We start from the raw sequence: 72,089 nt of genomic DNA, 5'->3' as shown, positions 1-72,089 counted from the left end.
TTCATCTCCCCCCTTCATCACTTTGTACATTTGGGAAATGGGAAAGGGGGACATATGAAGGATGGGCTGACCTATTAATGGACAGAGGAAGGATGCCCTGGGCTATTAATGGCTCTGGAGTATCCAAGTAGTGGGAGCTTATTTCCACCATTTCCTCAATTCCAAGACTTGCCAATCTCTGTTTAATAGCAAGTGAGCACACTGCTTTAGAAACCTCAAAGCAACATCTTCCAGTCTAGATCATTCCTGTTTAAAGTCCAAGCTTTTTGGGGGGCCTTTGTTTCCAAATTCAAAATTGCTCTTGACTACCACTCTGCCCCTTCCCTGTCCAGTCAGCAAGGACATTGAATGCTCTTTGTTATCCCAATTAGTTTGTCAGCCAAAACCATAGCAATAGATTCAGGCTAATCAAAGCCAAACTATGTGAATAATGGTTCAGCTAGTTCCTGGCTTGAACTTTGTTAAAGAAATGTATCATTTGGCAGTCTTGAAAATTAGTTACATATCCTTTGTGCATTTTCAGGGAGAGGAGAACTGGAAAAAGGGGAACTATTTAAAGTACACGAACTTGCAATGCATTCAAATACAGCAATAGGAGCTATTAGCATCCACGTTGCCTGTCAAACAGCCTGCATGGTTATCATCATTAGCATCTGCTGCCAAAGTGCTCTGACATCTCTCCAGGTTTGTTTTTAATGAACAGGTGTGTGCTTCATAGGAAGTTGTTCTACTGTCAATTGCTGAGTTGCCAACAACTCGGAAGTGGCTCCAGGAATAAAAATACAAGTTACTTAATGACAGTTATTGCAATTGGCTGTTGAAGGCAAGTAATACAAAAGGGTCAACTTCTACACTACACAAAGAATCCTTGCAGGAAAATATTTCCATACCTGAACCGCTAGCTCAATACACTTTGAGACATACACACACACACATTCGTTTGATGTTTTCTACTTCTTGTAAACAATGAGTAGATACATAAACTCTGGGGATGTAAGAAGAATGCATTAGAACAAGGAAGACCTTATACACTTTTAGAAAAGGTTGAAAAGTGCTCAAGACAACCAAAATCATCTTTATTTATAGAGTTGAAAACCTTCTTTTAAAAAAATGAGCACTGAGTTGAAATGCAGAAGAAACCTTCCCACTGAAGCACGGTAAACTAAGAGGGGCAAAGAAGGACAGACATACTAGTTGTCTGTCATACCAATGCAACATGGAAAAGATCTCCTCAGATCCCATGTGTGCTGAGCCTAGTGTTAACTGAAACCATAGTTCATGTGGAGAAGGGGCTGTAAACATTCCTACCCCAGCAACTCTCTGGTTACTCTCCTGCTTATACAACTAGCCAGGTATATTTGGTGATGTGAGCACAGCAAGGCTTATGGGTAGGAATCTTTACCTCTTAGACAATATAAAGATTTTTCCACTATCAGCATGTCTAGAAGGTATACAGGTATATAAGGTCTAAGAAAGAAAATAAAACGAGAAAAATTTCTAACTTGATGGGAAATTACAGCTTTATTTATTTATTTATTTATTTATTTAAATAAATTAAGCTGCCTTTCTACCTTGCAGGAAATCAAGGCAGCTTACAATATAAATAACAATCATAAAACGAACAAAAACAAACTTTAAAAAGCACAGTTTAGGACTGCCAATGAACACTAACACAAAGTTAATTAAAAGCAGTCCTAAATAAAATGTCCTCAGTTGTCTTCAGAAGATCAGCTGTGAGAGGCCAGGCACATCACCCTGGGGGTGCTGTTCCATGATTGTGGGGCTGTCCATTACCAAGCATTTGCTCCCCCCACCCCCATTGGTCTGCATCAAACAGGTACATGTGTGGAAGAAGCTTCCCAGCTGTCACTGACACACACACATGCACAAAACAAGAGAACAGCTCCTTTTCCATTTCCAGGTGCATTGGAGGGCTGGATCCAGTCTGGGCTCTGAAGTATCAGTCAATGGACAAGTGCTACTCACATAAGAGGGATTCATTATTTCTCCACACAGTGCAAAAACATATTGATGGACTGGTTGAGATTTTCCCAGCCTATCAACATGGATAGGTGTATGCCACTATTCTGATATGTCCAGAGCTGGCCACTATTCTGATATGTCCAGAGATATGTCCAGAGCCATGGAAGCAGAACATTCCTAACATAGTCAGAAGAATGTTCCTAACGTGGTCTATCACAGGGTGTCCACTGGGCTGGCTTCACACATTCATGGATGTTCACATGGAGGCAGCAGCATTTTAGAAACCAACAACTAAGTGTGGTCAATAAATTATTGCTCTCTCACATATGCACATTCAGGACATGGAGGTAGCTCCAATAAAACTTAACTCGGCCACCAAAGTTATTATTTCCAATATAATCAGAGTTTACACAAACCTGTTCCTATAATTTTGACTTCTAGAATCACCATTTGGCAAAACTATTAATGAACTACAAACATATCCATCTGGACAATGAAGCCACTCCCCCAAACAGCAATGATGTAGAAACTGACCAAGCTCTCAAATTTGTTTATATTGTCTTTCCATTCACCTCCCACCTCATATTTAAAAGAGGCTCAGGGCAGCTAAATTGACCACAGCTTGTAACAGCAAAGTGTTTCTCAATTATGATGATCAAGGTTCATATCACACTTTAATACGTGGGAATGTGTTTGGATGCTAGGGAAAACATTACTTCTAAGGAGGCTCCCCTCCTCCATTTGCTTGCTTGGCTCTTACCTTTAAAAATATTGTCCTCTCTATCATGCCAAGATATTTGTCCTTACAAGCTTGCCTGCAATTATAATCTTGTTTCAAATTCATAAAGACATTTTATTGGAAATGAAAAAGAGACTGGCAGAAATACAAAAAGTGAGGAAAGGCAGAATGAAGCTATAATTATCCCAGTCCCAGTGTTGGAAAGTTATAGATTTGGTGATGTATTGGACTTCACATCTTTTAATTAACATGAAAACTCAGTACCTGATATCCTGATCCATTGTTCAGTTAATGATAGTTTGATCCCCTCAATAAGAAATAAGGCAAATAAAAACTAACTACTTTGGCTTAAATGACCTACAGACCAGACTGTAAAAAAGCTAACAGAATCTGAATGGCAAATTATGGGTAAAAAGAGCAGTATAATCTAATATGGAAAGTAGAGAAGACGCCTGAGATCAGAGGGATCTGGGTTGGGGGTGGAAACCAATCTCTGTCAATTTATTTTCATTTTATTTTCTGCCAGTAACAGAATGCCCTACTGTTCTTTATTTCTAGTGACTAGTGTAAGAGCTTTCTCTCAGAAAATACAGCCATGGCCCAATTCCTACCAAATGTCCAATAATTACATATTGCTTTTGACACTGACATCAGGATAAGGCTTGAAATCCTCACGGCCAATCGCTTCTTGCTGCCTATAAAGAGGAATTACAGCTCTCACACTAATCAATGCTCCATGAGAATACCCAAGAGATAGATTTGGCCCTCCAAGAGCAATTGTTCCCACTGGCAGAAGTGTCTTCCTTGATGGTGTCTGGTGCAAGTTTTCTTGTTTGTCTATATTCTGTGAACTTCTTTGATAAACGGTGGGACTGTAGCCAGCAGTCAGAGATGTACAAATAAGTTTTTTCTCCATTCCTTTTTATTTCATTCATGATTGGGAAGGCCATTTTTGTATTGTATGATTTCTTTGCCAAATTGGTTTGTTTTATAGAATTTTTTACTATTTACCATTTTTATTCAAGTTATACGCTATTGATAGAAATTACAATAATAGCAATATTTCTATCAAATGTTGTTAACATGGTTAGGAAAGAAAGGCAACCATACTATACTTAAACCACGTAAGAAACTTTTCACATCAAACCAAAGTAGTGATGAAATCTAGTAACATTTCTGCAGGAACAAAGTGAAATAGGGAAATCAATTACTGCTGCTCTACCACAAAATACTGGATGAGTTTATGAAGATAATCTAGGAGGGGAAATGTGATTCTACTTTAATCTGTCTCCTCACTGCTGTATCATAACCACTGTGATTATTGCAGCTATCACAAATAGTGATGGAAGCACAGTGGCAAGGGGTTATTATGAACTTTCTCAGTTCATAATCCACTACTCAGTACAAACTGTGCCTAAAATCATATTGGGACATCTCTCCATGCTAGTCCCTTTCCTTTTGCAAACTCTTCATTGTAAAGAGATAGTGGAACAGACACCAGGGACGGTTCACAGAATACAAGAAAGGCCTTCATATCTTCTTCTAAACTGGTCCAGGTATTTTTGAGCGTGTTTTGGTGCATCAGTTCCTACCTGGATCATATAGATTATATGTCTTTGAATAAAAATAATTTTCTGTGTTTCTGCACTGAAGAAATAATACACCTGAAGATGATCATGGTTATCCTGGCCCACTGAGGAGAAGCATCTCCTGTTGGCAATGAAGTCTCTCTCCTATCTGTTCCTCCATCTTTTTGCAATGGTAAGTGTTACAGCCCAGGGGAAGATCTGTGTGTGCGTGTGTATGTGTCTAAGAGGGTGAAACCCCGTACTTCTCCTCCCATTGACCAGCTATCCTTTGGAATGCCATCACCAAATTCATTCCAACTTTCCCTTCACCAGCAGGTTTGAGCTCTGGTACATCTGTCCATGTGTATAGAGTAGAGATCCCTCAATTTTCCCACTCTCCTTCTGTTTTGTTTCTAATCAGCCAGGAGTCTGCAGGTGAGCCTGAACAAGTAGCAAGGCATGAGGGAAGAACTTGGAACACAGTGCACTTCCACAAACAGAAAAAGATCTTTGCCCCCCCCCCTCAGTTGGAAGAATGAGACAGACACAAGGTTTTGGAACTAAGGGCCACTTTATTAAATACAACATCAACACTAAACTGTGGCAAAGGCAAACTAGCAGGCGAGGCCAAGCTGCGGGGTCACTCTGAGACCTCCACCTTGACCTGATTGGGGAATTGCCAAAGTGGTGCTCACCGGCCCACTCGCTATTCCCCAACTTTCTCCTGCCAATGCAAATGGCCAAGACTCAGCTTAGGCCCTCACACCCCATAGTGGCTCACACACATGTTTAGCTGAAGGCGTTTAAGTGTAAACGCCCGCACCAAACTCATCACCCTGGTGGATCTGGAAGTGAGTTAATGACCTGCACAACTGCCATGTTGTCACACCAAAACTGCACAACATGGTTGGCTAATTCATGTCTCCATATCCAGACTGCTACCAGGATGGGGAAAAACTCAAGAAAGGTAAGGTCCCTAACCAACTCACAAGCTTCCCACCATTGATCAGCACACCAGTGAACCCTAAAGAAAATTCCAAATCCTGTAGATCCTGAGGCATCAGATGCCACCTGCAATCCGTCTCCTAGCAGGAGACCATCCCACCAAAAGGTCACCCCATTAAAAGACCCCAAGAATTCATGCCACAGCTCAATGTCAGCCCTCATGCCCCTGCTAATACGCAGCCGATGTTTAGTTTAGTTTAGTTTAGTTTAGTTTAGTTTAGTTTAGTTTAGTTTAGTTTAGTTTAGTTTAGTTTAGTTTAGTTTAGTTTACTTTAGTTTAGTTTATTCGGTGTTTAACCTGCCCTCTTCACAAGTGGGCTCAGGACGGGGTACAACAGTCATAAAATACAATAAAATACATAAAATGTTGCCAAGCAGGCCCCCTCCCCTGCTTTAAGGCCTGCCATGAACTGTGTTAAAGTTTCCTGCATTGCTGTTTCACTGCTGCTACACAAAGACTGCTTTGCACGTGTGTGCTCTAATGCACATGTCAGTTTCCTGCCTGCGTGTCAATTACCTTGCTGCTGCAATAGACTGTGTAGTTTACTGACTCCATGTTTGGTTAACTGCACAAAGGACTCTATTTCTGGGCAGCCCTGCCCTGACCTGTATCTGGACTTCCCAGTGTGCGTTTGGACTGTGTTACAAGTGTGCCCCGTGCCTGCATTGCCATCTGCCACGGACCGTGCCTGTTCCCTGCCTTGGACTGTGTTTTAAAGTGTTGTTCCCCCTGCCTCCATGGAAGCCTGCCTCATATGGGCCCAAGCCGCTGCTAGCAGCCGGGCGCCTGCCGGGGAAACCTCCAGCAAGCCTGGCTAGGCGCTCCCTGGTCAGTTCCCGCCTGGAGCCTCCCGCAGGCCGGTCCCCGAGCTTGCCCTCGCTACCGGGCAGCCTGCAAACCAGCCCCAACTATGCCCAGCCGGCATCCATGTTCTCAGGCAGCCAGAAGACCCTGACAGGAAGACTGCTTTGGGAAGCCATTTCGGCGAGGCGGGCACACCACGTCCGCAGCGAGAGTACCTCGCCCCGCTCTGCATATCTTAGGAGCCGCCCCGGAGAAGAACTAAGTGCTGACCATCCCAAGCACTTAGAGAATGCATCTCAAAGAAACCTCAGCATTCCAGAAGCTGATGACATCAGGACAAGCCCTGTCCGCTGGAACATCCTTTCAGCCCACTCGGATTTCCCCCTCCCTCTTTTGTCCCCTCTTCCTGAGGTGTCACTTATCGCAATCAGATTACCAAAGTGGCCCATCCAAGCCATTCAGTAGCCCATTAGAACCTTTGTTTTAAACTGTGAGAACCACCAAGTACAGCACCAGCCCCAGGGTACATTTTGGGGTATTTAAGCTGGTCTCTCAGACCACTCGGGGCTTAGGCCATTCCCATCCAGAACCCCTCGCTGTCTGTGGCTTAGGCCATTCCTATCCAGACTTCCTTGCTGTCCGTCTGTGGTCCCAGTGCTGGCATTGGGCCACTCTCGCTGCTGTGTCTCTGCTTCGCTCCAGGATAAGTGAGTATTCCCCCTATCATCGTTGGGAACCAGCTAATGCGAACATCTCTGTATTTCCTACACTGTATTTCTTAGATCTTGTATGTTCTCTTGTATGCTTGTGCAAGTTTAGGCTTACGCCACACTAAATACACGTGTCTGGAACTTATTTGTAGTCTGCCTCTTTGTCACTAGAGTGTCTGGGATCGGGACCTCCGTATACATAGGTTATGATCCGCGCTTAATTTTAAGTTACAGACTACTATAGCTAATTCCCCATTATAATAAAGAGCAGTTCTGGTAACAGTTTACTGGTGGAGGATGCGGGCATAACCCGGTTCGTGTGAATACACGTGAGTCGACACGCGTGTCTTCAGCGAACTGACTTAGAGGAAAATTTTCCAGACCTCAGTGTAAAGAGCGCAATTTAGCTCAGGGAATTAAAAGTGTGAGTGTGTGTGGCTCTAGCGAGCATTTCTATCTTGTGGGTTGGCTTTTCCCCCATTTCCTCCTTCATCCAGCTTTGGACTACTTGCCTTTTGTGGTGCACCGCGAGGCCCTCCAGCCGTTATAACCGGTGTACTGTGGGTGAGGACCTCTGAACTGGTGAAGTTCCTGGCCACCTTCCGGGCCGCCTAAACGCGTCTATGTGGGTGGGATCCCAGAAGTAGGCTCTAGATATATACGCATATATACTTCCTGAAGCAGCACATATAAAACTCTCTTCCGCCCTCCCCCGTCTCTCCTAAGTCCGTCCAAACCCCCGTTCCTGCCAGCACTTAGGCTTCAATCCCCGCTCCGGAGGAAACGTGAAGGGATCCTTAGTCTGTTTGGTCAGTTTAGCTTTGGGAATCTAAAGCCAGGTTCCTGAAGCCCCGCGGCAGCCAGCCGCACCGTGCTTAAGAGTTTTAAGGTAGACTCTTGGGCACCTTTCCGCTTGCGAGTTTTAAGTCAGACTCGTGGGCGCACCCTGCTTGAGAGTTAGTAGAACTCTTGAGCGCTTTTTCCGCTTGGGAGTACAGTAAATTTACTCCTGAGCACTTTTGCTTGGGAACTTGCAGAGGCAGTCCTTGAGCCCATTTAGTCTTTTGGTCGAGGCTTGGAGACAGTTTAACCGTTTGTCTCTGAGCACGAGGCCTGGGGACACTTTTGAGTACAGTTCTTGGGCAGAGAGCTTGAGAGCATTTGCAGCTTCTGAGCAGAGGCTTGGGAGCATTTCTGGTTGCCTGAGCAGAGGCTTGGGAGACCCCCTTAGTAGCAGTTCCTGAGCAGAGGCTTGGGGACACTTTTTGGTTTCCGAGTATAGGCTTGGGAGACCCCTGAGCTTTGGCTTCTAGGCAGAGGCTTGGAAGCATTGAGCGTTTTGTTCTTGGGCTTAGAGAGCTTGAGAGCACCTTCTGAGCCAGTAAACTTTTCCTGGTCCCGTGGCTTGTAGGCAAGCTTGAAACGGGAATAGGAATTTTTCCTTCTCCCCCGGAGGAGAAGAACCGAGTGTAGGACCCTTAGAATACCCTTGTGAACCTAAAAGTAGGACCTTAAAACCCCCTGGTAAAAACCCTTGAGGACCTGAGGGAAGGATAAACCTCCCAAAAGGAACATAGAGAGGAAGAAGTTGTTAAAACCCCTGAGCAGCTTTAATCGCCCCACCCCTGGTGTTGCTGATCCACTCTTTAACCTCCCCCGAGATCAGCCCTAAACGAAAAGGAAAAAATGTACCGGGCAAACCCCACCGTGCCCCGCCTGGAGAAGTGGCTAGTGAAGAAGGGAGATTGCCCCTGGGAAGCCGGTTCCTTCAAGGGACCCGAACCGCTCCAGATAGTCAGAAGCGCCTTCCAAGATTTTTGTGAGAAGGAGAAACCCAAGTCGAGCAAGAAAGACAGATACGGAGCTTGGGCACTTTTAACTGCCTTACAGGACAGCGTGTCCCTGATAAATAAATTACAGATAGCGCAGGAAGATAGTGAGCAGGAAATAGAGAGGCTCAGATTAGCCCAAGACAAAGAGAGGAAGGAGCTAGAGGAAAAAGCAAAGCGAGAACAGGACGCCCTGCATCTAGAAATCCAGAGTCTCAGGGCCAAACTAGTCGAACAGGAGAGAGACCATGAGGAAAAGGCAGTTGAGTGGCGCGCTGAACGCATCAATTTCATATTAGAAAAGCAAGGATTAACTACCACCCTCCAGGACGCCCAGCACAAGGCTGAAGCGGCCACCGCTCGTGCCGACATGGCTGAGCATGCAGTAATCGAGGGACAGGAAAGAATCGCTAAGCTAACCCATGCCGCCCAGTTCATGGCAGAGCATAACCACTCCAAGGTAACCTCCGCTGACCACTCCGCTTGTAAGAGGGAGCTAGAGGCCCTAAAGCAGCACCTGGGAATGCAGCAGGCCGTAATTTCCGCCGTGCATCCCGCCGCCCTCTTGGCCCTCCCCGAAGGTAGTACCAACAGTTGGTCACCCCCTTCGTCCCAGCCCGAGGAAGCCCCACAGCCCCTCCATCCGATAGCTACTAAGGAAATCGTATCCATGGACGAGGACGGCAGAAAGACAGACCGGGTCGTTAAGGAAACACGCAATTGGAGGCCCGATGAGCTCCAAGCCATAGCAGATCGCATGGGGCCCCTAAACCGAGACACGGCTATCCAATGGTTCACCCATGTGACCACCTCCCAGCCCTCCGCTAGTGGTTCCGATGTGGCCCAACTGGCCCGCCACTGCGCCAGCCCCGAAATAGTCACAGCCCTTAATGCTTACGTTTCTAATCGAAGGCTAGCCACCCGCAGTCAGTATGGGTCCATCAAGGAACTGTGCGCATTCCTATGGCCCACCAAAAGCTTAAAAGCCCTGTACATTGCAGAGTCCCAAAAGCCCGGAGAGGACCCAGAGGCATACTTGGCTAGGAAGCAGCTTCTCGCTGAACTAGCGGACGAAGTAGATTTGGACGCCAGCGATGTACCCGACTTCGATGAGCTGGAGTTTAGGAGAGCTGTTATAGACGGTCTCAATAGCACTACCCGCCTGGCACTGGCAGGAGTGGAGCCCGGGAGCATCTCATGGGGAGACCTGGAGGCTCGTATCAGGAGCATTGCTGGCCTGTTGCGAGAAACCGGAGCGATCCGCCATGTGAAGTCCCCGGCCTCTCGTAGGAAGGAGAGCGAGCCGATAAGTGCAGTCACTTATGCCAACCATGGCCCCCACTCTCAGTACCGGCCGCCGGGACGCAACTCGTACTCGGAGGCAAGGGGAGGAATCCTGAGGGGAAGGAGCAGCAGTTTTAACCGGGGAAGAGGGCCAAGGGACTACCGCCCGGGAGTTTCCTTTGCACCCACCCCGAGTTACGGTTCCACCTCCCAGCAGGGACCCCACGAGCCCCGATCACAGGATGCGCCCCTAGCCCCTTCTCACTCTCGAGCATCGCACCCGTACAACCATCAGGTCTACCCACCTCCAGATCAGTCTAACGCTTGGGGAGCATCACAGGGCGACCACGAGGGCTACCGGGACCGCGGCAGCACGCCCCAGTCCAGGGACCCCCTCCGCTGGGAACTATGGATGCGCCTCAAAAACATTGGAGCGAACATGGAGCTATTCGATGGAAAGCCCACGTCCGTTCTAATGAAGGCGATCATGGAGTGGGAAGACCAGCAGCAGCCCCCAGTACCCCCGTCGGCGCCCCCTTTGCCGCCAGACCCTCCCTTCTCGAGTCCCCCGATAGCTGCGGTCCGGGAACGCCCGAGCCCCAACAACCCCTTTAGAGAAAGTGCCACTTTCACAGACCAGGGCGCAGGATCAGAATAGGGTTGCCCCGAGTCCCAGTCTCCCTCCGTGGGCATAGTTGCCAAACTAAAGCCGGACACATGGGGGAGACCGACAGTGAAGGCAGGGATCGGGACTCCCGGGGAAAAGAAGAAGCCTGCCACCCTCCTCATAGATACCGGAGCTTCGCTTAATATACTCCGGCCCACCTTAGTTACAAAGGGAACTCAAACCTCTACTACCATGCAGCTCGCCGGTTTCGGAGGCGGCATGCAAGAATCCCCGGTCTGGCAGGACATCCCCCTCTCCGTTGGGAACCTGGCCACCCGGATTTCGGCATGCGCAAACCGGGGAGAAGATGATGGACTTTTGGGTATGCCATTCTTCCGAGCCGAGGGACTGACAATTGACTTAGCAAACGGGCTCCTGTGGCGCATTCCGGGAGGCCCAGACTTTGTCAATGCAGTCCATCGATGCGCAGCCCTTAAGGCCCCCCTTCCTCTCGCCCCCATCACAGGAGACCCCTGGGTTCAGGACTTTCCCAAAGTTTGGGTGACAGACAAAGCCGAGTGTGGGATAGTGAAGGGCGCCTGCATCCTGATTGAAGGAAAGGACCCCCCTCCCCAAAGACAGTACAAGTACCCAGCCGAAGCCGAGGCAGGGATAGCCAAGACCATAGAAGGACTCCTTGAGTGGGACGTCATACTCCCGATGCAGTCCATCTGCAACGCCCCATTGTGGCCAGTTCTAAAAGCAGATGGAGTGACCTGGAGAATGACGGTCGACTTCCGGGCCCTGAATGCCACCACCCCTCCAGTTGCCCCGGTTGTGGCCAAGTACAACGAGATCCTGACAGCCATTGCCGCTGGGTCCCGGTTCTACTCGGTCATAGACCTGGCCAACGCTTTCCACTCCATCCGGTTGCATGAGTCTTGCTGGTACAAGTTCGCGTTCACTTTCCGCGGCCAGCAATACGCATTCAAGCGGACACCCCAGGGATTCCACTCCAGCCCCAGTATTTGTCATGCCCATGTAGTTCAGATGTGGGAACGCCTCCAACCCTCCTCGAGGCCCCACGTACTGAGCTACGTGGATGACATTTTAGTCCACACCCCTACAGAAGAATTAGCCCGCCAGATCACTAGGGAAGTCCTGGAACTCCTCCGCGAGACTGGGTTCAAGGCAAGCAGGGAAAAGGCCCAATTGGTTCAGACCAGCGTCAAGTACCTGGGTCTGACCCTGGGACCCGAGGGTCGCACCCTGGATGCCCAGCGAATGGAGGTCATTTCCAAGCTGCCTGCACCCACCGATGTCCCCTCCCTCAGAGCCCTTCTAGGAACTTTTAACTTTTCCCGAGACTTCATCGAGTCCTTTGCAGACAAGGCTCGCCCCCTTTATGCTCTCCTTAAGAAGAACACTCCCTGGGAGTGGGGACCGGATCAACAGACAGCCTTAGCCGAACTGAAGCGCAGCCTAGCCGCAGCCCCGGCCCTAGCCCATCCAGATGTTACCCAGCCATTCTTTATTCAGCTAGCCGTGTCAGACAAGAGCATAGGAGCCACGCTCACCCAGCAGCAAGCGGGAGCCGCTAGAGTAGTAGCCTATGCCTCTCGCAATCTAACTTCAGTAGAAACCAAGTTCAGCCCATGCGAAAAGACTTGCCTTGCTCTAGTCTGGAGTCTGACCCATTGGGAATGGTCGCACCCTTAGTTCAAACCACTCACACGCCCCTCAAATATATTCTGTCTGGCAAAATACAAGATGGACAAGTCTCAAACGCCCGCATAGCACAGTGGACCCTGGCCCTGGTTAACTGCGGAGTAGAGTTTAAAAAGGAAACCACTGAGCCCCCAGCCCCCTATGGCCTGTTAGTAACCGGGACCAAGCACGAGTGCCCCCTGGACCCGCCACCGCAGGTTGTTTGGCCAGTCACTTGGGGAGTCCCGCTAGAGGAAGCCCGACTGAACGGCTTCACATGCTGGTTCTGCGACGGCTCCTCCTTTCACGTTGGAGGCTCCCCTCGGACAGGCTACGGCGCCGTGCAAGTGAGCGATGCATGCACTCTAAAGGGTCCAGCCCGCCCCCATTCCAGCCAAGCGGCTGAGGTGCAAGCGCTTCTGGCAGTGCTTGAGTTCGAGCCCCCAAAAAGCCCACTTGCCATTTACACAGACTCGGATTGGACGGCCAAAGCCGCCACAGTCTGGCTCCCAGTGTGGCAGAATCAGGGGTGGAGAGCTAGTGATGGGAAACCCGTAGCCCACCTACAGCTATGGCAGCAAGTAGCCGCGCTCCTTCAGTCCCGCACAGGCCCAACGCAGGTTACCCATGTTAAAGGACACCAAAAGACAAACTCAGAGACCGCTTATTGGAATGACCAGGCAGACCTTGCAGCCAAGGCAGCCGCCACTGAAAATGCTCCCTTACCGGAACCAGCCACCGATTGTCCCCTCCACCCTGTCACCACCCGGGCACAAGCCCGCAGCCAGGCTCAGGGAATCGCAGGAACACTGGACCTAGCACAACTGCAGATATCTGACCCAGAAGTAGCTGACCTCCTAGCCGCAGGAAGAGATCAGACTGGAAGACTATTGATCCGAGAAGAAGAAGGCATAGTTTGGGCAGTAGATGCAGCCGGTGAACGCCACTGGGTAGTGCCACTGGAAGTCAGGGCCGACCTGATTCAGTTTGTCCACGAGCAGGGACACCGAGGCAAGGACCTGACTCTGGAGAGGGTCAAAGAGGTTGGTTGGTGGCCTAGCATGCGTACCGAAGTAGCACAATGGGTGGACAACTGTCTGTCTTGTGCCATGGTCAATGCAGACCCAACTGGACCTAGAGCTCCCCTCCAGCATCAGAGAATTGATGGACCCTGGGCTCGTATACAGATAGACTTTATCGGTCCCCTTCCTCCCACTCCCCGCGGCAACCGCTACTGTCTCACTGTCATAGATCCCTTTAGTAAATGGGTCGAGGCATTCCTGTGTAAGCATAACACTGCAGCCACCACGGCCAAACTACTGTTCAATAATGTGTTTTCGAGATGGGGCACTGTACGAGTCATGGATTCCGATTTGGGCTCACATTTTATCGGAGGAAACCCAGGAACTTTGCAAGGCGTTAGGCATCCAACAACGCTTTCACATAGCCGGCCATCCCCAGGCTTCCGGCGCCATAGAAAGAACCAACCGGACCCTCAAGGAGGCTCTCCGCAAGATGGTTCGCTCCTCCGGGAGAGACTGGGATGAAAAACTCCCCATAATTCTAATGGCCATCAGAGGCACCACCGCAGTTCACGGACTCACGCCCCATATGGTCATGACAGGACGAAAAATGCATCTCCCAGAAGCCTTCTGGCTAGATACGCAGCTCCCTTCTGATATGCAGCCCGTAGTAATTAATGACGCCTGGGTTCAGGACCTCATCTCATCCATACACGCCGTCCACATGCAAGTGGCCCAGAAGTTAGGCACAGCTCAGAAGGATATGGACCGCAAACTAGGATGGGTCAGGAACCCCAGGCAGTGGGAGGAAGGACAGCTCGTTTTATATAGAAAGTTCTCACAGAAGGCACACTCACTAACGGCAAAATGGCAAGGCCCCGTCCCAATCACGAAAAGAGTCTCTCCAGCCGTCTATCAGGTAGCCATCCAGAGGAAGACAGGAGGCACTTGGCTAAAATACTTCCACGCCTCTCAATTAAAGGAATGGAAAGGGAAGCCGCTCCAGACCGCCCCACCAGTGTATGACCCTGGGGGAGCCGCCGCCAGCCCAGCCCCCCTCTGCCCAGTGATTCGCCAGACGTCCCTTCACCCTGGGCCAGAGATACCCTGTGTCCCCTTAGACCAGACCTTTGTAGCCTTAGTATAAAAGAAACAGCAGAATATGCAGATGTAGATGTGAATGTCAAAAGTTTTTCCAGTTCTATTCTTTAACTTCATTAGGCGGGCCCCACAGTTGGGACCCTAGGGGGAAACACGGCAACCAAAGCCAAATAGGACCACCACCGAGAGTGATTCTTAATTGGATTGTAAGCCGCATGTTCGGAAAAAAATTGCACAGGCAAAAGAGATTTGCTGTGTGTGAAAGTGTTTGGAGAGGCTTTAGCCCAAAAGTGAATGCAGTCTTCCAACATTGAAACCACCAAATAAGGTGATTTCTTTGTTTGAAAACATTTCACCCGCCGTGCTGGTGAAGATCCCGCATCTACGTAGATTCGGGGTCTCACCTGCCAGACCCACGCTTTCGCATGATGGTCGGCTTTGGCTTTGAGGGCCGTGCCTCCCCTGGAAAAGGACCCCTAGGAAACCCAACATCCCTCTTCTACCAATGCTCATATTCGTCATGGTGAGTTGCTATACGGCGCCACCATCTAGTACGCTTTAGTGCAAAGGTAAAAGACCCGCCAGTATTTTGTAAATATGTTACCTCTGGAATGTGTTATTGGGGTGCGTTCGCCACACACAAGGGGCAGCGTGCCTCATTTACATAGCCAGGATCCCCCGCGCCAAGATGACCCCCGAACAACCCAGACACAGTGGCACCGGCAGATCTCGGCCGCCTCCGCCGCTTTTCGATAAACGCTGCCGAGCACCTTCGGCTCCACTTCGGCCCTTTCCGCCAGCAGCTGCTCGCCCCACGTACTGAAATCTTTTCCCTTGCCCGTACCGTATAAGGGAAAAGAAGGGGGGGAGACATATTGAAGTTATAGTGAAGCCCTGCCAGGCCTTCCAAGTGAGGGCAACCTGAAAGTAACCCACGCCCGTGTGCTTTTGCTTTGTGTGTTTCTTTCTTTTAACATGAAATTGGGGCCTCCCGAGGGAGTCCCTCCAAAAATTGATCCTAGGAAAAAAATGGTCCGCTGAAATACATACATGAGGTCCTGCAAAAAAGCAGAGGGAAAAAGGCAAAGCAAAAGCAAACCATCATAAACATACCTTCAACCCTAACCTCATCTACTTAAAAATTATTTTAGAAAAATAGAACGAAGGTCTCCTTTAGCAGCAACCCTTATAGTTAATGGAAACCGCTCTCTAGTTTTTTTCTTTTTAAAACGGCAAGGCCAGGCCAAGCCGGACCGATAGCTCTCAGCCCACAAAATAAAAATAACCCTCCACCGAGCAAGGGGCACCTGAAGGCCACATAGTCTAGGCACCCAGGGACCCCTGGGGCGAGTTTGCATAACCCCGCCCAACGTTCAGCCGACCTTTGCTCGACGCAAAGACGTCCCCTCTGAAATATACATGCTTTAGGAAGAAGCCTCCGCATAGGAGTTCCCCAGAGCAACAAGCTGGAAGGCTCGCTTAGTGCCCCTGGGACTTCTCGTTCGAACCCCGCTTAACATACAGTGCTGGCAGAAATACGCCCTCCTTTTTCCCCGCTTTACTTCATTTATTTTCCTGCAACAAACTCAGGGAACCTGTACTTATATCCGCAGGTTTCCCCAGGATATTTTCACCACAAAAGGAAAAAGAAGGCCAGGAGATGAGGCACCTGGCTACTCTGTGTTTGCTCGTGCTGGCAAGCACCCTAATAGAGGGACGCCCGTCCAAATTAATGCCGTACCCCCACTGGAGATGTATCAATACCCTAGCAGGGAATGAAATGATGGCCTGCAAGGTTGTGCAGCAGATTAATATGACCACCCCCATGGATCGCACTAACTTCCGCAGTTGCGAAGAGCAGTGGATCCGACCCCTAGAGCTTGTTATTTTATGTGTAGGAGTGAAAACCATGTCCCAAGAATTAGTATGTTACTCGCCTATCGATACAGTTTCACCACTTGCTCCAATTCCATGTATGTTTCTTCCCCGTATAAGGTCAGCCCCCACCGCAGTCCCGGTGGTAGACAAATATACCACCCCTGCCAATCCCGAAACCTCGCCGTTTCTCACTGAGGCTTTCGGACCCTACTGTGAAGTTATTTTAGTGTCGGCCGCAGTATGGAAGGCAGGAGACCCCTTTAGAATGACCATCTTACTAGGCACTACTACCACTGAATCTGCATCTGCCACTATCACGCCCCCTTCAGGCGCGGTTCTCTCCTTTGCTATGGAACGCTGGGAGAACCTGACCTGGATTGTAAAAGAGGAAGACCTAGCCAAACGCGGCCCACCCGATTGGATACTGGTTCAGCAGACGCCCGAATGCCAAACCAAGCCCCTAGTAGAGAAATTTCACCGGCTTGGGCTGCTCTTTGTAAATTTGACTCATGAACCAGGCAATTATTCCCTGCTGATCCGGACCCAGGAGACCCACACCATCCAAATTGACCCTTTGATTGCTAGCAATGAACAATTAAGCCAAGGCGGCACGCATATAGTGGGCTCCCATGTTTTGAAAACTGACATTCGAGAGAGAGTTCTAGTCCGCCCGCAAATGTCTTTAAAAGAGATCCGCATAGACTTAGCTGAGCTAAATGTAACCCAGAGGCTGCCGCAGTGCGCTCCCTATCTGGAGGCCGGTAGCAAGGGTTGGAATGCATGGCTACAACTGTGGATCTCGCGTGCCAGACGAAGCATTGCCGACTGGACTGCTCCTGCAGCCGGAGGCTTAGCAATCATGGATTCGGTCAATATTGAGACTCTTGCTAATAAGTTTGCCCATGTCACGACTAGCATCTCCGACTTAGGTAAACCGGTGGTGCAGTCCCTAAATTCCATTTCGAATGGGCAACACGAGATCAGCTCCATTTTAGTTAACTGGGAGAGTCAAATTGAAAGAGATTTTTCTCTGCTGCTCAAAGGAACACAGTCTTTTGAAGGCAACATGTCAATAGCCATGGCATGTATGCAGGCCCAACAATTAAATCAGGCTGTGGCCATGGGGCTAATTCGGCAAGCCACGGACGGGCACTTGCCCCTGGAAATTAAAAGATTGATTATGCCCAAATTGTCACCCATAGAACTGGAGCTTGAATCCTGGTGGTCTCTCGTAAATTCCTCATTCTCACCGACCACCCAGGAGCTTAAACTATTTTTATTAACGGCCAGTGCGCACGAGTCATTCCATGTGTATCCAGTCGTGCCTCTGGGACTCCAAGTCAGCGACACCGAAGTCCTCTACGCCCGCCACCCCGACCATTGGGCCCGCTTCACCCCGACCGGATGGCAGCTCGTCAGCCTCCAAGGGTGCCAGCATCGAGAGCAGACCGGCTTCATTTGCCAAGACCAAGCCGTTGCACTGCATCATCCCTGTGTAGCCCCGCAAGTTGACGCCCTCAACGAGTGCTCTTTTGAGGTCGTCCGGGAGAACAGCTCCGCTGTCGTCTACCTTGGGAAAGGATGTGCCTGCGTGCGAACGGCCTGCGATTTTGTGATCCTGAACTCGTTCAAGCTCAAGCCCGTGATCCCGGGAGTCAATCGCTGCTTTTGCAACCTGTCTTCGGTGGCAGCCTGCGACTTCACCTACACAGTACCGGTCTGGACCCAAGAAGAGATCCTGGTGGCACCCTCCATCTATCGTTATGTGAAGCCCATTCCCCTTGGCATCGGTATGGAGCTAATCCACGAGCTCCTGACCCACCCCCAGCTCCACCGCACCCTCCAGAGCATCCAGAGGGACGGGGACACCACTGCTTTGGTTGTGTCTCACAACGGAAAGGAGATTTTGGATTTTGCCCAACGGATTAAGACCACCGGCGAGCATTCGTGGTGGGAGACCCTCTTTGGCTAGAGCCCCACTGCCACTGGAATTTACAATTTGGCTTTGCACCCGATCGTTGTTATTTTGGCCTTTCAAGTTTTGTTATGTGCCTCACTACTTTATTTGGGCTGTTGGAGCCGCCGACAGCTCCAGCAACTCCAGCTGTCTTACCGCTTGGATCACTATAACCCCGACCTCCTTCTGCCTTAGTGGTTGTTCTTGGCGCACCGTTTTTAGCCCTTGTTTATTTTGTTGCTTGTGTGATTACGAACTATGCTTGTGCATTTATGTGTAAGAACTCTGCACCGGCCCCATGGACGCTTTGCTGCCGGACACCGCTCCGAGGCCCTCTTGTGGACTAGGGGGGGACATATTACTCTGTCTCCCAGCCCACGGCCCGTCTCCAAACGACCGCCAGCAGCGCCACCTCCATGAGGACTAGAACTGTGTGTCTGAAGCCCTTCTCGCCGCCTGCCGACCCTGCCCTGCGGATTGACGCAGACAGCAAGGGGGGGTGGAAGTGTGTTTTGGAACACATGGACTAAGTTTGCTTGTTCCTGTATATATATGCAACCCAGTCCAGCAGCTGTACTGCGGACTGAGCCGTCTGTGATCTTTGTTGCTCTATGATCTCATGAATTTCTTGCCATTGCTTTTATGAATTTCACTCCCATGAATTTAGCCCCGAACTAGTCCCTCCCTCTATCTACTGCAAGTGCGCCCATGATCCTCCCATGAACTGGGACCCTTTCATCACCCCCTATTAACTTTATCCCTATGAATTTGATTTTAACCTTTTGAATTGCCTTTTTAACCTGACTCCCTCCGACGAGGTAATTCTAGCCTATTTATCATTTTATGAATTTGGTTTTAACTGAGACCCCTCCTGTGCTGTCTCTTTTATTGGGTATGTAAACATTGGTTTTAGACTGTATGAATTTGGTTTTAATCTGGCCGCATGAATTGGTCTTTTAATTGCAGAGTTTATTTTTCTGCCCCCATGAGCCCTTCCGCCGCTTACCCCTCATGAATTGTTTCCCCGCACTTGCTTTTACTATTGCTGCTTTTATCTATGAAATTGGTTTTAACTTCCGGAATTATTGTTTTAATCCTGTATATGTATTTATGGTTTTAATCACCTATGAATTGTTCCACCCTTGATGAATTGGTCTATGCCTTGCTTGCACATTTCACTTTTATCCTGTATGAATTATCACCTATCTATGAATTGCTTGTACTTTTATGAATTACCTTCGCCTTTTAATCCTGTATTCATGAATTGGCTCATGAATTGCCTTTGCTTTTAACCTTATACCCATGAATTTGCCGCTGCATATGAATTACTCATTGCTATGAATTGCTCATTACTGCTTATGTAACTATGAATTGCTATTGCTTATGAATTATTGCTATTTATTCTGACGATTGCACTTAGCACACCCCCTGGTGTGAACCCAGAGACCAGCAGCCCATTGGCTGATCTAAATTGCACTTATTCGGTTAGGTGGTTCTCCAAACTAAATTTTTGAGTGACGCCTCCTCCCCCTTCCCTTCCCACTTCTTTTCCGCTCGAAGCTCGACCACCGGACATTGCCAACCACCTCGCCTTTGAAGTCAAGTTCGGAGACCCGCGCGCCTGACGTCACGGGGTCTCCGAGGGGGGGAATTGTTGCCAAGCAGGCCCCCTCCCCTGCTTTAAGGCCTGCCATGAACTGCGTTAAAGTTTCCTGCATTGCTGTTTCACTGCTGCTACACAAAGACTGCTTTGCTCTAATGCACATGTCAGTTTCCTGCCTGCGTGTCAATTACCTTGCTGCTGCAATAGACTGTGTAGTTTACTGACTCCATGTTTGGTTAACTGCACAAAGGACTCTATTTCTGGGCAGCCCTGCCCTGCCCTGTATCTGGACTTCCCAGTGTGCGTTTGGACTGTGTTACAAGTGTGCCCCGTGCCTGCATTGCCATCTGCCACGGACCGTGCCTGTTCCCTGCCTTGGACTGTGTTTTAAAGTGTTGTTCCCCCTGCCTCCATGGAAGCCTGCCTCATATGGGCCCAAGCCGCTGCTAGCAGCCGGGCGCCTGCCGGGGAAACCTCCAGCGAGCCTGGCTAGGCGCTCCCTGGTCAGTTCCCGCCTGGAGCCTCCCGCGGGCCAGTCCCCGAGCTTGCCCTCGCTACCGGGCAGCCTGCAAACCAGCCCCAACTATGCCCAGCCGGCATCCATGTTCTCAGGCAGCCAGAAGACCCTGACAGGAAGACTGCTTTGGGAAGCCATTTCGGCGAGGCGGGCACACCACGTCCACAGCGAGAGTACCTCGCCCCGCTCTGCATATCTTAGGAGCTGCCCCGGAGAAGAACTAAGTGCTGACCATCCCAAGCACTTAGAGAATGCATCTCAAAGAAACCTCAGCATTCCAGAAGCTGATGACATCAGGACAAGCCCTGTCCGCTGGAACATCCTTTCAGCCCACTCGGATTTCCCCCTCCCTCTTTTGTCCCCTCTTCCTGAGGTGTCACTTATCACAATCAGATTACCAAAGTGGCCCATCCAAACCATTCAGTAGCCCATTAGAACCTTTGTTTTAAACTGTGAGAACCACCAAGTACAGCACCAGCCCCAGGGTACGTTTTGGGGTATTTAAGCTGGTCTCTCAGACCACGCGGGGCTTAGGCCATTCCCATCCAGAACCCCTCGCTGTCTGTGGCTTAGGCCATTCCTATCCAGACTTCCTTGCTGTCCGTCTGTGGTCCCAGTGCTGGCATTGGGCCACCCTCGCTGCTGTGTCTCTGCTTCACTCCAGGATAAGTGAGTATTCCCCCTATCATCGTTGGGAACCAGCTAATGCGAACGTCTCTGTATTTCCTACTCTGTATTTCTTAGATCTTGTATGTTCTCTTGTATGCTTGTGCAAGTTTAGGCTTACGCCACACTAAATACACGTGTCTGGAACTTATTTGTAGTCTGCCTCTTTGTCACTAGAGTGTCTGGGATCGGGACCTCCATATACATAGGTTATGATCCGCGCTTAATTTTAAGTTACAGACTGCTATAGCTAATTCCCCATTATAATAAAGAGCAGTTCTGGTAACAAAAATACATAGCAGATTATATAAGAAAATTCAGCAATTAAAAAAACCTGATATTGTTGGCTACACATTCCTGCCCCCAGCATACAAAGAGGAGGTAGACAGACACAAGAGCTGTACTCGAATGCCGGAGACCAGTGAGGGGCTCAATGATGGTCCTAACGCTGGCCTCAACCATAAGCCTGGTGGAACATCTCCATCTTGCAGGCCTGCTGAAATGATACGAGATCCTGGTGGGCCCGAGTGTCCTCAGACAGAGTTCCACCAGGTTGGGGCCAGGACCGAAAAGGCCCTGGCCCTGGTCGAGGCCAAATGAGCCTCCCTAGGGCTAGGGATCACCAGTAAGTTCTTACCCGCTGAACGAAGCGCTCTCCGGGGCACATATGGAGAGAGATGGTCCCTCAGGTATGCTGGTCCCAATCAGTTTAGGGCTTTAAAGGTTAAAACCAACACCTTGAAATGGATCCAGAATTCCACAGGGAGCCAGTGAAGCTGCTGTAGGATTGATGTAATATGTGTCCTGTATGAAACATCCATCAGGACACGAGCAGCAGCATTCTGGACCCGTTGTAGTTTCCGGATCAAACCCAAGGGAAGCCCTGCATAGAGTGAGTTACAGTAGTACAACCTGGAGGTGACTGTTGCGTGGATCACTGTCGCTAGGTCCCAGGCTGAGAGATAGGGGGCCAAGATGCCTGGCGGTGGTGGTGAGACCACAGTGGTGGTGAGACCACCTGGCAATGGTGGTAAGACGGCAGTGAAGACATAGCATCACACAACCTACACAAAAAGGGCCTACTAGGGGCAACAACTTTGCATGCAAAATTCAGATGCCCCACCAGCTGCTGCAATTCTGTCAAAGAAGCTCTACGCTTACCTAGAAAATCCTCCATGCAGTCCTTAAGGGCACTAACCTTATCAGCTGGGAGCCGAAGGGTCTGGTGCACCGTATCAAGTTCAATGCCCAGAAACATCAAAACTTGTGCTGGGCTTTCAATTTTTTCATGTGCCAAGGGAACCCCAAGTTCCCAAGACAGGGAGACGAAGCCCGCCAACAGCCTGGCACACTGGGCAGTGCCTGACGTGCCCATGAACAAAAAAAAATCTAAATAATGCACTGTGTCCTAGCACCTAACCTGATGGCGCAACTCCCACTCCAGAAAGGAACTAAAACTTTCAAAGGCTGCACATGAAATAGAGCAGCCCATAGGATGGGCCCTGTCCATGTAATATTTCCCTTCAAAAGCAAAACCCGGGAGTTCAAAGTCCTCTGGGTGCACTGGAAGTAAGCGAAATGCAACCTTGCCCACTTGGTCAAAAGACATATAGCGCACAGAGCAAAGGTCATCAGGGATGGCATCATTCACTGAAGCCCCCTTCAGAAAGGACAAGTGGTGAATCAAACGATATTCACCAGTGGTCTTCTTGGGGACTACCCCCAATGGGAAAACCCTCAAACACGGAACTGGGGGTGCATTAAACGGACCCCAAACCCTTCCTTCCGCGCATTCTTTCCTAATATTTTCCCTAACTACGCCTTTCATTCCAAAAACCGAACACAAGTTGTCAGACATAAAGGGGGCACGGGTGTCCTGAAAAAGTATCCTAAAGCCAAACTTGAAACCATTAAACAAGAACAAGGCATCCTGCTGCTTAGGGTAGTCTGACAACAAAGGCTCAAGCGCTTTCAACTTTATTGGCCTGGGCCCCTTTACTAGCCGATTGCTGTCCACCTACGGGCCTCCTGCCCCTTTTACTGCCTCCACCCGACTTAGACCTGAGGCAGGATGCATAGGGGTGAGGTCCCGGACAAGAGGGGCACTCATGCTTATTTACAAGACTTTCTATGACAGACCACTTAGGATGTAAAGTCCCAGCAGAGCAGCTGGGATTGAACATGCTGCCCTGCCTGACACTACCTGAGGGTGGTGAATAGGGGTGTGCAAGCCAAAAATTTTCGGCTAAAGCCGAAAGCAGAAAGCCGAAAGAGGATTCTCTTTCATATAAGCTGAAAGCCGAAACGGCCAGCCGTTTCGGCTTTCGGCTTTCGGCTTACTTTCGGCTTTCGGCTTTCGGCTTTTTCAATGGGAAAATGCCTCCAGCGTCTTCCCAGACGTCTGGGGGAGGCATTTTCGCACCGAATCAGCCCAAAATTGGTGGGGACCTTCCTCTAACCCCTCTCTACAAACCCCCCAAGTTTCAGACCGATTGGACTTTGGGGGGCCATGCTATGGCCCCCCAAAGCAGGTCCCCCTATCCTCCCATAAGAAAGCGAAGGAGCAGCATATTGTTAGCATGCTGCTGCTCAACTTCTTCATTATTTCCTATGGGGAAAAATGAAGAAGCAGGCTTCCTTTGCCAGGGGTGGCATTTTGCATGCAAAATGCCCCCTTACCCTCAGGGGCCCTTCTCCCACCCTTCCTCCCACCCCCCACCAAGGCTCAGCCTGCTCCCACTTGGGGGGGGCATTTCATGGCCTCCCCAAGTAGGTGCTCTGCTCTCATCTCTACCACTGACAGCTGGGGGAGGCTTGTCTTGCCAGGGGTGGCATTTTGCATGCAAAATGCCCCCCAGCCCTCAGGGGCCCTTCTCCCACCCCTCCTCCCACCCCCACCAGGGCTCAGCCTGCTCCCACTTGGGGGGGGGGGCATTTCATGGCCTCCCCAAGTAGGTGCTCTAATCTCTACCACTGACAGCTGGGGGAGGCTTGTCTTGCCAGGGGTGGCATTTTGCATGCAAAATGCCCCCCAGCCCTCTGGGGCCCTTCTCCCACCCTTCCTCCCACCCCCCACCAAGGCTCAGACTGCTCCCACTTGGGGGGCCATTTCATGGCCTCCCCAAGTAGGTGCTCTTTTCTCTACCACTGACAGCTGGGGGAGAGAGTTTAGAAGTTCCCAGCATAGGGAACAAAGGGAGAGGGCTGGCCTTTGCCAGCCTGTTCCTGGGGTTATGGGTGTGGGGCTGCTGGGGGTGGATTTGGGTCTGTGAGGGGCTAATGTGGGGATTTGGGTCTGTGTGTGGCAGCTGGGGGGGAATTGGGTTTGTGTGGGGCTGTAGGGGGTGGACTTTGGGGGCTGAGAGCACCTACTTGGGGAGGCCATGAAATGCCCCCCCAAGTGGGAGCAGGCTGAGCCTTGGTGGGGGGTGGGAGGAGGGGTGGGAGAAGGGTCCCTGAGGGTGAGGGGGCATTTTGCATGCAAAATGCCACCCCTGGCAAAGGAAGCCTGCTTCTTCATTTTTCCCCATAGGAAATAATGAAGAAGATGAGCAGCAGCATGCTAACAATATGCTGCTCCTTCGCTTTCTTATGGGAGGATAGGGGGACCTGCTTTGGGGGGCCATAACATAGCCCCCCAAAGTCCAATCGATCTGAATCTTGGGGGGTTTGTAGAGAGGGGTTAGAGGAAGGTCCCCACCAATTTTGGGCTGATTCGGTGCGAAAATGCCTCCCCCAGACGTCCGGGAAGACGCCGGAGGCATTTTCCCATTGAAAAAGCCTAAAGCCGAAACGTTTCGGCTTTTTTCTTTCGGCTAGCCGAAACGTTTCGGCTTAGCCCGAAACGTTTCGGCTAACCTGAAAGAAGCCGAAATTTCAGAAAGCCGAAATGCACATCCCTAGTGGTGAATCAAGTGGCCACTATCAGACCTATCTCCCGATTTGGGTTTTTCGGAGGACATCACTTGCAACCAGAGCTGCTGGTGAATCTGGTCCCATGAAGCTGAGGATTGATAGCCTCCCGGATCCTGAATTCTTCATCGTACTGCAACCAAGCAGCATCAACAAAGTCAGTATAACCTCTATATATTATATTAAGGTACTGAAATAGAGAGACAGCCCATAAAGGCTATGCTCTGCCCAACACCCCAGCATAGATCAAAAATCCCGGCAGCCATTTATGCCAATTGCAATCCACCTTTCGCCACCTAATTTTCTCCTTGTCTCATTCATCCAAGTCCTCCTTATCCTCCATCTTCAATTCTTGGAAAAGAAGGGTGAAGACATCCACATACTCCCCCTTGACTATCTTATCCCTGGTAGCTTGGGTAAGATGGTCCCCAAGGGGCAAGGCTGTATCTCCAAAAGGCAGTGCCCTGTAGGGAACCTACCCATAAGCCCCATAAGGCATAAAGCCCCATGGTGTGAATGCCCCACATTGCCAACCCCTGAGAGGGGTGGTAAGGGGCTGTCTGTCACCAGACCCCTACATTTGCAGATAGCCCACTGGTGCCAACTGGGTGCTTGCTATACCTGGTGACTGTGCTGACCACCCTAACTGTCCAGTTTTCTGCCAAGAAGCAGTGCTAGGATTCAAAGTGTAAGAAGGAGATGCGGTGCCCAGGGACCTGGGGGCAGCGGCCTGACCCCAGGGTCCCCACAGCCAAGCACCTGCCTGCTATGGCAAAGCAGATTTACCCTCAGGCATTGTAGGTTCAACTGCCATGGCGACTGGACCGCCTTCCACTATTCCTTCCCCTTCAGCCTCAAGCACCGTATCGTCCTCAGCATCGGCCTCCTCATGGCTGGTACTAGGCATGGCTGCAGCTGGACCTGTCAAAAACTCAAGAGCAGAGAGATGTCTCAGAACCTCCATTCGGAAGGCCATTTTAGAAGCAGCCCTAACTGGCCACACCCGCTTGCTCCCACTCTTGGACTGCGTTGAGGCCCCTTTGGCTCTTTCCAAAGCATCCAGCCACTTCAAAATTATGACAGAGAAATTAACATCCTCCTCATCGTCAGATGATGAAATAGCGGGACGGGCATGGCTTGGTGGGTGGCTAGCCCTTAGAAGAGCCTGTACCTTTCTTAGGAGCCATCATGCAATGCAGTATAAGTTATCTGACTATCTACCGAGTATATATAGTCAATGCCGTGAGGTCCCTAATAAGACCACATAAGCCACAGCAATAGGCCTTAATGAGCTGAAACCAAAGCCCCAGGGCCTACAGTTAGAATGACTGCTGTACCCACAATGGGGGTATTGCACTCAAAGGCTTCACTCCTCAAAATGGCCACCATGGCAGGAAAAACACACCAAAAGTTCCTAAGCAAGGTCCAACCCGATAGTTAAGCACTAGGCCCCCCTCACTGAAGACCCAAGGTGCACACACAGGCCCCCTGCTCCCCAAGAAAGAGAAAGCAGAACTGCCTAAAAGGCACCGTGCCGCCCAAAGCAACACCCCCTGCTGCAGCAGCCCAACAGGCAGTGCCACAGCAAACAAACTGCCACCAAGACAGCCTGCAATGAGCCTCCCTTCTTGCAGAGTGAGCCTGGGGACCCCCGCGCTGTGCACCCACTGCCTCCTGCTCTGACGCTGAAAGGAGCCAGCAAAGGCGAAGGCTGATGCCGTGGCTCTCACACCACTGCCGAGCCCCAGACATGAACAAAGCAGTCCCAAGGTGCAGCACAACTCTGCTGTCACCGCTGATGCCGCGCTCACTTGGGTGTTCCTCTGTGAGTGGGTGAGAGCAGGAGCTCCGAAATGCACCTCCTGCTCTGACCGATCTCATAGATCAACTGTAAGCATGGGGGCAGAGATGCCCGCTATGGCTCCTGTCACTGCCCCCTGCTTGAAGCCCGGATGCCCGGGAAAAATGAATTGCGTTGAAAGTGAATTCTGCCCACTAAGGATCCCTGGAATTTTGGAGATGACTAGATGAATCCCAGAACTAATGTAGTTAAGAGAAATTCTCCCAATTTCTCTTCACCCAATTTCTCCCTGAAATTCAACAAGCTGTTTCTTTTGTTTCTTTTTCTTTGAGGGGGAGGGCATATGGAGTCAGTGTCTAATCCATTCCATTTTAATCTCAGAGAAAATGGAAGTGAGAAAGAGCAGAATTTCACTCTGTAGATAATCAGGGGCAGGCAAGGTATTCCCAAACCTTCCTGTCTTCCTACTAGAGTACCATGTAACATTAAAAAACCTGCAAAGGCTGAAGTTACAAAAGAGTGCATAATTGATAGCTCTACCAAGAGAAATCAGAGAGAAATGAAAGAGAAGTATCTCTTTTAAAAGAGAAGAGAGTAATAGGAATCAATGGTTATATATCTGGAAAACTGAAACAATACTACCCACAAGCCACAACTATCCTGAAATTTCTAGCTATTCGGCCAAACTTTGGACAATTCTGGACTTCACTTGTCTCTGTAAAAGTATATTCTTTGTCATGAAACTCTTGAAATAGAAGCTGAGCCACCATCTGTGATGTAAACCTGGAGTCAAAACTGAGATGTGCCCTAACTGAATACTCCCCACACTTCTCAAGTTCAGGATAATTCAGTCTGTTAAATACTATTCTCATTGACTTAACCAATACTGATCAATGACTAGTATTAGACCTGTAACTATGCCTTTTTTTGTATGTGTAACATTGATTAAACTGTGGGTATTTTACTGCTTTTGTATTACTACTAAAAATCCATATTTTAATAGCTAAAAGGCTATACTTCATAATTGTTATCAATAAAAAGAAAGCATGCAGCTAGCGCACGTATTGATGTGGCCTGCTATTGAAAAAAAATGTTGGATGTCCTGGGCTAGATTATCATCTGTCTGATCCAGCATGGCTACTTTTATATTCTGACAGCTTCAAAATGTGAGAAATAATTCTGTTGCAATCCAGAGCATTTACAAGCATTGCTGCGCCAACCTTTTCAGATCTTGGAAGCGAAGCAGAATGGGCCTCGGTTAGCATCTGGACAGGAGACCTCCAAAGAAGACCAGGGTTGCAGAGGCAGGCAATGGCAAACTACCTCCATTAATCTCTTACCTTGAAAATAACCAGCAGAGGTTGCTGTAAGTCATCTGTGACTTGATGGTACTTCTACCATAAGCATTACTATCATTTTATGTTCAACATGTAGCATCTTTTAAAATTTTTTACTATAACTAGGGACCTTAAAAGCTGGGCATGAACTCAGTCTTTCTGTACCTTTGAGATGGCCTGGCTTTGACCTTGATTCATGAAGTTCCAACTGAATGGGACCTATCTACAAGGCTCTCCCCATGCAAATATAAGCAAACACGAAGGAGGCATTTCCTCTGCATCTTTATTAATATAGTTGTTTTTCATCTCATAGTATATTCTGAGGCAAAGAATTCTGTCCTTGCATTGTTTAAGTAATGCATCACAGCCTTTGTCATAATAAGTTCAAGATCTCATTTAGATAGTTTCATTTTCAGAGAATGACCTTTTGTTGTGTATAAGACATACACGCTGAAAATATCGTTATTTTTTCTGTTTCTTTCTCATGTTATGGAGAACAAAAGAACATGAACTTCAAATAGTGTTATTGCAAAAACTCTCAAGAAGTTCAAAGCACTAAGAAGAATTAACGCGCAGAGCAGCTGAGCGTCCTGCAGAGTATGTCTACATGGTGAAGAGACTCAGCACTCCATAGGAAAAGGTCCACTAGTGGGAATAGAATTTTTGACTATGAACCTGCTGGTAAGAACCTGGGATGTGCCATAGCAGATTGACTGCTTGTGAGATGTAGTTATGATGATAGAAGGCAAAGGGATCAAGAGATGGAGCATAACAAAAGTTCAGAACTAATGCGTGCAAGCAGAACTAGATTTTAATAACAGAGAAAGCCAGCAAGTGTAGGGAAGAAAGAAGTGTTACAGGAGGTTGCACACTGACATTGTGTGAAGAAATCCATACATGTTATTGATGAATAAAGAACTGCAATTTTATTAATATGTCAAAGGTTCAACAGCAGGCAGATTAAGCTAACACCCCATTATGGCATTGTAGTAAGGGTAGTTGACCTTCTAAGGATGTAGTGGAGGCTTTCCTCCTCTCCTCTTCAGTTCCCACTGCCTGGGCAACTTCATAGACAGTCACATATATAGGCAAGCTCCTAATAGTCAAACATTTTCTGGTGTTCAAGTGCCCATAACTCACTTCTTGTGGCCACTAAGATTTGCATTATGTAGGCATGGCTGTTTCAAGAAAGTTTAATGTCTGGGCTAATGAAGCCCTGAGCTGGTGACCGAAGGATATGCCTCTTCACCATCCAAACGATGCCTCAGGATGGTCACCAAACTTCTTTAATGAAGTTTGCATGACTTTGTCTTTATCTGTGCTGCTCTTTCCACATAAAGAGGCTAGCTTGCTTGGTCCTGCTCCCCCCCAACTGTGTTTGAGTAAGTTCCCTCATGTAGGAAAACTTTATATCTCTGAAAGGTGTACTCCACCTCTACAAGTTAGTGTTTAATACTTGGATGATAAGTGCATAATTGCATCGATATAATTCACTTGTATCAGTACATTATTTTAGGTTGGCTCCAGCCAGTTTTCTCCCTCAGCCTCACCAAATACTTCTCCTTATTAGCCAGTTTGGTATAGTGGTTAAGAGCAACAGGACTCTAATCTGGAGAACCAGGTTTGATTCCCCACTCCTCCACTTGTAGCCAGCTAGGTGACCTTGGGTCAGACACAGCTCCCCAGAGCTCTCTCAGCCCCACCCACCTCACAGAGTGATTATTGCGGGGATAATAATAACATACTTTGTAAACCACTTTGAGTGGAGATTAAGTTGTCCCGAAGGGTAGTATATAAATTGAATGTTATTATTATTACTACACTCCCCATCTCACATGGATTTGTCCATGCAGGTCCCATGTTCCCCAGCATACCCTTTTGGGGGGGGGTGATCAAAGGAGACCCCTTTGTCCCATTTTTACCTGTGGAATAGATGATTGACTCCAACCCTATTATTTAATTTATATTCTAAGTTGTGGTTGCTGTTATGTTGTTGCAGTTTGTCCAAGTGAGTTGTAGTGGTTAAAACTCATTGGGTGACCTTGAACTAGTCAGTCTCTCTTATCTCTCACACAGAGTTGTTCTGAGGACGAAATGAAGGAGCAGAAGGCAAACACCAGAGGGCAGGGGTATCTATCACCCATTCTGTTCTATCACACATTCCACCAGCCCTATCGGCAGTTCACTTTCAACCACTTCCATAAGGCATCTGAGGGCTGTGAATGAAACTGCCCCAGTCCTACCACTATAACATGGAAATTGGAGCAATGGGGTTGAGAAAGAAATGAGAAAGATAATAGAGAGGTACAGCAACTATTTGTTCTGGGTGGCAGACTCAGATGGATACATGTGACAGAGGACAGGAGGAAAAGAGAGAAGAGCAGTTCAAGAATTATGCCATCTTTACCTGTGATAATTAATTAACATTTGGAAGAATGGTTAAGAAAGCACATGGAGTGACCAGCTGGGCTGCTGTAGAATTCCTGAGAGGATCTAAAGCAATTAAGGGCCAGTTCGCATGACAAAAACTATATGTTGGCCCCATTAAAGCTGTCTGCATAATTAAAAAGTAAAATGGGGTCAGATCCATGTTACAGTGATAAAGAATATGAGGGGGGAAACCCTGCCCAACCATGGGCTGAAATTTTACTTGCAATTTGCAGTCACAGCCCTTTTTGGTGTATGAATGAACCCCAAGAACAAAGAGATACTGATTTCTAGAACAAAAAGCCAATATTTACTTTTGCAGCATCAGCCTGCTTGTTCAGGTGGTGAGAAAGGTTGACTTCACAACTCTTTTTTAAACAGACAGTTTATTTTCTTCAGGAGACAGGATAACAGGTCTGGTTCTGGAGGATTATAGCACTTTCATTAGCGCCCCGCACATATAAGCCTTGGGGACAGCAATGACCTCTTTTCATGTCAAGATTTAAGTATCTCATGGCTCTGAAACATTTACTAAGGTAATGAGATACCAGAGGATATGGGTTAGAAATGCTTAAGAAACACATAGCCAGACTACTGACAGTTATTTACACACTTAATACATTATTGAAGAGAAGAAGGTAACAAAATAGTCACAGATTCCTACTGAAAAACTGCCTTTGCTAGCACATTGTTTGCTAGAGGGGGATTTGCCAGAAGGGTTTTTTTTTATTTATTTAACAAAATTTATACCCTGCCTTTCTGCCCTCACAAGGGCTGCAATTTTCCTTACCAGGAAAAAATAATAACTCTCTGTTCATTCAGTCTACTAGAATCTCTTTTGCTTGTGTCTGAACCAAAGTTTTTAAGCAATTATACTTCTAAACGTCAAATTCACTTTAATAAACCAGATTAAAGAAAATGGGTTACAAATAAATTCTCTCTCTGGATCATTACCTCTGTGTAGTAAATTTCTAGCCAAATCTTTGCATATTCTGTCACGCATCTACAATTTCACTATGCAAATGTGTTTCAGAAGAACTGCTTCTGGATTCCATTTTTGAAAGGATTGTTCTTTTAGCCAGCATATTGGCAAAGTTTGAGAACATGATTCCATTGTTTGGTGAAGTATCAGAAGCAGAAGGCAGACCAAAGCTGAGAGAGAGAGCATCTATTGGTTAAGGTTCTGGTGCTTGCACCAAATCACACATTCCCACCCACCGCCTCAATATCAGAGGAAGACTAACATCAGGGGAAGGCCTCAGCCTCTACACCCTGCACCCTGATGCTGGCCCTCCAGAGGCAGGCCACTGTGAGACAGGATGCTGGACAGGATTACATGGACCACCAGTCTGATCTAGCAGGGTTCCTCTGGTGTTTGTAATGTGATACATGACACAAAATGATTGCAGGCTGGAAAGTGGTGATCATGTTGAGAACTTGCTTATCTAAAAAGATATTCTGGCCCTTGTCCAATTTCCTATAAGACCAGTTACCATCTGGAGAACACTGTCTATTAAGGAACGGTTTCAAGGTACTCCTACCTTCCAATAATTCTGTTTAGGTGAGTCTATTTGAAAGGGAGTTCATCAATTATTGGGCATGCCAATAATTTATACCTTTAATCAATTTTCATCCTATGATGAAGCATTTGAAAAATCTACTCAAGCATGCTCTGGAAATCCTTTTGTAGTTTGAACACACAAGCAGGGCATTTGAGGTACTGTGATTAATTCTAACTCACTAATGATCACTGGAGAATCAGTAGGCGTTTGAAATGGCAATGTTTAGACTCCTCAATAACAGATAATTTTCCTGGAAAAATACCACTCAAATATTTATAGAAAGGAAATTTAAAGATAAAGTGGGAAGGACCAGTCATAAACCTAGGGACTTCAACTTACTTTGCTGAACTTGATCATGTTCAATTGCACACTAGTGAAAATTTGCTGAATTACCGTTATGGACCCCACACAATCTTGCTGTTGAGAAGGGAAGCAAACTAAGAACTTAAGAATCTGGAACAAGCTTGAAGCCCTGGATCAAGTGTTTGTCAAGAGCTAAGGCCAGCTACTAGTTTTTCTTGAAAACCACCAGAAAAGTAGGTAAGAAACAACAGGCCAGCTGGTCACCTCACTTTCTTTGCTTTTTTAAAAAAAGGAGAGATAGAGAGTATCCCCCCTTTTTTCAACTTGATCCTCTTTCTACTGATCTGCATCTCTTTCCCATGCTTTGTCTCAAATCTGTAATCAAAATTATTGCAATACAGACTGGATTTAGAAATAATTCTTGACAAATTATGACAGACTCTGATTGTGCAGTTGTGTATACAACTGCATCTTAACCCAGGTATGTAACATCTAGTGCAATTCGAAGCATTATGTCACATAGAAAACTTCTATACTGTAACTCCCATTTAAAAAAAATTGCTTCTTCCCTTTATTTGAAAAAATGCAATATTATTATGGCAACTTTTGGGATAAGGCAGGTAGATTACAGAAAAGGAGTATTTTCTAAACAAAATAATATCCAGGTACTATGATTATCCAACTTTCTGGCCTGCTGTCATGATGGAAAGTAATAAAAAAAGGGAGCATGATAGAAAGTCAGTCAGAAGCAGCCCAAAGTGCTACTTTTACAAATCCTCTTAAATAAGTCTTGGGCTCAAGTAAATCAGGGGTAAAAACTAGTTGTCATTTATTCAATTTGCATTATAAAGAGTGAGACAGACAGAAAAAATGCATATACAAGGAGAATGATTTCAAAGTGCCACCTCTCATTTACACACACACACCACCCTTTGCTAACTTACTACCTCTCCAGCTGTTGCTGGGTGACTTGGTAGCTAAATTCTGAGGCAGAGAGTAGCTTCAATACATAAATCCTGGCCAGGCATGCTGAATGGAATTTGAAGCTCTCTATCAGGCAACCCTCCCTGTTCCTCTCTCCTTTGTGGAAGGTGGGTGCTAGCTATGGTCCCCTGGGACTCAAAGCAGGGGATGGGAATTCGGGGGGAGGGTCACCATGAGAGCATGTACCATTATTTGTGGTGTGGTGTGGAAGCATTCTGGAGTGTGCTGGAGTGTGGTCTGGGGGGTTCTTGCTCCATTCCCATGCCTTTCCTCCCCACCAGCCAGATGAGAGGTGGGGAGGGGGCAGAGGCTGGGAGCAGGGGATCCCAACCCCCACCCGAGGAATGGGAACCCTAGGGCTAATGCTTTTTGCCTCCCACAAGGCTACCCAAAGGAGTTTCCACACAGCTCAATGTCTGACTTTAAACATCAACAAAGACTGGGCCGGGGGAGGGAGAAAACCACAATCTTTTTGGCAACACCTATTTTGTTCTTTGTTTCTTTTATGGTTGCAGCTCTTTCTGCCAAGCCTGAAGGGGGTGGGATTTTGTGTGTGTGTGTGTCCAGAAGTGAGATGGAAGGATCGGGGGAGGGTAAGACACACTCACTGAGTAATCTCAGTCTTGTGTCCACTCCCAAGCATAGAGCAGAAAAAAAGACACAAGCAGGGATGAGGGAGGGAAAAATAATTAAACACATAAGCACCAGAAACTTTGATTCTTTGGTGAGGACTGGAATTTTGCATTAGTTGCTGCTCTTGCTGCAGTTGTAGATCCACAAATCTCCAGGCTTACAGAACTGAATGAACACAGGCATATCCCTCTTGAGGGGTGCAGAGTGGCAAAAGTAGCCAGAGCACCAGTAGGGTAAAGTGGGGACAGGACAGCCCCTCTTGGCCCTGGTATAGGCAACTCTTCCTGCCTCCACTTGCCTCAGGAATGCCATTAGCTCAGGAGGTAGGGATGCAAGCAACACAGCAGCCACCTGCACTGCATATGGTTATGACACTGATGGCAAGCAGGAGCATGTTCACATGCTTCCCTGTGGCCATGTGCTGTAGCATGCTGCAGTTTGGCTACTCTTGCAAACACAAGGGGGAGGAGGGAGGGATGAAGGCAGAATTCAAGCCCCACTCCTCTCTGCTTCTGCTGGGTGGACCTATGAACAATCGTTGTGAACTTAATGGCCCCCAGCAGATTTCCTGCCTTTCCTTGACTGTTGCCAGCCACTGCTAAAAATGCCAGACATTTATATGTCCGGTATTTTGTCAGGGTTTTTTTTCCAGACAATCTGTGGAAATACCTGATGGTCTGGAACAATACCAGACAGCTGGCAACCCTATCTAAAAGCATGGAAACTGCAAATGGGATAAAAGCTAGAACTAGGGACCTGGCAGAAGTGGTCACAGCTAGAGATGGGCACGAACAGCAATACGAACTAAAAAAACCCACAAACAGCCCAATCTGCTGTTCGCGAACAAGCTGTTCATGAGGCCCCATTCTAAATGAGGCCCCATTCTAAATGTTGCAAGCCTCGTTCATTGCTGTTCGTTGCTGTTCATCAAGCCAGATAGTCTGGCACCTGCAATCAATGCCCTTGGCAACTTAGGCAGGGATTGTCTGAACTCTGTCTGAACTCCTGATGTTGCCCTGAAAACCCTAATCTAAGCCCAATTTAGCTTGATGGGCAGGTCTTCCTTCCAAGTGTGGACTGGAGCTCCAGATTTGTTACAATAGGAAAAGACCAGGGAGGAGGGGGGCTCCCAGCTCCGGCTTTCAGGGAGAGACAGCTGCTGTTACAGAGACAGGGTGAGTGCATTGGAGCTTGAATTTTCTTTGTGTGGTGGGATAGGGATCTACCTGTTCAGGTTCCAGGGCTGCTGCCAGGCTCTGGAGCCAAGCTATTATTTATTATTGGTACCTTTTCTGCTGTCTGCTCAGGTAATGTTTCTGGGAGTGGTGTGGTAGGGCTCTACCCCTTCAAGTTCAAGGGCTGCTGCCAGGCTCTGGAGTACATTTCCTGCTGCCTGCTCGGGTAGGGTTTCTGGAAGTGGTGCAGTAGGGATCTTGATGGCTGGAGGAGAGCCTGCTGGCCCCCACAAACAACGAACATGTTTGTGACAGGATCATGTTCGTCAGTGTTCGTTGTTCGTGGATGGCAACAAACAACGAACACCACATTCATTTTTTTTTTCTGTTCGTACCCAGGTCTAGTCACAGCATTTATCCCTGGATGAAATAATACCAAACACTATTTTCATTCTGCATGGGATAGTTGGAGCCAAGCCTGTTTAATTATTTAATTTACTGCATTCATACACTGACTTTCTCATCCTCAATGGGAACTCAAAGCAATCTACATTGTTCTCCTCTGCTAAATTACTACAAAACTCAAGGCATTTCAATCACACCCTCACAAATCAGTTGTGTTCAGGAATAAGATGTGGAGAACAGCCTACAAGTATTGTTTATGCTCTCCAGGATGTCCATAGTTAGTCAAAAAGATCATATTATTAAAACATATGAAGGCCTCATACTATCTTGAAACACAAGTCTGCCTTGGAAATTAGTAATCTGAGATTTCTTTTGAGTAATCACACTCCAGATGTAGGTTCTTTTTCTATATACAAAACAAGAAACCATTGAGCATATTCTGTTCTATTCTATTTTATTCTATTCGGAATAACTAATCCATCAAATATGCAGTGTTTCCTTTGTCAAATTGCAGTATAATCATTCCATTCAATCTGAAACTGAAAGAGAAAGCTATATGTTAGAGACAATGTAATGAAATGTGGTTAGGAATGTTCTATTATCCTCTTCTGGACAGAGCTGTAGGACAGTGCTGGATGCAGCATGCAGAGTAAGGCCTAGTGAAATTAAGCAGATTTGCCAATTTAATAACTGAAAACAAATTAAAAGAGAGATAAAAGAAGCTTTGCAAAGATTATGAAAAATATAATATTTTTAAAATCTAAAACCAGGTTGTGGTACATGGCAGAAATAACAGCAGGACCCCTGAGTGGCACATGATATACAGCATGGGTCTATTCAAAAGTTCATGATTAATGATTCACCAATTAGTGTAACTATAAAAGCATTTCTTTGCATGAATATGATTTATTGCTGCTTAGGTGATTCTTAAGCAGAATTTGCCTCAGTATTAACCGTAACCCGCACCCACCCACTCACCCACCCACCCACACACTGCTCACTCACACTTTATCTGAATGTAATTTATGCACTGTAATAATTTGATCCTGACATAATGAGTATAACAGAACAGGACAACAGAGCAATGTAAAGGTACTTCGAAGAACCTCAACAATAACTTTCCAAAGCTACATCTCCTTAGTCCAGCGATCGGCCATGATCATAGCTATGCTGAATTCTTTAGCTACTATCTGTAATTCAGAAAGAGAAGGAAGGGCAGCACAGTCAATGAAGACAAAAAGTCAAACACAGAAACAAATTAAAATCCAGATATGTAAGCAAAGATGATTTGCCAGTGGCAGTAACTAATTAAGAGACAGTAACTAAGGGTAGTAACTAATTAGGAGATACAGTAATATAGCACATACACAAAGGGATTGTGCTTGATCATTCCATTGCAACAGTGTCAGTGCAAAAAAGGGGGGCACAAACTGAACAGTTTGAAAAGGAAGAGAGGACACACACACAGGGAAGTTCCACATAAAACTTGCCATGTGGAACAATCACCCCAAATGCACTGTGATCAGAATGAAAAATTTGTCTTGCTCATTATGATGGGCATTTCTCAGATTTTCATTGTCCTCAGGTGTGCCTAGCCTCCCGCTTTTAATTTCTAAATGAGGTCACCCATGTGTATGTGCAGCATACAATTTTACCTGAAACATGGCTTTGGGAGGGGGGTCATTTTTCTCATCATGATGTTTCTAATTATAATGCAGAAAACTGAATGAATTTATTTTATCAGATAAGAAAGGAAATGAAATTATTCATGGCCCTATTATATCTGGCACGCCACAGAGAAGAATATGATGTATAAGAAACCAATACAAAATTGTGAAAATGATACTGTGAGATAAACAGAAATAGAAGGGCAATCACAGACCTGTAAAAAAACTACTGTCTGAAAGTACTTTTTTCTTATTATCCCTGCCTTTACCAGTTGGGAACCATGGACAACATTTTCAATTATTGTTTCCATTGGAAAGAAAGCACTGGAGACTTGTAGTGTTGTTTTAATAATCTATTTTATTAATACTTGTACAATTGAGTACAATTTTATTAGTACTTGTACAGTTGGTGCACAAATGTCCATACAAAGCAAGCAGTAACCACTCCAAAGCAAAAGTGGCACCTGGAAATCCCCAGAGCTTCTTTTCTCAAGGCACCTCTTTGCCAACCAAAATTCACACATGCATTGTTTTCTATGTATGCCTTCTCTTGCAATCAACTCATATTCTTTCCCAGAGTAACAGGAATGTATAACTCGATCTCCATTCCAGATGACTAAGGGCCAAACTAGACAAGACATCACCCACGGATTTGGTTAGGAAATGGGCCTACATTTTTTAGTGCTGGCAAAGTTATTTAAGAGTACCACAGGGGGCCACGTTTGGTTGAGACCACCACAGCACAAGCAAAGAGGCTCTTGCCTTCCCACTGCCACCCTATACTGTTCTTCTGACCTGAGGTAGTAGAGGGGGCATAGTTGCATTTGGGTTGGAACAGTACTATAAGATGAAAACACAAGAGCCCCCTCCTCTCACACTGCAGTAGTCACAACCAGAATTGGGGCCTGTAGTGCTCTTAAATGGCTTTCTCTAGTAGACAAAATTGTGTCCCTTGGGCAAACCTGGAGATGGCAGTCTTTTTTCATTTGGCCTTTAGTCAAAGGGTGGTCTGATTCCCTACACAGCCATAACCTTATTGGATGACTTTGGGCCAGTACCTCTCTCTCACCCTCTCATCCATCTTACAAAGTTGCTCTAAGAATAAAATAGAGGTTAGAAATGTGACAGTGTCTTCTGAATTTCTGCCATCCAAGGCTGAACTGCGCCAGAGCTGTCTAAGGCAGCCATCCAAGCACCAGAGAAAAATAATACATCTAATAGCTCATTTATTCATTGTTTGGTTTTCCTTTTTGTTTTTATTATCTAAGTGAAAGGAATAAATGGGGCTTTTAATTTCATTTTTATTTAGTTTTTATACAAGTGTACATCCCTATAATTTGCCCACTGATTCCATCATGTAGCACCTTTACTTTCTTCTTACGATATAATATGGTTTATGTGGGTCACTGCCGTGCAGTGGCGTTGTGCTTTGGGGTTTGATCCTTTTTCAGTTCAGACAGTAATGCTAGTATATCAGGGGTTCTCAGTACTAAAACTGTCAAAACTACAACAAAGTAAAATCAGCAAGTAGTCACACTGGAAGTGGAGACTTAGATAAATTTTCTAGTTAACATTTGCTTCTGGACTTGAAAAATACATTGGTGGATCTGTCAAACATGCAGAAACCCTCTTAGTCATTTACAATGGAGGAACATGCACACAATTTCAGATTTAATCATATTCTTAAATGAAATGAAAATGAAAATATGTTCAAACATTTACTGCAATAATCAAACATTATCACATCATGGGCAACTTTTCAAAAGCCGAAGACAATATTCTTCTCAGAGACTTCTATCAGAAATTTGTATCAATATTACTCTGTGTTTTTGCTCAACTTTCTTGAACCACAATCAATAATGGTGATCTGCAGTTGCTGTTTTTACACATTGACCAAGTTTTCCTAACAAATCAGTTGTTGGCTTGAAGTAAGGTAACCAATGGGTAATTTCATTGGCAGTAAAGACCACACTAATGAAAGTTCTATACCTGAATAAACTTGTTTTGTCATGTAAATGCAATGCCAAGTAAAATATCTCTCCTGGAATCCACTTGGTTTATGTTTCTTATGCACCTCCTTCTCCAGAGGTTGTCGGTGGATTGCCCATGTCTATGCTGACATATCCTTTGCAGTTACAAAACTTGTCACAGCTGACACTGGCCATGAAGTGGTGTCTGCCATACCTGTAGAGAGTAAACTCCACACAAGTTTGTGCCATATGATTAGCAGGCAGTGTTCCCAATCTGCAGAAAAGATAAAGGAGAAAGAATGTAGATAGGTATTAAAAATATTTGTGACTATAACCACTTATTCTTTGTGTATTTATTTAGAAAAAAAATATTCTGCCTCTTCAGGAATCTGTCCAAGGTGACCAGAAATTATTTTGTCAGGAAACATGGAAGGGGCATTTTAAAAGCAAGGTGCCACTACTGAAGAAGCCCTATCTCTGGCTGCCCACTGATTCACCTCAGATGGTGGAGGCACAGGGAGCAGGTCAATACAGGAAAAGGCACTCCTTCAAGTATCCTGGCCCAAAGCAGTTTACAGATTTAAAGGTGAGAACCAAAACTTTGAATTGTGCTTGGAAACAAATGAGCTGGCAGTGGACAACTTTCGGCATTGGGCTGATATGATCCCTGTACCCCTACTCCTCCTGACATTAGCCTGACTGCTGCATTTCGGACAAGCTGATGTTTCTGGACCAAAGGCAGCCATATAAAACACATTTCAGTAATCTGACTTGGATGTAATCAGAGCATAGAATACTATGGCCATTTTTTTTAAAATCAGTTTTATTTTATAAGCCATAACTGGTATATCAGCTAAAGCTGATAAAAGGCAGTGCATGCCTCTGAGGAGATCTGGGTCTCCAACTGTACTCCAGGATCTAGCAGTATGCCCAAGTTATGAACTTGTGCCTTTACAGGGAGTAAAAATCCCCTCCAGAACAGGCTGATTCCTCAGTACTCAAGCAACTTTGTGATTGACCAGCAGCACCTCAGTCATGTCTGGACTGAGCTTCAGTTTATTGGCCCTCATCCCTTCTGTTACCATCTTCAGGCATCTGTTCAGGACTAGACATGGGCACGAACAGCATTACGAACAGAAAAAACCCACGAACAGCCCAATCTGCTGTTCGCAAATAAGCTGTTCATGATGCCCCATCCTAAATGAACAGGTGGTCATTGCAAGCCTCGTTCATTGCCTTCCGCAGATGTGCATCAAGCTAGACAGTCTGGCATCTGCATTCAATCCCCTTGGCAACTGGAGGGAGGGACTGAACTCTGTCTGAACTCCTTCTGCCTTTCCTTCTGGCTTTAACCCTTCAAAGTACTTCCAGCAGAGAGTTCTGTTTTTGCCACTGTGAAGAGAAAATGACAGCCACCGGGGAGACCTATGGATCATGCCTTTTCTGGGGTGCAATCTCTCCGAAACTTGGGGGGTCTTCAGAGAACAGTGAGGACTATGTCCCCTGCAAATTTTGTGGGTATTTGACATTGGGAAGGTCAGTTGGTAACCCCTCAAAGTAGCTGCCAGCAGACATTGCTGTTTTTGCCAGGACAGGGCCCTTTAAACTATCAGCTGGCAGGTGGCAGGGGAGATCCCCCCCTGCCACCTGCCAGCTGATAGTTTAAAGGGATCTTTAAAGGGCCAGGTAAGTGGTTTTGAGGGGAGGGGGGCTAAGTGGGGGGGTTGGGGTGGTTCTGGCCCCCACGAACAATGAACAATGAACATGTCTGGGAACAGCTCGTGTTCGTCCATGTTCGTTGTTTGTGGATGGCAACAAATGATGAATAGGGTGTTCGGGTTTTTTTCCCATTTGTGCCCATGTCTATTCAGGACTTGCACAGAGCAAACTGGGTATCATCTGTATGATGGTGGCACATTGCTCCAAATCCCCTGATAGTATCTCCCAGTGGTTTCATGTACATGTTAAAAAGCATGGGAAACAAGGTCATCCATCAGAGTATTCAAGGTTACTTCTATCCCAGAATTAGGGAAATATTGTTTGATATGAATGTCATAACTAATTATTCAATGAATCTTGGTTGAGTGTCTGTGCTTTCCAGCCAATTTCTTACGTGTTTTTCTTAAATTATGAAAGGAATTTCATACCTGGTAGAGATATTTGAGAAAGAAAAGAAGAGCCATGTGTCACCGCAGCATATGTTCAAACTAATCTTTCTAGTTTAACTTACTCAGTAGCTGTTGGTTCACCGATAAGCCCATAACCTTCTAGGTGCAGCATGCAGCTCTTCAGGTCCTCTTTGAGTGGATTGGAGAAGATGACTTCTGCAGAGCATGGTGCATTCATCCGAGGATGGTCTAAAATCTAGTACAACATGAAGGGGCACTAATTTTTTCATTGTCCCCAAATCCCAAATTATAGACTTGGGCTTGGATTCTATGAGGTAGTGTTCCACTGCTAAAAGTGCTCCTCTGCTATTACAGTATTCTATTCATGAAAGACCAGTGTCTTTCAGCGAGCTGAACAGCACCATAGGAAAGCACTGTGTATCAAAGACCACCATGGATGAAGAAACTCACAGACAGAAACAAAATCATAGCCTCCGGTCTTATTGACATTCTATCCTGCCTACTCTTTTCCCCAGCAGCTCTCTGTGACCCCTGAAGAGGTATTGCTGAATGACAGTGGATGCTCACAGAAAAGAAACCATGGGGGTTAGGGGGTCTGTAGTGAGGAAGGGAACTGGATGAGTTTACCCTTCTTCTGTTATTAAGATTCAAACCATACTAATTAGCATGAACATTTGGTAAAATGAAACACACCTTTAGAACTCCTTTTATGATGCTGTTAAAAAATGAAATACCTGCTTCAGGTCTATTTAATCCATATGCTGGAAAACAGAAAAACCAAGAGCCAAACTACACATTATACTGTCAGTCTATGACTGGACCTCCTTCCTCATAGTGGAGCAAGATTTCAGTCCAGTAGCATCTTAAAGACCAACAATATTTCCAGAGTTTAAGCTTTTGTAAGTCTAGCTCCCTTTATCATATAACTGAAACTGCAGTGTATCTGGAACAGCCCTTAGAATTTTTATCTTCATCATTTGAGACAGAAGAAGAGCAAGTGAAAGAATGTATGATTAAATGGGCTAAAATTTTGGATATGATATATTAATGGACAATGGGAAAATATGTGGTTAAAAGGGTTAAAATTTATATTAAGCTCCAGTCTTATGAAGATCCTAAGATGATGTATTGTTGCTGTATGACTCCTGAGAAATTGGCTAGAATGTACAAGGGGACTTAGAATATATGCTGGAAATGTAATCAATATGAAGAATCTTTTTACCGTATGTGGTGGACTTGTAAGAAAGTTTTTAAAAAATTGGACACAAATACAACTATTGATTCAGAAGATTTTAAAGATTAAAAAACAATTGAAACCAGAAACGTTCTTGTTGGGAATGATGGGTGTACAGTTGGAAAGAAGTTATGGAACTCGGTTCTTATATATGATTACCGTAACGAGACTATTATATGCACAAAACTGGAAGAGTCCAACACTGCCTACTTATAGAGGTATGGTTGATAAAGGTGCTGGAACTTGCAATAATGGCAAAACTTACTTCACTGATTAGAGAGAAGACAATAAGTTCATTTATTGCTCAATGGAAACCCTTCATAGCCTTTTAATATGAAATAGACAAACATAATTTGATGACTTGTAGATTTATGGATGAAGAATGTGGACTAGAGGTGGACATGAATCAGGAAAATACCAGACCATGCAGTTTGTGGTTCATCGCATTTCATGAACCACGAACTTTCATGAACTTGCCCCCATTCACGAACCAGTTCATTTGGTTTGTGATAATGTCACTTCCAGGGCAACAGAAGGTCACTTCCAAGGCTGCAGAAAGCCCATCCCTCCTGTTGCCTAGGAAACTGATTAATCGGCTCCAAGCTGTCTGCAGTGATGAATCAAAAACGAACTAAATGAACGGCCTAAAGTTCGTGGTGGTTCATCAGAAATGGGCTCTGATGAACCGTCGGTTCGTGAACCACAAACTGGCCCAGTTCGTGACAAATTTTGGTTTATATTTCAGTTTGTGCTTGCCTCTAATGTGAACATTCGAAAAAAGAGAGCTTTTATTTTTAACATAGAGTAAGAGAAAATTTGAAAATACTACTATTTGTCATGAAGAAAATTGGAAGCTTCCTTTAAGTTTATATAGTTTTCCTTTATTTTTTCTGTTATTTTTATCTGTTAATTGTTGGGTAATTGTATCTTTTTATTATATAAAGCTCCTAAATTTAAAAAAAGAATTTTACCTGTATCTTAACAGGGAGGCTGTCAATTAAGACATCTCTCTCCCCCATCATGACTTCTCCTTTCCGTTCTGGCATTGAGACAGCGACCACCCTCATAATGTTATGATCGCAAAGGTAAGATCCATAGTCGTCATATGGTATTGTTATCAGGATTGTCTTTACTGTAAGACAAATATTTTGAGTGACAAAAAGTATGTACAAGCATCTGCATCTTTACAGGCAAAGATTTTACTAGATCTTTTTATATTCTGTGGAGTTGATCATTAATTACAGATCCTCAGCAATCACAGTGTGCGCTGCTAAATTATCACAAGGAAGCGGTTTGCAAAAATCCACACATGGAACAAGGAGAATGCCTTCTTTTTAGAGAACACATCTGTCACAAGAGGCAATCTGTTCAAATTTGCGTAAATGTAGGTTCCATAAATCAGTGATACCTCCTTTTAGTCTTTAGAATGCGAGCGTTGGAAAAAAATAAAATTTAGGTGGGATTCAATCCAATCACACATGAATTTTACAGAACACCTTTCTCATGGCAGCTCCCCTGTAGCCTCCTCCCCCACCCCACTCCTGATGTCTCAAATACCCTGACTCCCATGAAAATTCCAAGGCTTGCACAAGTCTAAGGAAGGGCATTTGCTTTCCATTCCCCCTTCTTGCTGTAGCCCTCCTCTGCCCACAGGCCAATCTGTCCCCAGGGGTCCTCTGACTTTCAGGAGCAACTTATGCAGAAGGCTGCAGGGAGGGAGGGGAAGAGATCCATTCCATGGACTTATTCCATTAACCCAATTTACCATATTGCTCCAATAAAGCATTTTTTTTGGAAACTGAAAAATAAAGAACTATTAGGGTGTTTTAACACATGATACTAAAGCAACTAGGACAAAGAGAACTGTGATTCTTGAAAGCTTATGCTACAGTAAAGTTGGTTAGTCTTAAAGGTGCTACTAGACTCTTCAGGATTAACCAGTTATTTAGAAAGGAGGCTTTCTACTTCTGTATATTTGTGAACAGTTTTCACATATAAAACAAATAGCAAAACTTCATTTAGCAGTTTCAAATTATTTAAATTGTAACAATCATTTATTTTCCTACATACATTTGGTCTTCTGCAATATGCATCTTACCTTCCTTTGGGCCAAGTGTGACATGTACACTGTCTTTCCAAAACTGATCGAGTGAATATCCATTGTACATCATTGCCTGAGCACAAAGGTTGAATTTCCTGTCTTTGGCTTCATTGCACAAGTTTTTAAGCACCCAGTTCATTTGTACATCTTGACCATAGAAGGGACAATTAGCCATCTTAAACTTCATTGTAATCCCAGTGTCCTTCAGACCTTTGTTTCTTTGAGATGCTAAATCTTTGTCTATCTCAGAATTGGGAGCATTTAGATACCGAGAATTAATTTTTCTGCAGGCTTTATAAAAAGCTTTTTTCTCCTGCATAGAGCCTGGAGAGGAGAAAAATTGAAATTTTATTAACCATTACTTATTTTATTCTAACAATTTAAACTTTAATTTTTCTAGTAAAATTAATTCATTATTACCTAATTCATACTTGTAAGCATCAGTGATATCCTCCCGTAAATCACTACCAGCACTCTTGGTGCTGATGCATTGTCCACAAGGCCAGGTTTCACAATGAAGTTTTATCTTCTTACCTCTGCCTTGGGAAACCCAGGCAGTATTCCTTGCATTTAGCAGTCCAAATACATGAGGACCATCAGAGTCAGTATCCACATCTCCCTCTCTAATGCTTTTGACCCAAATAGGACCACTGCACACTGACCCTAAGGTTTAAAAAAAATGCTTATTATTCATCAATATCTTGTATAATGGCCACTGTTGTCCTTAACAGTTCATATTTATCTTAACAATAGACCTGACAGCACGCAGGATTTAGCCCAAAGAATTTGAGTTTGTTCTGTTTCCCGCTATTAAAGTCATCAGACTTTGGAGATAGCTACCAGGGTCTTAATATTGTGCTCAACTTGACACACCAAACTGAATAGAGTTCACCAGCCATGTTGGTGGTTCACCAGATGCTTCATATTTTTATCTGGCAAATGAAACTGCAGAAATCAGAGACATAGAAGCACCACTGAAGCACCCCCTGAGCTACTGGGATAATGTGACAAATTGTTGACTAGTGGCAGGAGGCCATACAGTAGCTCTTCTCCATGCCAAATTTTACTCAGAATTTGGAAGACTGATAATGACTAGCATAGGGAGTAACCACAGCAATGGCTCCTTATGCCTGGTGTTGAACTTCTAATATTATCCTAGCAGCACAAGAAGAAGCAGTGCTGATGTGATTTATTGATAGAAACCTGGCAGTAATTTCACTGGATTACAGTATTCATTCTGAGCCAACTGGAATTTTATTTGCTGCAGTAGGAGACTAACTGTACAATCCTAAACAGAGTTACTCTGGTCAAAGCCCATTGAAATCAAAGGGCTTGGACTGGAGTAACTCTTCTTAGGATTGCACTGTTAAGCATTAAATTTTTTTTAAAAAAAGATCCAGAGATCTTTTTGCATGTCTGATAGAACCAATGCTGCTATATGAATGCAAGTCTATACATAACCCTCAAAATGGTGTGAATCATCAGGGACTATATGGAACCATGCACGTGGATTTTATGCCTAACACCATTGGACAGTAGCAGTTGGGATAAGCACTAGATAAGGATCCATGAAGACTCACTGGGAGGGCATCCTAAGTTTCCCTGAGACTGCATAGCCCTAAAGGTATCCATGGCTGCTGGGTATCCATGTACGGGCCATCCTTTGGCTGTTAGATATAAGGATTAATTCCAAGACCATGATAAACCTTAAATCATATCTGCACTTCAAACACTTTCCTAGTGCACATATTTCTTCCATATTATTAAACCGCACACAGTCCCATGTTTTATATGACTATCTCTAGATAGCAGTAGAAGCTGCATGTACCTTTACTAGTCTCTATAGGTGTTGGATCCAGATATTGCCAGTCAGCACCAGATTGATTTATGTCTTTTCGGGCCATCCAAGATTCATTCCAGCAATGGTACCTCCTGTAGGACATAAAAGTGCAGATGTTCCATAAGGCAATGACCAGACACAAGCCACATTTTCTAGAATCCAAACTAGGAGGAGTCAAACATATTAAACAAACCTGTACAAAATATCCTGGAGAAACTATGGAAGATTTTGGGTAGGAATCTTCAGCTGGGGTGAACAAAATGAATTACCATCATTTCCATTTGTGGGACAAAGACTGGGGAGAGGTGCAGACTACATCTTACCTCTCCACACACTGGCATGCATGCCTTGCTTCAATGCAGAAATGTAACATTCACTCAAAATTTACATACATACAATTTAATATTTACAGGGTGAGATTTCACTGTTGATTCCTGAAGTTTACTAAAAATAACAAGATGAAATGAGCCTCTGCTCATTGGATTTTATGTATACATGCATGCATGAATGCATGCCCCTCGTGCATAGTGAGCGCTGTTTGAGAGGGTCAGGTATAGTAGGTGGATGAGGAAGCCATGTGGGCTGTCATCCTTGGTCCCATGGTCACACATGGAAGTGATCAGGAGGATTGGTATCATCAGACCTCACCTGTCATGTATAGAACACCAATATAAAAATTAGACCATCCTTAGTAACAAAAACAATGCAATTCTAACATAATATTGGAGTTCCAAATGTGTAACAATGACACAGAAAAAAGTCAAAATATATTATCTTTATTGCTCCACTATGAGAAGCTGATTGACTGAGAAATAAACAAACGTAGTAATGTTTTTAAAGTTTCAGATGTGAATACTTGGCTTTTTCAAGACCTCCTAGCAACTCCTTGGATAAGCTTTATGAAAGCTATCATGAAAGCAAACCTAAGCAGTTCTACTCCCAGAAAAGTGGTCTTAGGACTGCACTGAATCTCTGTCCAATGGGCTTAGGTTTGCCAGGCCCTGATGGCTCAGTGGCCGGAGGCTCCGATTATAGGGATGGGCAAAAATGGTGCCCTGATGATGCCTTGGCATTATTTCCAGCTGAAAAACTGGAGAAGTGAGATGTGGCTCATGAAAGCTCATACCCTACCACAAATTTTGTTAGTCTTATAGGTGCTACTGGACTCTTGCTCTTTTCTACAGCTGAAAAACTGAAAGTGGCATCACTATGACATGGTGAAGTCACTTTCAGTTTTTCAGCTGTAGAAAAGAGCAAGAGTCCAGTAGCACCTATAAGACTAACAAAATTTGTGGTAGGGTATGAGCTTTCATGAGCCACATGGCACTTCTCCAGTCACTTCTATGGACTTCTATGGTTTGACCATTGAAATCCAAGGGATTCCATCACATCTGACTTTTTTTTGCCAGAAACGACATCAAATTGTCATGTAACACCATTTCCCCCTCCCCATTTTCCCCACTGCTCATAAAAGGAGTGGCACAACCAGGGAGGTTGATAGGAGTCCTCTCACTACAAGTAGGAAAGTAGCATCTCTTATTTGGCTGCTCTTATTTCTTTCTTAAATAAAAGGCAACAAATTATTTCCATTTCAGAACTTACCAGATATGTTCTTTGCCATTTACAGTTTTTCCTGTAAAGTCGAAAACCTCCTGGACAATGAGAGGGTCAGCAGCATTCAAAGAACAATAGAAGCCTGTAACAACTCGGCTTGGGATTCCCAAACACCGCATAACTATAACAAAAGTAAGGGTATCTTTAGAATGTTTGATGTGGGAAACCTAAATAATATGTATTGGATTCAAAGTACTGCAAGCTGAAAGAGAGTTTTTCCCCTTTACTACTACGACTAACCTACCCCCCCCCATTCTGTTTCCAATCACCAAGGATAAATAGGGAGGTGGGGGTGCAGTAGAAGGGGGAAATCAGCAAAAACTATTCTCCCATTCCGCCAACAGAACTGGCAGTCCATTGGCAGTTATGCCAATAGCAAGAGGCATTTTTTAGATAATCACAGATAGAGATGGGCACGATCCGCATTACGATCGAAAATAACCCACGATAATGGTGATCAGGCGATCGTGACCTGGCGGATCGTGATCATCCACGGCCAACGATCCAGCGATCGGGAGGGGCCCGAATTGGGGCAATTGGGCTCGGATCAGGGATCCAGACACTCAGGCGCCAGCAATCTATTCTCCTGGCAACAGAGCCAGGGGAATGCCTGAGCTGTGTTTGCCCTCCTTCTGTCGCCCTGGAAACCCAAATGGAAGCCCAGCTTTCCTTGATCAACAGGGCTTCCTTCCAACCATGGAACAGCAAAGCAGTAACCAGCTGGGAGAAGACACCCAGGGGAGGGAGGGGGAAGGGGGTGTTCTGCTGCCGCCAGCACACACCTTCCGGCCTGCACCGGGAATACCAGCACACTCCTTTTTGGCCTGGTGAGCGGGCACATGGGGGTGTCACTGGCGAGCAGCCAGACCCCCCGCCCTCTGAGGGGAGGCAGCTCGTCGCCGTTTCCCCGGGCCCGCCGGGCCCGGCCGCTGCCGCCACCACCCACCTTCCCACATAGTTGAGAATAGCAGCACGCCCCGCTTTGGCCTCCACGATCCACGATCCACAGATCGGAAACGGGAGATGATCGGTGTGGATTGTTAATTCAGGATCGTCGCTGGCACCAATCCACGATCAGCTTGATCGTTAATTTTTTTGGGATCGTGCCCACCTCTAATCACAGGGCAGAAAATGGCAGCATAAATATGACCTGCCCTAGCTTTGCTAATATTTATATATAAATGTTTGTACCAGACTTTTCTGTACAGTCTACTATCCTTTGCTAAAAAGCCAAATATCATTCAATAAGTCATAAATGTAATTTTCACATTATGTCAATAATCTGCCCATCTTCTGGAAATGTAAAAAGCATGAAGGATCTTTGTATCACATGTGGTGGACTTGTGAGGTAGCTAAGCAGTACTGGGGGGAAATAATTGAAGTAATGAGTGAGATTCTACAATTTCAAGTTAATAAGAACCCAGAATTGCTGCTACTGAACTTGGGAATGGAAGATATTCCAGCACAATATAGGACATTGTTATTTTACATGACAACAGCGGCCAGACTTTTATATACGCAAAAATGGAAAGTACAAGAAGTGCCAACTATTGAGGACTGGATTTATAAATTGCTGTACATGGCGGAAATGGACAAAATGACAAGGAAACTGAGAGATCTCGATCCAGGACAGTTTAACATGGATTGGGAGAAGCTGAAACAATATCTGGGGGAAAAATGGGAGGCGGGAGGAGAACTGTGGCAGTTTGAAAATTACTGAAATACAATAAAAGAAGAGAGAAGTGACTTTACCGGGGGGAGGGAATTTAAACAAGAAGTTCTAAGCAATTATTTTATTTGATTACCATATATAGTATTAAACAATAGAGGTGTTATTATAAGAATTATAAGGATATAAGTTAACCAAATATATTTCTGACAGATAACTGTATAATAGATAAATTATATTTTAAATAGATTGAATATAAGAAATGTGGGAAAGGGAAAGAAGTATATAGTAACATATAGAATATAAGTTAAATTGATTGATTTATATTGAATGTATACAGTGTTATAGAAGCATTTAGAAGTATGTGGAGTACGGGTCAAATTGGTTGACCCATATTGACAAGAATAGGGTGATTAAGTAAGAGAATAGTAAATGGATAAAATGTTATATTATTAAAGAATATATGCTAGGAATGTAATAGTTAGCCTTATAAGGTAAAAGGGGAAGGGAATAAAGGTAGCACTGTGTTATAATATAATATATAAGCTTAGAAGAGAATGAAAGTGTAGGTTTAATAGTATAAAGTAAGTTTGAAATGAGTAAGAAAAAAGATAGACAAGGGGTTGGAAAACTGTTGGAAGTCAACAAAAGGGGGGGAAGGGAGGGGGTTAGAATTGAAATTATTTAAAGGGAAATGATTGTATTGAATATTCACATAATTTCTAATCCAATTTAAAAAAAAATTTAAAAAAATAATAATAATCTGCCCATCTTTATTCTGTGTTATACATTTTCATTGTCTAGAGCTTTTCAGCTTTATAAGAGAATTCTGATGAAAGTTCTCAAATGCAACTTGCAACTATTGAACAGGTGATAAAGTTCCCCAGATGTGCTGTTTAAAAAATGGAACTCATTTCATGTAATCAAGGGAATGTGAAATTGAAAAAAAGTTAAATTCAATGACTGGGGGAAATTATGTAATTTTTCATTCGTGTGCTTAATTCATATTTCATTTGGGTGGCATATTTTTCCTCCCTCTCTAAAAGTTTTTAAGTGTGTATGAAAAGCTGAGAAAAGAAGCTGAATGGATTTTTCTTTTATGAAAAATATGCAAAAATTCATTTGGCTTCCAGACAAATGGAAGCCAAATTTGTACATTATTCTTGAATTAGCCTGTAAATTAGTGACCTAATAGGCATTTTGATTTTGGTAATTTCCAACAGGGTCAGTCCAGGATGTTGTGGTGCATGGTGAGAATAATCCAATTAAAACTCAGTTCTGTCCCAGTAATAATAGATAGCTGATAACGTGGTGTTCTTCGAGAAGGCCCCAAAGCTGCCACCTGATGAGGCAGTTTTCTTCATTGGAGGGTCATCCTGCTTTCCTGCTTCAAAGATTAGCTTGCCACTGCCCTTGTTATGTCAAAGTCCAGAGATTTTGGTGAGGGCAGGAGGGAATACCTCCTGCAAGTGCATGTTCAATGCACTATTTTCCAGTGATTCAACTCTCTAGGTAGCCTTAGGCTTTCAAACTTGTGTGCATGGTGGGAAATACTCTCCATAGTAAAAACTGCATGCTTTCTGTATGGTATCCATAGCGTCTTGAAGTCCCAAACATCTTTAATTAATTTAAGTCTAGATTATGCCTCCATATTAGCTACACTTTTGAATTAAACACTTTGGATTGGATCCAACACTTGTCTGATGGAAGAGGGAGACAGATTTTGTTGATTCTTCTATTCCACTGAAGATACCACTTTCTTCCTACAGTGTTCCTGAAGGTCCCTTGTTCCCCCAAAGCAACATCTGGGACAGGTTTAGGGCTGCAGTAGAAAGCAGGAGGTGGGCAAGTTTCACTCATTTAGCAGAGCTCTGTTGACGCTGCTTCGGATCCAATTCTTTGGCTTTACTTTTGGCTCTTTACTCAATGTTATCTTTAGTTCTTGTAAAAAGGCATTTAAAACATTAAACACTGTACTTTTTCCAATTGGTCTCTACCTTTTGGTATATCTAATTGATTTGAAATTACAGGGTGTCATCATGCATTCCCCCCCTTGAGTGTATCCTTCATCTTCTCTACCTGAACACATCAGAGCAGCAAGTGTCCCACAGTGTCCGTATTTGACAGGTTTACATTTGTTGTGATGCCACTGCCGAAGGATAGGGACACTTCCATTCCACATCAAAGGATTGACTCCCTGCAGGTAATTATTGTTGGGTGGAAGTTTCATTATGCTTTTCTTCTTATGACAACATATCTGGAAGCAAACAGATGCTGATATCAGACGGTAAACCTGTGGGAAGTATCATAGACTCTTCATACATCACTACCTACTTGTTTACAAATGACAGCAACCATCCTGAATGATGCATGTGATCAGTCTGTGCCTGAAAGAATTATTCTTTACCCTGGTAATATTCATGTAATTTTAATAGTGCATATTAACAGTTCAATCATATACATAATAATTACACACTTCTAAGCCCATTGACTAAGCCCACTGGGACTCTTTAGGATTGCAGTAAATGTCTTAGATGGTGTACATTCAATATTTGCAAGGTTATGGACAGTTTCTGTTCTGAGCTTTGAATGAAAGCATTGCCATGGATAAATGAGTTGCATGGTTATATCCCTGTGCATGTCCTATGAACAAAGCTTTAGACTTTTTTCCAACCTGTTCATTTCTTTTAAAATGGATTTGCATTTTATCTGCATGAAATTTGGGAGAGAGTATTCCTTTGGTGAGCAGTTCAGTATGTAAAGAATTTCCTCCAGTTATTTTGGAAACAAAAAAAAGGTACAGGAGGGACTATGGTTTCAAATGAAATCACCATAAATGTCACCTGTCTGCTGTCATGGGGAGGAAAGGCAGCGTGGTATAGCCTAATCTTGTCAGATCTCAGAAGCTAAGCAGGTTCAATACTTGGATAGGTGATCACCAAAGAAGACTCTGCAGAGGAAGGCAATGGCAAAACACTTCTGCTTCTCACTTACCTTGAAAGCACCTTGGTGGGATTGCCATAAGTCTGTTACAATGTGACGGCACATACACACACTACACTAAAGACCACAAACACATGCTACAGAGAAGCTATGCATAAACAAAATTTCTATATACATTCCTAATACAGAACTAGATCATCCTTTGCTGAGAACACACAAAACCAAAGTCACTACTATTTTCATATAATTATATTTTACCATATTGTTCAACACTCTGCAAATGTATGCTGGGTCATTACGGCAGGAACAGTCCATGCCAGGGTCACGCAGGAAGTTTGTACTTGAGTCCAGGATTTTCAGACAGATCTCCAGAATGTCATCCTGGAACTAACAGACAAAAGTATGAACAATTGGATACCAAACGTTAATACATCTGGGAATAGATTTTTATTCAGCAGAACATGGTAGAAAGGAAAGTGTGAGGAATTATCTGGAAAAGTAAACCAGAGCACCTTAAAGATTACTAAATTTTATTTCAGCATGTGCTTTCATAAGAAAGCTCCCACTTCACTGGATGCATGGAGTGTATGATCATGCTGACACTGTAGAAGAAAGAGACCTGTCATAAATCATCCGGCTGAATCCCCCTGAACAAGCTTATGATGAAATACAATGTAATTAATCTTTAAAGTACCACAAGACTGTAGTATTTTACTACAAAAGACTAAATTGAAATTATTACGTGTAAAAGGTGACACAAAACAAAATAGGGAAGAGGGCTGTCTGGTAATCCCCAGACTTCCCAATAGCATGATGGGACAGTGAGGGGGTAGACAAGGTAGCAACAGCACCCAAGGTGGCTATCACACCAGCAAAACCATGGCTCAACAGCCTGTGACATCAGCAAGCACAGCAAAGGGAGAGATCAACTGGAGAGACACTGTGGAAAATAGGGCAGTCTGACTGGGCAATAGACATAGGCACGAACCAAAAAAAAACGAACTGGGAGTTTCAAGGTTCGTATAGTTTCACAAACCATGAACTTTCACGAGCTTGCCCCGGTTCCCAAACCGGTTCATGTGGTTCATGAAAATGTCACTTCTGGGGCAGCAGAAGGTCTGCAGAATAGGGGAGTGAACCCAGTTTCCCCCTTTTAAAGACCAGTCGCTTTTCAGCTGATGGGAGGGGAATCCTCAGAAGCTGAAAAAAGCTGCCGGCTGTTCTGCTTCCCATGTTTTCAGAAGTTTGCTTATTCTCTGCTGGCTTTAAAAGCCAGGAAAGGGCTAAATGGCTGGTTGTCCCTTCTTCCTTTGGGGAATGAACACACTCTTTTTTTCCCAAAGGCAAGAAAATGTAGCAATGTTGTAACATTGCAGCAGCAGCTTCCCTGCCACTTTGTTTCCAAATGGCTGTGCAAAATGCTTGAGTTTTTTTGTCTTTGCAAAGCCTGAAACATGCCTTGGAGGGAGGGAAAAGCAGCTATTTAATCCTTTCCTGACTTTTAAAGCCTGGAGAATAGTGCAGTAATGTTACAATGCTACAATGTTACAACAATGCTACACTTCCTTGTCTTTGAAAAAAAAAGAGAGAGAGAGTGTGCATACAGCCATTTAGCCCTTTCTTGGCTTTTAAAGCCAGCAGGGAATAAGCAAACTTCTGCAAACATGGGAAGCAGATACTGAAACACTTTAAAGTTCCAGCCAGCATTTGAAAGCAGCAACACTTTTCTTGCATTCAAGAGAACTGTTGCTCCTTTCAAAAGTGGGCATTTTTTTCAGTTCATGGGGGGGTCCCCCTCCCATCAGCTGAAAAGCAGCCAGGTGCACACCTCTACTGCAGAAAGTTCATCTCTGGTTGCCTAGGAAACTGATTGATCGGTGCCAGGCTATCTGCAGTGATGAACCAAAAACTAAAATGAACCAAACCAACCACCCTAAAGTTCAGCCCGGTTTGTCACAAATGGGCTCTAATGAACCGCTGGTTCACAAACCATGAACTGGCCAGGTTCATGATGAATTTTGGTTCATATTTCAGTTCGTGCCCATCTCTACTGGGCAATCTTGGCCTAGCCAGGCAGCTGGCCAGAAAAGTCAGAGGCAGGACAAACAGGCAGTCCAACCCATGGATCTCCAAGAGAGGCCTTGAATGGGCAGAGGGTCTGGAAGAATCCAAAAGGCAATGATGGGGCGGGTTCGGTGAGGGCATACAGAAATGGGATAAGCTGCTGAGGAGGAGAATGGAGTGCTTGGAGTTATAGAATTACATAGTTACAGAGAAGAAAAATGAACAACTTCCTCCCTTTTCTGCTCTGAGGCCTTGAAGGCCTTCTTAGGGTCAGACATCGTCTAACAAGGGAGGGACCCATGAGGAGCCTCACAAGTGTTTATACCACTTGTATAAGTGGTATAAGCTCTCTAAATGTAAGAAGAAATATCTACTTCGGATATTGAATTAGGTCCTACAAACTCCAGCAAAATGCAATCTGTTCCACAGACGCTCTTGTCTTCACAGAAAGACTAGAAATGGTTTGTGCAACATCTCATGCAATGCCTTAAACTTGTGGAAGAACCAGTTTGGATGCATGAAAGTGCAATACTCCTCTGCTATGGTGAAACAACTCTTTCATTAGTGGAAGAACCCTTCTGCAAATGGAAATGCACTGTATGATTCACCAAGACAGTAGGAGAATATTCACCTTTTTCTTAGATGTAGACAAGAATATTAAACACTTGAAGGGTGTGGCTCAGGGGTAGAGCATCTTCTTTATGTATAGAATTATTCAGGTTTAATTTCTGGTATCTCCAGCTAAAAAGATCTGGGAGATGATGTGACAGGCCTCAGCTTGAGAGCCAGGAGGGTTATTGCGAGTCAGAGAAGACCATATAGACCTTGATAGATCAGCTGTCCAACTCTATAAAACATCTTCATGTATTTACTATATATGAGAATAAATTGCACCCTTATGTTAGGCCTATGCAGAGTTTACATGGGAAAATATCCTAGTAACTCAGTGGGACTTTCATCTGAGTAAATATCAATAGGATCAGGTGGGTGGGTATGTATTATTAGAAGCACCCCAAAACATAGGTCCTGGAATAAAAGGAAATACTGAGATAAATATAGGAGCACTTGCAACTTGTGGGGAAATGGTTCTGCTCTCTCTGATCTAGGATAGTGCCAGCAGTGTTTCTCCCCTTGTCTGGGTGTTTGTGGGGTTACAGTAGTAAATGATACAACTGAAGCACAACATTCTTCCTCTACCAACTTTTTTTCCTGCAGCAGAAAGTAAAGAGGATGGACAGAGGTCCAACCTTGTTGCATCTTCAAAGTTTAGGGCAATTTCTCTCATGCCTGCTTTTGGAGAATGAGAAGATGCAACATTGTTGCTAACATTAGAGGCTGGAATGGATATGTATGTATGCTTAAATATACAGACCTGTCTCCAAAGGTGGGTAATGCTGAAAAAAATGTTTAAAATATATAGAATACTACTAAAACTAAAAAAAGTTAAGAAGTAAATATATGAGCTATTCCTCTTTTTGCAGACAGTTTTGGTCAAGAGTACAATGAATGGCAATCCATCCATAACAGATTAAGGTAATCCATAATAGATACTAATTTTAGAATGCTGCATTTACCTGTCCAAAATGCCATGCATGAGATGTTATGTGTTTGGAAAGTCCTTGGAATACAATCCCATGTTCATTTAGTATATATTCTTCTCTGTGGGCTTGATTGTCTAGATATACAGAGTCATCTGGGAACACAACAGACATTTTTTGTTCTCTTTGGAAATCACAGATGCACCAAACATTTATGGTACTATGCAGTAATTATCTCCACTGTTTATTAAAGAACAGGGAAACTGGATTTATACGCAGATCACAAATTCCAAAACAAAAAGAACGTTCTGAGAGTGAGCTCACACATACATACTCAGATTTTACAATATCAACTGATGGTTTGCATGTTTGAAGTGTCTGTCACAGATCAAGGACCATAGACAATTTCACATAAATATATTACCTGAAATGCAACACTTTTGTAATGGAAGTAGTTCACGCGAATAATTGTCTGAATAATAGGAAAATATATGCATGTATAAACTTCTCATGTTTATTTCCTATCCATACACTTTGACCTGCCCTGGGATGACTTCATGAGCTCTACATGAACTTGCTCCTTAAACACAGAGGAAATGAAACATTCTAGATGAAAAATAGGAGGGGGGAGGGGAGATGCTGGGCTTTCTGAGTAGATGCTCCATGTTTATAAGAGACCAGGCATTTTCAGCTGACAACAAACAACCATGTTAAGCAAGAAAGGAGTTCCTTAGGCCAAATTTGGGGCCATCAGCACCAGTTAATAAAGCATTTTGAGTGCTTTCTTCTGAGTCATTTATAGACTATAGACACCTTGCTACCAATCTCTTTTCTTTAACAGGAGCTTGCTGTCAAGTATGATGTGAGTAATTAAGCCAGATCCATATATGATAAATGATCTAATAATAAGTGGCAAGTGCAAATTATCAATATACATAAAGTTATTACTTTACTTAAATACAATTTAAGTAATGGCCTAGTGAAAAGATGTCAACATACATTTCCCAGCAGACAGCTTCAGTTATACAACACTAATATGAAGAACCAGTCTGGAACAGTAATTGGAGTAGGGATGGAGAGACCTGGGTTCAGATCTCTGCCATGAAGCTCACTGAGTGACTTTGGGCCAGTCACTCTCTCGGAGCCTAATCTACCTCACAGGGATAAAATTGGGGATGGGAAAAACAGGTGTGCTCTCCTGAGCTCCTTGTATGAAGAACAGGATAAAAATGTTAAAGAGTACTTACGGCTTCAGTGTATGAGTTTGTAAGGTGCTAATATTCCCAGACCTAACGAAGTCCAGCCTGTAGTAATAAACTTGCTGATTAAGTTGTCTACCATCCCTGACACACAGATATGTTTTCTCATGAATGTGTGTGTGTCAGGCACTCATTTAGCTATAAGCATCCTCTCATGCAATTTTAGATTAATTCTTACCGAAGCACCAAGGGTTGAAAAGGACAACGATTCTTACCGGAGCACCAAGGGTTAAAAAGGACATAAAATTCTCCAAGATGCTGGGAATGTGTGTGATCACATGATACCAGGCACATGTTCAGAAGGTAGCATCCCACACAGGCATTCACTGGCAAGAGCAGATTGATGCTGAGACATTTTTCATCATGGTGTTTGTAGCATGCACTCCAGAGGCTTTGATCTGTACATCCACCTAATGGAAAGGTGCTCTTTGTCCCAAGAGACTCACAGGGTTTGATACCTATTCAAGAAACATTTTTTTAAATCATAAGAGATTTGAATAAACTCTTTTTACAAATAGTTTGTGAAAAAACAATATAACAGTTGGCTTCCCCAAAAAAGTATAGGACAAAATAAGGTTACATATCTCAAGGTGGAGCCTGGAGTTCTGCTGGAATTACAAATGGTCTCCAGACTGCAAAGATCAATTCTCCCGTGAAGGGCAAACTCTGTGGCATCACATCCCTGCTAAGCTCCTTCCTCCCCACAAACCCCACCTTCTCTAAGCACCACCCCAAATTTCCTAAGCCAGAGTTGGCACCCTTAGACAAAAAAGGCGATGGCTGTTTCTTTAAAAAGAAGAATATTGATTTGTGGGTAATTAACAATAAAGGAAGAGTGACAGATTTATAATCCACTCCTCAGAGCAAGGCTACATCTTTGTGAGTTAACAAGCACAAGACCTAGATTTTGATCTCTCTATACAAACAGTCTAGTGTTGGAGAAAAAGTTCATGGAAAAGCTCAAAGAGACTTCAGTGTGTGCTGTTGAAAGAGCTGCACAGTCTTCCATGAAAGTCTTCCTCTGATACTACAGTAATCACTCAGATAGATCATGGACAGCAACTGCTCTCTGCTCAGAAAATAAAGCGCAAATTGGTACAATGATCATCTGTGCATAAAAGAAATTATAAGTATTAAGCTGCATGCATATTAAGGGAGTGATACACAAAACAGTTTCATGAGTAACAGAAGTAATATCTCTGTTGGCTCTACAGAATATGTTTACAGAAGACATGGGAATTACCTGTCTCCACTGTGAATGTGATCTTGTCCTTGTCATCATCCCAGGCCCGGTTTTGGAAATGCAGATAGAAAGCAAAAGCCTGGCCTCTTCTCACAATGAGTTTATTAGCACCAAAACACTGTGTGTTGTGGTTGTTGCTGTTCTGAAGGCAGTTTAGATCAACACTTTCCACTTCAAGGGCTGTGGGAAAATGAAATTGAAAAAGCAATTGATTTTTAAAAAGAAAGAAAAAATCAGTGCGTGCTCAGGGCAAACCATGTGTTAAATGGAACAGCTGTCTTTGGATCTTCCACCATTTTCATTAACATTAAAAAGGAGCCATGGAGAGGATTGGGCAGTTTGAATGGGCTGAGGCCATGGGGAAACAGTTCTTTAAACCTCCCCAACCCTGTGCAACTTTTCTGCAATATAAATTATCTCCCAGAGCAACTTTTAGTGGTAGCAGTGGAAAAACCCAGGTACGTCCATCATACTTGTCTCTCCTTGCTTCCAACTTCTATCAGAGAAATTGTATAGAAGAGAATGATTAACCTCCTGCTTCTCCAGCACCAAAGCTTTGATACAAACTGCCCCTTACCAGGCTGTTAGAGGAACTTGGAGAAAATGGTCACACACTATTTTATCCTTGCAGGAATGAACCCCGGGAAGGATCCTTGGGATCACACATTGTATTCCTACTCCCCTTCATTTGCGCACAGAAAAGAAAAACTCACAAGAAACCAGTTCGTGGTTATGTCCAAACCACCACCTATGGGAAAATCTTTGTCGTCAGAAGAGATTTGCATCAGCAGAGTAGAACTTCCTTTTCCTCCCCTTTTGCAGCCTGAAATGCTTCTCCTGGATATCCTGTGGCTAATAGACAATTATGCACACATTCCTGGCTGGGTTAAGAGAACAAGGAGGAAGAAGGAGTGGGGAGCTGAGGACATCACCACTCTACATGCACTCTAGGGTTCCCAACCTGCAGGTGGTGGCTGGAGGTCTCCCATAATTACATATGATCTCCAGGTGACAGGGATCAGTTCACCTGGAGAAAATGGCTGCCTTGGAAGGCATTATACCCAGCTAAAGTTCCTCTCTTCCCCAAACCCTGGCTGCCTCAGGCTGCACCTACCAAGTCTCCAGGAATTTCCTGACCCAGAGCTGGCAACCCTAATGCACTCAAGAGACTCACTGGTACCCAAAACACTGGTGAAATGGAAGCCTGATATTAGTGTGTTGGTGGCAGAACCAAAGGTATGTGTCATGGATCAGCCAGGCAAGGCCTGCTGCAATGAAACAGATCACTCAGGGAAAGAGAAAAGGGCAGCCACAACAGGGCCTACCCACCTTCAGCTGCAAACAACACACCGCCAGAAGTCATGAGTCTGCCTAACAGGAAACCACTGACCAACAGCAGCGCCCCATCTATCTGGGTTCAAGACATACCAGCCAGCACCCCACTACCCACCTCGCCTCCCCTGTCTTTGGCACCACTGGAGCAGAGAAGGATCCAATGTGAACTACCAGAGAGGAAGCAAAGTGCATGATTTTCAGCTGCAGGCTGCTTCCCTCCCCAACATGCCCAGTAAATGCCCAATTAGCCTCCCTGAGAAATTTGAGGGGAATGTGGAAGAATTCCCAGCCTCTTTGGTCCAATGCCAACTCTACATAGAGCTCTGACTCAGGACTTCCCCACTGGCAAAGTGAAAGTCTGCTTTCTGCTCAATCTCTTAAAGGGACAGGCAGCTAAATGAGCAATGCCACTGTTACTTTCCAAGTAAACCCTGTTGGACAACTTTCCCAACTTCAGGTCCCACCTTAAGAGTGCCTTTGCTAATCCCCAAAAGGCTAAGAATGCCAACCAGAGAATATGGGCCCTGGAACAAGGGAAAGGAAATATCGCAAAGTATACCATGGAGTTTCAACTGCATGTCTAGAATTTGGGATGGAATGAAGCAGTGCTAATTGATCAGTACTTAGAGGGGCTGTTGGATGAGGTTTTGGATGAGGTGGCTTGAGTAAAGCACCTGACCACCCTCCAGGAATTGACACTACTATGCCTCTGGATTGATGGGTGGTTGGAAAGCCATAAGCAAGCGCATGCTAGAAGCCACCCCCAACTGGAATTACAGAGACTGGCTCCCACGTTCCCAAGCCATTCTCCTCCAGGCTAGCCCTCGACAGAGGAAAATGGACCCATTCAGCTGGGAGCTGCACGCCTTCACCTGTCAGCCAAAGAAAACAACCGACACCAATCCCAGAATCTCTGCCTATATTGTGGAGGGGCTGGACACTACACCAACGGCTGCCCTGAGAAACAAAGGCCACGTGCAGCTGTTAAATGATCAGTCCCAAGCCAACTTGGCCCAGGCAGCTTGAGGCACTTCTTCGCGTCTGCTAGTTCCTCCCATGACACCCTTGGCTCACACCTGGTCTGCATGAAGGTCTGCCTCCCTGATGCATGCTGGCTGTTGGTGTATGCCATGGTGGACTCTTGTGTTTCCCACTGCTTCATGGACTCCAGGTTTGCCACCCAGCACCAGTTACCTCTTTGGCCCAAAGAGATGCCCACCCTGGTTGAGGTGATTGATGGCTGGTTGTTACGCTCCAGCCTGGTGGTCAGGGAGACCCAGCCATTTACCCTATGTATCCAACACCACCAGGATCAGCTCTGCTTCGATGCAGTAAGCATGCTATGCTTCCTGGTAGTGCTAAGGATGTCCTGGCTAGTCCTCTATGACCCCATTATTGAGTGGTCTTGGCAACAGCTTCAGTTTCAGGACCACTACCCTCCATCAGTAGCCTCAGTGGCAGCTGCCACCACCATTGTGCCCCCCTTCCCTTGAGCTCTTGGTGAAATATGCAGACTACTGGGATGTTTTTGAGGAAAAGGGAGCTGATAAACTGCCACCGCACTGGCCCTATGATTGTGCTATTGACCTGGTGGTGGACATCCCTTTGCCAGTGGGGTGCCTATACTCCATACTGGAACCCGAGCTCACTGTCCCCTGGCAGTTTTTGATCAGAAAAACTTGCAGTGAGGGTTCATACACTTCTCACTTCAGCCTCAGTGCAATTTGTAAAGAAGAGTGGGGAGCTGAGGCTTTGCAATGACTACCACGCCCTGAACAAAATCATGGTCAGGTACTGCTACCCATTAGCCCTGATGCTGGAGCTCTTAAAACATCTTGGGTGAACCCTGGTGTACATCAAATTGGACCTCTGCAGTGTGTACAACCTTGTATGGATTCGTCAGGGGAAGACTGCTTTTGGCATAGTATACGACTAATTTGAGTATCTAGTGATGACATTTGGACTGGCCAATGCACTGACTGTGTTCCAGTGACCAATGAACACCATCTTCTGGGACCTATTGGATCAGTTCATAATAATCTTCCTGGATGACATACGCATTTATTTGGGGGACCCAGCAAAACAGGCCGAGCATGTCCACACAGTCTTGAAACGGTTGCAACAGCATGGCCCCTTCACCAACCTGGAAAAGTGCACTTCGACCTGCCTTCAGTAGAGTTTCTTGGACATGTAATTTCTCCACAGGGAATTAAATTGGCCCCCAAAAGGGTTGAGGCCTGTCCTGGCAGGCCACACAGACCTGAAGGATGACCAAAGTTTCTTGAGCTTCAGCAATTACTACAAACAGTTCATCCTAGAGTTTGCGTTTGTGGCAGCACCCCTGATGAAGCTCCTATGCTCCCAGGAGCCCTTGTGGTGTATCCCCAAGGATGACCGTGCTTTTTGAACTATTAAGGCCCAGTTCACTTCAATATCCCTTCTACGCTACCCAGGCCCTCAGTTACCATTCATCATGATGCATCCAGCACAGTGATTGGTGTAGCGCTCTCCCAGCCAGAAGCCTCCACAGAAGCACTGCACCTGTGGACATACCACTCTCGACAGCTCACCCTGGCAGAGAAGAACTATACCATATGGGAATGAGAGCGCCTCGCCATTAAGTCAGCATTTGAATGCTGGTGGCATCTCCTGGAGGGGGCCCAGTAACCTGTACAAGTGCGCACTGATCACCGCAATCTGCAACACCTTCAGACAGCCCAATCGCTGAACCAGAGACAGGTTTGGTGGTCCTTGTTTTCTCTCAGTTCAACTTCAAGGTCACCTACATTCCGAGTTCCCAAAGCAAGTGAGCCGATGCCCTTTCCCAGAAGCTGGAGCACACCATCCCCCTGACCATGGACATGCCATTGGCCACAATCTTGCTGCTAGCCACATTTGTCTCCTCCCAACCTTCTCTAGCACTCTCAGACCAGATACAGGAACAACAAGGGTGGGACCCATTCACCAAGAAGCACCTTCAACTCCTCCAGGGGCCCAGTCTTCTTCCACAAACTGGGTTCATTGAAGATCAGGGCCTGCTTATCTACTATGATCAAGCATATGTGCTGCCGGGACCACTGAGAGCTGAGGTACTACAACTAACCCATGATGCAAAACCCACTGGATATTTTTACCACCACAAAATGGTATACCTCCTGACCCGGGAATTCTGGTGGCTCTGAGTTCAGAGCAATGTCGCCTGGTATGTGGACTCCTGTAGACAGGCAAAGGACCACTCCAGCAAGCCCTCCAACCTATACCAACTCCCACCAGGCCCTGTAGTGCGATCTCAATGGACTTCATCACAGATCTGCTTAGTTCCAAGGGTAATACAAGTATTCTGGTAATGTAACACAAGTATTCTGGACCTCCTCACCAAGATGCCTCATTTCATTCCCAACCCAGGACTCCTCACAGCTCAGGAGACTGCTCAACTCTATATCCAGCTCATCTTCCAACTACATAGACTGCCCAAATATCTGGTCTTGGATCGTGGGGTCCAATTCACCTCCCAGTTCTGCCAAACTCTGCATAATCTCCTATATACCCAGGTCCAACTGTTGTCAGTGCACCCCCCCCTTCCAAATCTGATGACTAGACCAAGTGCAGTAACACAACCTTTGAGCAATACCTCCACTGTTACACAAACCACCAACAAAACAATTTGGTAATTCTACTTCCACTGGCTGAGTTCACCTGCAATAACACAGTTTACATATCAACACACCAAACACCCTTCATGGCTAATTGTAGCTATCACTCATGAGTCTTCTCTCCAGCCACCCTGTACTCAAATCTCCCTGTGGCTGATGAACTTGTGTAAGAGCTTCAAGCCATCCAAGGAATCTTGCAGGAGCAGATATGAGAAGCCGATAAGGAAGCAGTTAACCGCAAGCACCAACCAGGCAGGCCCTTGAAAGTAGGAGATCAGGTCTGGCTCTCCATCAAGGATATCTGGAGTCAATGCCCCTCCCAGAAACTCAATGTCTAGTCATTGGTCCCATCCCCATCATCATGCAAATTAACCCCCGTGGCCTATCATCTATTACTACCACCTGTGTTATGTATCCATCCAGTGTTTTACCATTCTCTTAGTTTTGGTTTTGCCTCCACACCTTCTGAGACTCCCCAGTGCCTCTTCCACCACCAGTCATCAATGGGCACAAGGAGTACAAAGTGGCCCAGATCGATCCTCAACTCCCAGCAGTGACAAGGACAACTCCAATACCTTGTTGATTGGAAGGGATATGGGCCTGAGACCATTCACCGGAACCTGCCAGTAACCTCCATGCTCCAGACTTGGGGCTCCAGACTGCCAATTGGGGGCAGGGAAAGCTCATGCATTGGCCAAGTGTAGCTCAGCAGTAAAATGAGCACCTTGGTGTTAAAAGACAGAGAGAGGGAGAGTCCACTTGTGGAAGCAATGAGTTGATTCACCGTTAACCCTGCCACCACTGATACTGACTCTGCTTAGCTCCTGCAACCTCGAATGGCTTTGGACTACAACTCGGACATATGTACATAACCCATGGACTGGACTCTGACCACACTTGCATCCAGGGGGACCCAGAACACAGTGGACCCTGGGAAAAGGTGTGGGGAATTATCTTCTTGCAGACACAGATCTCCCCCAGGCGCTGTAAAATATCACAGACAGGTGACCCCCAGAAACAGGATGAAGGGGGAGTTTCGGGGGGGGGTCTGTTATAAGAGGAGGAATGAACAAAAATCATCTCCTATTGGTGGAAATGTTCTCCCAGAATCAATGCATGATTCCAGCATGATTCTCAGCAAACCAGGTTTCTGCACTCTGGTTTAATCTTGGTCTGAATCCTGTTTGTGAGAACAGAATACATCTGTTTGTATGATGGATGCGAGCATGATCTATACTTTCATGTAAAAGCTGAATCTTTGTTTATTGAACTGCACATGAAGAGAGGAGGGGCCATATGAGCTGAAAATCTCCAGGGCTCATTCCACTAATGCAAAACCATATTTTGTTGTTGTGTGTAAATCATGACTGATGCTCCTGTGAAGGAATACAGCATGCAGTTCCAGCTTTTACAATGGCAAGAAAAGATCCTGTTTGACTGCTGTGTGTTTCTCTTCCTTTGTTCTTGTGGTTATTAGAGCTTCTTATACAATGTCTCTATTTGTCCCATGGTTATTTATAGGCGAGCTAATGGAAGAAAAAGTGTCTTCATTAAAAAAACACTGATTACCAATGGGATAATTGTTCCAGAAAACACAGAATGCTTTTCATTATGTTTCATGTTGTTTTCTATAAAGTCACGGCTGGTGCCAGCACATGGTGAGATGGGGCAGCTGCCAGGGCCCATGCTTCTATGCAACTCCTTTGCTTCCTGCACTCACAACCTTCTATTACCTCCTTGTAAGTGCTGCCTGGCACTACTGGAGAAGGGCATGTGGGCGATGCAGAAAGCATCAGCACTCCTGGCAGCCATGGTAGTAGCACTCCTAGTTGCATCCACCATCCAGCACCATGGGGAAAGGGAGTGCAGGCAGTGTAGGCAGCTGTGACTGTAGATGGTGGGCAAGCTTGTTGTGAGCAGGCAAAGGAAGGACTCACCGGCAGGTGGGGAGGGCAAGAAGGGGAGTCTAGTAGTAGGTATGGGGGATGAGCACTCTGTGCCCACGGTCCCCCAATCCTGGAACTAGCTCTGTATGAAATAGATTTTGAAACTTCTCATACTTTTGTGCACTTTTAACAGGTTTAAAATTTAAAACATTTTCTACACCTTATAAGGATCTTTAAAACTGTTAATTAAACCAGACTGAATACGTTGTGCTGTGTAAATGTCAGAAGGGATGCAATACTATATTGGCCCCTGATTTAAGAAATGTGAGGACCACAGCTTCCTGAGGGACCTCATAGATCCCACCCTCCAGAGCAGCCATTTTTTTTCAGGGGATCTGATCCCTGCAGTCTGGAGATTAGTTATAATTCCAAAAGATCTCCAGGCCCTATCTGGAGGCTGGCAACCCTACCCCATTAGCATCAGTAAAATGCTGTAAATACTCCACGTAAGGATTTATTTTTAAGTTAAGTTTGATTGAGTTTATTTATTTCTCTCCTGTCTTCACGAGCCTTTTGCAACCTTATCTTGCTCTACACCATGTGCATGTCACAGACTCTTAAAAGGAAGATGAGGATCCCAAGGTATATATCTTCATTCTTATCAGTTAATGAGTTATTTAACTTGCTTTAATCTACTAATATTGCTTTATGTCAGATTCACCGCTCTTTGTAACCAAAAAGAAAGACCAGATTTTGCTCTGCCTGTATCTTGATACAGTCTGCTAAAAAAAATAGTGGTAACATAAATGACACTTTTAAAGTGTAGATTAATCTACTTAAATGCACATTTTCATATGTAACATTTGCATTTGTCATGCTCTGCAGGACATAATTTCAAATCTTACAGCAGTGTCTTTTGCCTCCTAATTCTACCAATTTAACTATGTACAATGAATATCTTTCCTTTCCCCACTACTCTGCTCCAGTATTCACTTACTCAAAACAGATATATAGCATTTTTTTTAAAAAAAAGTGTACTGAAAGAACAAAATATTTGCTATCTTACTCTTTGGCTTTGGACGCTTATTTCCCCTTCTTCCTTATGAACCGTTGCCTAATCATCCTATTTCTAGCTTTCTCTAGGGTGATAGCTGGTATGTCATTGTATCTTTGTGCTTTCTTTAGCCCTCTAGTTCTCATTACCTCCTCCAGCCCCTTTAAATTTAATTGCCATCATACTGTTAATCACCGTTTTGCAACTCCCACCTAACCACCAGACTCCTGAGATTTCTTACGTCTCATATTTCTAACAGAAACAGAATCCACTGAAAAATCTTAAAACATGTCTTATAGAAATAGAATCCATTAAAAAGTCCACAGCAACCAGTTGGTTTTTCTCATGACAGAGAAGTAATGTTATGAATGCTAAACTTTAGGCTATGTATAGAAAATAATGGGCTTGTATTGCCTATTACAATACTGCCAATGAACTTTGATGATGCAGCAAATAGTTTATTTTTATTTTCTCTCTTTAGTTTATTTTTATTTAGTTTAGTTTATTTTTATTTTCTCTCTTTATCTTCAAGAGAGAGCAGGCAAAAGCCTAGCAGAAGGAAACAGCTAGAAATTACTTCCACATTCAAAAAAGTATAGTAAGGTGTTGAAGGAAAATATGGAAAAAGTCTTGGCTTCTAATCATTATGGCTCATCCTATCCTACATGACAAAAATGAATAATGTGTCTCAATGACCATAGATAAGACATGAGCATGGAAACTGATTTTGTTCAAAGGCTATAAGAGGTGAGACTCCTACCTAATAGGGAGGAAGCATATGGGTGTCAATCAGAAAAGAAAATGCAGTGTTGAGATACTGAAAGAGAGAGAGAGAGAGAGAGAGAGAAGCAAAGGTCCACAGTTGTGCATTGGCTGAAGCACCTGGAGGGTGGAGTACATCTTTGCCTCTATCTGTGTTCTACTTGTACATTTGTAAATAGAGCAAATACTGCAAAATTTCATTGCACTCCAATGATATCTCCTCTAAATGAAACCGACCCAAGAAAACACTAGCCCTGGAATTTCTCACCATTTGAAAAAGAGAGGTGCTCACAACAGTATATCCAAATCTGGAAATTGTCATTGCCTGCTTTCTTAACTTCTCTTGTCCATCTGGTTATCTAAAGCACATGCCTAACTCTTAACTGTTAATGTCTAACTCTTAACAATTCTGATGTTCCTGTGCCTCTGCTACTTACAGTGACTTGAAGCATCATCAAATTGTACCTTGCCGGTTAAGCATGCAACTGCTATGTTAATATCAGCATTACAATCATGATGATGTGCCAGCATTACATGGACAATGTGGAAAAGTAGCTGCTTAGGATCAAATGTTAATGTGATAGTTTCAAAGGACTTACCTTCCATTCCTCAGGCACCAAGAGGCAAAGTGATTTGCAAGGAGCTCAGTCGTTCTGCAGTAACATGGAGAATCTTCAGCAAAGTTTTGTTTGGTGTCTGAGTCAGCAAATTAAGTTACCCTGAATGCCTTATATACTTCCAATAAAATGGGACCAAGCCTATCACACAAGCAAAGTAAAAAAAAGATAGGGAGAGGTTTTACTGCCTACTGACTCTCATAAAATATACTATTAATTTACTTGAAAGTCAAGGCATTGTTGAGTTCCTTCCTTGATGCTGAAGTGACAGTACGCTATTTGGTTCTTTGCCATGGAGGTTGTAGTTGTACAAATATTTTGTTGCTGTGAAGAATAAGCTGGTAGCATTTATGAGTTCTTCAGACATTAGAGGAGGCGAGTGGTCAATTTATTTTTATATGTTTGCATCAAACATTCGTTCAAAAATATTAAAAGTCCTCCAGAATCTTTGCACTGGTTTCTTTAATTTAATTTATTTTTTTATTTTATCAAAGTAAAAACAGGGATACAAAAAGAAAGAAGGGGGAAGGGAAAAGTTAATAAGGTCAAGAAGATTTTACAACTTATTTTACGACAAGAGTTCCTAGAATACAGAGTGCACAAAAACTTAATCTTTTTTCAATATTTATCCACATAGCAATAAAAATTGCAACTGTTAAGTCCCATTACTTTATACTACACATACTTAGCGCCTCCCACCTCCTTCCCCGTACTTAGTAATAAAAATTAATAATCAAAAAGGAAAAATTCCTCATTCCATTATTACTACACTATTTCATCTTATCTCTTTATGTAACTGATTAATATAGCAATCCTCTCTCCTTATCCCTAACTTTATCAATGTTTCCATATCTACAAACTATTTTAGCAATTATATATTTGATTACATATACATACATTTCCCCCCTTGTCAGACTGTAACCTCTTATAAGCTATATAAGTCAGTATGTGATCTTATTCCAATTTATAAAACTGCAACATCTTATTTATTCTATTCTTTATAAGCAAAATAATTCCCCCATTTCTCTTCAAATTCACTTATTGGTCTTCTATTTATATAACCTGTCAATTTTGTCATCACTGCATATTCTGCCATCTTGTCTTTCCAGATTTCCTTGGTTGGACATTCATCTTCTTTCCATTTACTCACAAATGTCAATCTTGCCGCCATCAACAAATATCTGAATAATTCCTGTAATGTTTTATCAATATTTTCTGGTATTATTCCCAGCAGCATAGTCTGGGGTTTCAAGGCAAAATCTAGTTTTAAATTTTTTTGCATCTCAGCATGAATGTCTTTCCAAATTTTTTACTTTTTTTGCATGTCCACCACATATGATAAAAAGAGCCATCTGCTTCTTTACATTTCCAACATGACCCTATATATTTCTTGTCCATTTTCTCAATATCCTTTGGCATGATATACCATCTGAAAAACATCTTATACCAGTTTTCCCTTAGTGTTTGACTCGCCGTGAACTTTATACCCTTTGACCAAAGATTCTCCCACTGTTGAAATGTTATTTCTTCTCCAAAATTTTGCATCCATTTTACTATGCAGGTTTTAACTTGTTCTGTTTCTGTATCATATTGAAGTAAAAGTTTATAAATGTGACCCAGAATGTGCTCCTTCTTCTATGTAATTATTTTCTTGAATTCTGTAAGATCTCTTAATTGTCCTCTATAAACTTAATCTTTGCACTGGTTTCTGATATCCTTTACTCTCTAGAAACAAGAAATCACTTGGCAAAACTCACTTCCTTGAAATTCAGTGACAGTAAGTAAAAAACTGAGACTCTCTTATCCCAGTATGAATTAATTTCAACAACATTCCATGCAGGTCACATGTGGAGATGTTCCTGAGATACTATATTTGGCCTCTTATCCATACTTCAAGTAAAAACAAGTTTGATTTTCAGTGTTCTCTCTTTGTATCATATCTTTTGTCCAAAATGTTTTAAATATTTGAAGGAAAATAGTAGGGGTGTGGAATTTGAATGCTATATTCTGAATCATTACAAACAGTTCTGAATCTGAATTTTATACTTCTAGATAATTGGAATAGTTCCTAATATTTGGAGTCTGATTGACCTCTACAGAAAGTGGGCTGTGGTGCTTGCAAGAGGAGGAAAGTGAAACTTGTTCCTCAAACAGCTTATCCTGGCTTCTTGAAAAAGGAAATGAACATCCCTGGACAGCCTGGCACCAAGAAGGAAGAGATCTCAGTGTCCAGTAATTGGCATTGCCATTGTATGGGCACGGAAGGGAGGAATGGGATGAAAGCAACGCCTGTGAGTCATGCCTGTCTGCACTTATGAAATCCTGCAGCAGGCACGAACACCCAACGATACTTTCACTCCATTTTACTACACTTTCCATCTGAAAGATGGTCATAGCTGCTTATATAACTCCCCTGCAGGCTTGTATACTGAAGCAGTCTTCTCTGTGTTCCTTTCTACATTCAATTCCATCAGTATCCCTTACCGTATATTAAGAATAAAATAGATTAACCAGAGAAATTTTGCATTAAGTTCAGGAGACTTTGGGGGGTATATCAAGCACAAGGATAAGGTTTGTTAGATAGAGATTTAGATTGTAGATTCTCTGTCTGTGATTTCAATTTGAGGGGAGTCTGTGTTCTGCTGTAGCAGAATCAGATATTGTTGTTTGGGAGGGAGAGCCTGCCAGCAATATGAAATATGGGCATGGCAAAGGAAGTTGGCACATGGGGAATGCTGCAGGAACATTTGAGTAAAAAAGAATGGCACACTCCAGTCCATAGTATAGGGTACATCATGCTTTAGTCTGCTGCCTCCTCTTGCTGCCCCTTCCCTTCTTACAACTGCTACTCCAATACGGTGCTCAGTCACTCAACTGTACCCAATGCTGTTGGGTAGTTTCCACCCACCCATCACTGTCTGTCTCTCTGTGGCTTCAATTTGCTGCAGGGTTACCAGCCCCCCAGTGGGACGGGAGACCCTTCACTCCCAGCCCCTGCCTCATGCCACCTCTCACCTGGCCAGTGGGGGGTGGGAACAGGGCTGGAAAATCCAGAGCATATTCCCATACTCTCCAGAACACTCCCATATGTCACACTGGAAATGCATAATTCTTGGCATGATGCAGAAGCGACAGGGAAGGCTTTTCCAGTTTCCAGTTAGGAAATGCTCTCCCAAGACAGATCCATGAAGTACTCTTCTTAATCTCATTTAGGAAACATTAAAAATTCCACATTTTAATAGGCCTTTTCTCTTTTTATGGCTATATTGCTGATTTTTTTTGGTATAAGTTTTATCAATACCTCCATAATCTCCTCTGTACACTAAATTTGAAAGGAGGAAACAGAAAACCAGCACTATCCATTGCAAATAAGGCCATTTGGAGTGTATGTATCAATATAGAAGGGCTGCTCTTTTGAGTTGGCACTGAGGTCCTGAGTCCTTGTGTAATTCCTTAAACCACCCACCCACCCGCCCTCAGCCCACTGTCTGCAGGGAAGAACCTCAAAACGATTAGTGCCAAGGTCCAGAAGACACTGCAGAACACACAAGTCCCCCTGATATACTGTACCTTTGTGCTGGATTTTAATTATTGTAAGCCACTCTGGAAGCCAATCTTCTGGAAAAATCAAGACTGTATGAATAAAGAAGATTATTGGCTCCTTCAAGCCAGCAAGTCTCGGCATTTCTGAGGCAAAATCTTTGATGTTACAATTTTATAACAAGCAAGATGCTAATAATATAGTTTTAGGACAATGTTTGCCTTCTGCTTTTTTATTTGGCTGTTAAAAGGCATATTAAATGCAAACTGAGAGAAGATGAATGAAACATCATCACTACAGATGTTTCTCCAGATTGCAATAGGGCACCATAACAGATATATATATGGAATATTTTCCTTATTGTGTGTAGAACTAGAAGCAGAATCCAATAAAAATGAAAATGTATTTATTTTGTGTACTGTCTGTGTTTGCACAAATGCATACCCCCAT

The 72,089-nt window shown here is 44.6% G+C and overlaps 1 protein-coding gene across 1 annotated transcript; it reads right to left on the bottom strand.

The window, feature by feature from the left end:
• Positions 1 to 25,659: 25,659 nt before the first annotated feature.
• On the bottom strand, positions 25,660 to 65,591 carry LOC129333929 (protein-glutamine gamma-glutamyltransferase 5-like). The gene is made up of 14 exons (XM_054985867.1): positions 65,513 to 65,591; positions 58,792 to 58,971; positions 57,764 to 58,006; positions 56,326 to 56,444; positions 52,946 to 53,074; positions 51,824 to 52,001; positions 48,064 to 48,196; positions 46,450 to 46,553; positions 45,042 to 45,284; positions 44,619 to 44,945; positions 43,492 to 43,652; positions 41,388 to 41,521; positions 39,372 to 39,431; positions 25,660 to 26,068 (listed from the first exon to the last, which is right to left on the bottom strand). The coding sequence occupies exons 1-14, from the start codon at positions 65,589 to 65,591 to the stop codon at positions 25,660 to 25,662; spliced, it is 2,499 nt and encodes an 832-aa protein (XP_054841842.1).
• Between the last annotated feature and the right edge of the window lie 6,498 nt (positions 65,592 to 72,089).

This window comes from Eublepharis macularius, chromosome 7, assembly GCF_028583425.1.
Source record: "Eublepharis macularius isolate TG4126 chromosome 7, MPM_Emac_v1.0, whole genome shotgun sequence".
NCBI classification, from domain to species: Eukaryota; Metazoa; Chordata; class Lepidosauria; order Squamata; family Eublepharidae; genus Eublepharis; species Eublepharis macularius.
The sequence above is the reverse complement of the archived record's forward strand: the minus strand, read 5'-3'. Positions and strand labels throughout refer to the sequence as shown.

What these genes read in the sequence shown, in the direction of transcription:
- LOC129333929 (XM_054985867.1), bottom strand. Translation starts at nt 65,591, where the DNA reads ATGGCTGCCAGGAGTGCTGATGCTTTCTGCATCGCCCACATGCCCTTC. An exon ending in GCCTCCCTGTTAAGATACAG is followed by an intron (nt 41,522 to 43,491) that starts GTAAAATTCTTT and finishes ATGTTGTACTAG; the next exon opens with ATTTTAGACCATCCTCGGAT. An exon ending in GGTGAACCAACAGCTACTGA is followed by an intron (nt 39,432 to 41,387) that starts GTAAGTTAAACT and finishes TCTTTTCTGCAG; the next exon opens with ATTGGGAACACTGCCTGCTA.